Here is a 72,089-nt window from a genome sequence, read left to right on the forward strand (position 1 = left end):
CTACAGTTTTCGCCCTAAAATCACGCAAATGGCTACACAGTATGTCTACACTCATCCCATCAACATGAATCTGTCCCATATAGCGCCACCTTCAGGCTGATTTTTAAAAACACATTTTTGGACACTGCTCCTACAGATTTTGCCCTAAAATCACGAAAGTCACTACACAGCATGTCTACACTCATGTCATCAACATGGATCAGGAAGATTTTGGAAAAACAAATTTTTGCCCATCCCGATTAGGGAGTCTTACTGGTCTTAATTTCTATATAATTTTGGATCCAACAGGATAAAGTTGGTGGCTACTGTTACCACTTCTGACTGCAGTCACTGCACTGTCTGTCCAGCCTGTCAATGTGACAGAGTGGAGATAGCAAGCACACTGATTTATTTTTTATTTATTTTTAACTTTCCCTGGTGGGAGACTTGTCTTTTTTTTGGTTAATGCCCTAATGGGTACTATAGTGTCTTTTCAGTTTTCTGTTATTGTGGGGAAAGTGATTGACATGCGTGCAACGCGTCAGATTGTGAGATGCTATTTTCAGTAAAGCTTTCCCCCATTTTCGGATATACTGCTATGTTGTTCAGTCAAAGCTTTCCCCTCAGAAAGATGCAGGGGTTTAAGTTAACCTGACATTTCTTTATGTTTCACTGTCAACAGACTGTACGTTGCTCATTATAATCCATGTGACTGTACATATGATTCGTATTCCTTAAATTTCACTTTTTGAAGTGTGTGGATCGAAATATTATATGGAATGAAGTTTTGTACAGAGCCAAGAACATGAGTTGTGAGTCTTTATTTTCCTAATCATAAATATTATATCCTGGTGATCCAGTGTTTCTCAAACTTTCAAATTTCAAGGTCTCCCCTTAACTCTGACAGTGTACAAGTATGCGATAACGTCTTGCTGCGCGGTCATTATGGCTTATATGGACACGACGGGCTGATAATTCCCCGAGGTGGAGCAGAGGGGAATTATCAGCCTGAAGTGTCCATATAAGCCATAATGACCAAGCAGCAAGACGTTATAGCACTTATTACCCGGCTAATACATACAATTAATTTGACTCAAAACTAAAAGCAAAACAAAGTATTTCCTTGTTTACAGACGGCTGAAAGTGCGTCCCCCTGAGCGCAACACGGTCGCCTTGGAAAACAAGGAAGTGCTGATCAAATAGAATCCATTTTCTGATACTGCGTCGTCTATTTCTTGCCTCAAATGTTTTTTAAAACATTCTTCAGAGCAACGTTTGGTTGTAAATGACGCTGTGCGTTTGTTTACATGGAAGACATGTTTGATACGGCACTAAATCCACACAGTGCAGCCTGAATACAGCAGCTGCTCTGAGCCTTTGATTAAGCAGCGGTGAATTTAATTATAGAGCGGAGCGGTCATTATACGCCTATAATTCACCGCTGAAGTGAACCGCCGGGTAATAAATGAAGATAAGATACATTTGTACACTGTCAGAGTTACAGACTTGTATGGGTCAATTTAGATCCCCATAAAGGAACCCACAGAGTCCCTGGAATCCACTTTGAGAACCACAGTCTAAGAAATGAAAAGTCAGTGTCAGAGTGATCAGTCATTATGAAGTGTTTGCTGTTTTGGCCCTGTTTGGCCTAGCTCAGAGTCAGACCTACTCTGGTATGGATACTTTTTAGTACCACATTTTAGTACCACTTTCACACCACTCTAACCAGGTCCATGTAGTTTAAAACTTGGCACAAGTGGGCGGAGTGAAGAGGAACTTTTCTTTGACGATGGAAACAGCATGACTCGGTGCTTGCTGGAGGCTATACTTCATACCATGGGACTGCTTGAGTGAAGTGTGGAGGCTTGGATGAGAAACACAATGTACAGAACAGTCAGATCAGTGAATGATGTCACTGTACAGTGTACACTAGGGGTGTAACGATACATTTTTACGATACACATCACGATACATGATTGAAGATACGATACATGGACGATATTGGTTAATTCATGGCGATACGATACGATTCAATTCAATAATTTAAAATCGATAATTTAGCAAAGAAATGAAATCTGTGCCAAACGTGTCAATAGTGCATGTTTTTAAGGGAAACATCTATTATTATGGATATAAATAAGTAAACACTGTGATTCTCCTGCAAATAAATGGACATTATATTTCAACACATTATGGACAAACCCACACCTTGACATGAACACAGAGATTACACACATTTATCGATCGACCAAGAGTAGCTATAGGGAATGGAAAAGTAATTAAACTCCTCATTTTCCTCTTAAAATTGCTAGATTCAAGGCACAAAACGATTCGATACCGATTATCTGCATGTTAAACGATACCAATACGATACAAAGCCAAAACGGTACGATATATGCTTTTCGATTTTTCTATTCAGTTTATATTGTTACACCCCTAGTGTACAGTACACGCATCCATACTGTCACTCATCCACCCCATATAGCTGAGTGGGCAGATCTGTGACTGGAGGCCTTCTACTCTGGGTGGGGAAACAAAAGGCCCCTAGACACACACTCACACTCACACTCACACTCACACACACACACAGAGCCCAGGCTGTGTCAAAATGTCCTGGAGCAAAGACACTTAACACTAAAGTGTTAAATGTGTCACTTCATAGGCTCACACACAACGCATGGTGTTGTGAGCCAAAGTGCTGTCTACACAATATAGTGTTTCGAACAATGGTCTTCAACAGGGGGTCCGGGACCCCTAGCTCGGGGGTCCTTAGAGTTACCGCAAGGGGACCTCCAAATCTTTGTGTGATAGAAACCTTTTTCTCCTTTTTTTTCATGAACCACTAACCCTAGCGTTTAATTCTGAGAGCCAAAAATGGTAGATCTATAAGCTCACAACACCTCGCGCTGCGAGGCATTGTGAGCTTGTAGATCGGCTATTTTTGGCCTTGAAGTACAGGGTGAAAAATAAAGTTTATTAATTATTGAAGGTTCAAGTGGTTAAATATCTGAAAAAATTAATTGACATTAATTCAAAATCTACGATCAGGTTGTGTTGAGGGTCCCTGGTTCATCTCTCTCTCAACTAAGGGGTCCTTGGCCTGAAAACGTTGAAGACCCCTGGTTTATAATCTTATTGTCTCATTCGTGTCTGAATATTTTGTGAAAGCAACAGAACAGCGAAAATAAAATACAGTATTTTGGATAAGTAGGTCTAATCATCAGTAATGGCTGATGTGTAACAGGTATTTCACATGGATATTATTTTGTCTTGGAACATGTCAAATAGGCCTTGTGTGTTTTAGTGGGTAGACCTATCTATGGCCTACTGTTTTTGTGCCATTCGTTCCAAATGTAATTTTCCTCCACGGCCACAGTGTTATTTCTGTATAATATAGCACTAGCCCTACATAACCTATATTTATTTTCCAGAGGGTGATTCTGCTAGGCTGGGTTTTTATGTAGCCTATGACGTCATGACACAGTGAGGGAGGAACAGAGAGAATGGACACACACACACACACACGCACACGGAGAGAGAGGCAGATATGGGATTTATGGCTCTTTGAAGTGAGCCGGATCTCTGGGATCCGTTTCTTTCATAGAGCCGTTCAAAAGACTGTCTCATTTTGGTAGTAGTTGCTTTATAGATTTTGATTATAGGCTAATTACAAATCACTTAAACCCTATACATTTTGGCCATATATACATTTCCGATATTTGAAAAAAGCTGATGTTTGTGCTCACATTGCTTTGCAACACGACACATTGTAAGCTTGTAGATCTGCTACTTTCAAAATATTCTTTTACATTTTATCCGTTGGAAAACTTCAAAAACGGGACATTCTGCATAACGAGTAGTCTACTTTAGTACATTTTGATACCAATACCTTTGCACTTTTACCCAAGTACATTTTAGAATTTTTAGTACTTTTTCCACCACTGTTCATTAGAAAGGAACGGCTCCCTAGTACACTGCGAACCGGATCCCATCGTTCATTTCAAAGAGCCGTTCAAAAGACTTGATTCGTTGGCAAACGTCCCACCTCTAACACACACACACACACACAGAGGGAGAGAGGTAGACAGACACTACTAATGCAGGGAGGAGGTTGGAGAGAGAGAGAGAGAGAGAGAGAGAGTAGCAGCAGTTTGTTGGATACACGTTGGATCTTTCTGTGTTTTTATTCATGAAGGAGAAGCGGCTGGTTGTTGGATCCCAGTAACGGCATCATCATGTGCACACCGTGTTGTTTTTCGCAGGTAAGACACTTTTTATTATATTTTATTTCGTGTCATCTTTTTGTTGAACCGTTTTTACAGCATTAATACGAATATTATTAAAGACACGAGAGAGAGAAGGGGAGCGAGGACTGACTGAGCCTCGATGGGTTTGTTTTTGTTTTGTTTTGTCTTCTTTCTTCGACACAAAAAACGTCGAGTCTTGTCGTCTAAACGGCCAGAGTGTTTGCTAATGTTCCAACGCCGCTCGGGGTTTTCGTTCCACGGAGGGTTTTTAATTCATTTAGAAGAGGCTGAAGTTGATTTTTTTGGCGGTGCCGAGCAGGGAGGATTGAAGAGGTAGAGAGGGTCTTGTTACATGGACGCCGGTGACCCGTCGAATTCGGTGACTGCACTTTTTTTCAATTCAAAGCAGCTTTATTGGCATGAGAAAACTTACGTTTACTTTGCCAAAGCAAGTGTCAAAATATAATAAAAACTGCTGAAAATAGGGAACATATATACAGTTAGAGGGGGTACAATACAGCATTGTGTAAACAGAGCTATGTCACATTTTGTCGTAATGTGCACTATATACAGGTTAAGAAGCTTTTTTTTTTTTTTTTTTTTACAAATGGCAGCCTTTCTTTCATATAAAAGATAAATAGTATATAAATAAAAGGGGGGGAAAAAATTAAAATGTGTTTAAAGGTCGCAGCTGTGTTTATACTGTGTGTGGAGTAGGTCTGGATGCCATTCAATGTTTTGTAGGGTTGACTACAAACCATGGCTTGACATCTAGACCTACTGCACATACAGTATGGAACCGAGCTGCTACCCTTAAATGCATTTTGAGAATAATTAATGCTGCTATTTGTTCGAAAAGCTTTTTACCCTGTACATAATAACATGTCACAATGCAACATAGGTCTGTTTATACAATGCTGTACCCCCTCCCAATAGCCTATTATATGTTACCCATTTTCAACTGTTTTTATTTTGTATTTGTGAGTCGTGACACTTGCTTTGGCAATGTAAACGTATGTGTTCTCAAATTGTATTCCATTCTCTGGTCTTCTTTTATCACAACAGTTCACAAATCTTGCAGCTGTGTTCGCACATTGTTGTATTTCTCCCAGCAGGTATGGGAGTTTTTCCACCATTGGTCATGTTTTCAAACTCACTCACTTTGGGTGTGTGTAAATCTGTGGGAAGTATGTGTCTCTGTCTCTGATGACTACACATGTTAATTCTGTTGACATCGCAAAGCAGAGACCTCTAGAGGCACGCAGTTCGATAGGGGCACACACGTCGGTGTAACGCGCCAGCCACCGTCGCCTGGCTGGGAGTCTCTCTCTCTCTCTCTCTCTCTCGTTCTGTTCGCCATCTGATCTGATGTGAGGCGGGCAGCGCTGTGTGGTTTCCATGGTGGTTTCCAGATGTTTATGAAGCATTGTGAACGCTAGAACAGATCTGTATACAGCCAGGTTGACTGTTTGTTTAGGAAACCACCGTCTGGGACGACAATGAAGAGATGCCCCGTGCGTGTGGCTCATCTTTGTGGCCACTGTCACAGTCACTGTGTGTGTGTGTGTGTGTGTGTGTGTGTGTGTGTGTGTGTGTGTGTGTGTGTGTGTGTGGCGAGGGGAAAGAGGAAGCGTGACATTCACAGATTTCTTTAGTGCCTAATTTCTGTGATTATTTGTGTCTGTCAGCTCAGTTTGTGTTTCTCCTTTTTGTGGAGAGAGCCTGCCTGCCCGCTTTGTTTACGTGTGTGTGTGTGTGTGTGTGTGTGTGTGTGTGTGTCACTTGTACAGTACACAGTATTACCATATGCCAGTGGTTCCCTAAAGCCCCCTTTCGACTGGCATGGCCCAAAAGTGATTTGCGTTTGAATACAGGACAGTTAGCCAGCCACTCATCTACATTACATTGTTAGACAAGATGCAGTGATCTATGAAGGGGTGTCAATTACCGGACGGAGTCTGCAACTCTTAACCTGTGGATTTGAGATTTGTGTAATGGAAAATGTAGATGTCTTTATGTGGTTTGGTGTCGTGTGGTGTGGTGCTAAAGCTAGTCGAAAAGGGGCTAAAGTGGTGTCCAGGGGACCCTCGGGTTTCAGCGGGGTCCCCAGCTAATGTTTTACCATGTTAACACATCTTAATGAGCTTGTAGGTCTGCAACAACAACAACACACACACACACACACACACACACACACACACACACACACACACACACACACAGTCACACACAGTCACACACACACACACACACACACACACACACACACACACACACACAGTGACACAAATCTTGTATAAGGGGAGCAGGGTACATAGTCATATTGGGGCTCCTTGACGTAAAAAGACAGTCCCTACTTTATTAGAATTGGATAAATAATAGATACAGTGAGCACACCGCAGGAGTTTATGGTTCAAACTGATTTTCTATTTCCATGCTGGTCATAAGCTGGAAATAGCAGAACTTCCGTATAAGCCGACTTTTCAAATGACGTGTGTTTGTGTAGCACCCGGGATTCAAGCCCAGGTCTCCCACGTGAAAGTCCAACATCTTAACCAGTGACTAGACCAAAGGGATATCCCAATGGACCGGGGGAGATACTAGACTTTTGAAGCCAGGCACTGAGTCACTGTGCTACATTTGTATATAATACAAACAGGCCGGTCTTCCATCCGGCCTAACTGTTACTGTACCATAATAAATAGTCTTGTGTGAGCCTCTGAGGTTATATAATCAACCTGTGTAGACCAGAGGTTTGTTGGGCCCAAAGTCGGGAGAGAGACTTTCCTGTTTATTTCCCACTGAACACACATTCTTTGTGGATACAACTTCAAGGCCACGCTGCGTTGGCCTGCCAGGAATTTAATTACAAGGCCATATCAGCCTGGCCTGGCTCTGTGTGCGCCCCAAAAGCCCCTAAATGAGAGGGAATGAATCTGTATTGAGATGAATGTGTGGGGGGAGGAGATTAGCACGGAATCAAGTCCTAACACTTCCACATCAACTCCCTCTGTCCTGCTGCAGTCACTGTTAATTAATCCTATTAGGGTAAAGTCGTTATTAGCTGCTTGGTTTTCATTAATGTACATGTTGATCTACCAAAAAGCCTGGTTGATCTCGTTAGGGATGGGACGGTAAGCGATATTATCGTTCATCGTGATATAAAACACTCATGATAATCGTATCGTGGAGATTCACTTTATCGTGATATCGTCCTCTGTCATACACTGGGATCAATTCGCATTTTATTTGCCGAGTTGCATATCCGGTACCACTTAAACCCTCTATTGGTAAAACGTACTTATAATATGTACTTGATACAGTCTTTTTTTCACTCTCTACCACATCTCTTTGCCAAAAAAATAGCAGATCTAACAAGCTCACAAGTTGTGAGCTTGTAGATCTGCTATTTTTGGGCAAATGTTCCGCCCCAGGATAATGGATGTTGGATATTTTGATTATCGTGGTAATATTGTAAATCGCAACTTCTTTGGTCACAATAAACGTGAATATGGAATTTTCATATTGTCCCATCCCTAGTGTGTGTACTTGTGATTGGTTGTGATCGCCAAATGTCCCCCACAAGTGTAATAGCAGAATTTTAGAAACAGATCGTATTTGAGTCATTTTCCTGTGTTCCTCACGAGAGAAATTGGTTGTTTTTCATGGTCAAAATGAGGTTTGCAACTAGGAAAACATTCTGGGTGGGGTTAGCTTTAGACTGATTAGTCTTAAAGCTTGGTTGCTGGGTTTGGAGTTGTGACTGATTGTATACTTAATTGCGCGGCAGTGTTGTACACTGACAACATATCTATAAACTGCAGATGGACTATTTCTGGCTTTAGGCGTGGGGTTAAAAATTGCAATTGTATTTTTACAATAGTGATCATAGAATTGTCTCCTAAAATGTTGATATATTCTGTGTGTGTGTGTGTGTGTGTGTGTGTGTGTGTGTGTGTGTGTGTGTGTGTGTGTGTGTGTGTGTGTGTGTGTGTGTGTGTGTGTGTGTGTGTGTGTGTGTGTGTGTGTGTGTGTGTGTGTGTGTGTGCGCCTCCTGTTCTGTTTCAGTGTGCCTGTGTTATCATTTCCTCTGTGGCTCATAGGAAGGGGAGGTTGAGTGGGAGTGTGTGTGTGGTTGTTTACATTAGATTTGGGCATGGGAACGGGAGCAGCTCACTCCTAATTAGCCCAGGAGAAGAGAGGGTCTGTCCTGCTGTACGCTGAGCTTATCTGAACCCAAACCTCACGGTTTTCTCACAGTGTTTGTAACGGTGACATTCAGAAAACACAAAGTTCTCAGTCGCCCTGACTGAGTTCAGTCGTTTGGATTCCATAGAACCGTCTTGCGTCTTCATTAAATATTATTGGTTATTCATGAAAGAACAAATAACGCTAACATTTTACAAGTGGCACTTGGGAATTTGACATTGATTAGATTTACTTTTCAGGTAAGTGGGTATGACATTGGGCAAGGAGAACTTGACCTGTACTTGCCTGATAGGCAATTACCTCTGATACCTTAGTGTCAACCCAATGACTTCTATGGTAGCAAGTTGCACAGCCAATCTACAGCTCTCAATCAACAGGGTTAGTATTTTTTGAGCTTTTGAAGTGGTCAAACTAGCAATATGTTCAGCATATTGCCATCTTGGATATTTCTTATCAAAACAAATGTTAAAGCCTTAATCTGTGATTTCTTCGCCTGGTTGGCAGTATGTAGAACAACAGGAGCAATATTACACTATTGTGTGATTTTCTTTTAGGAAACAGCACTAGTGTGTGTGTGTGTGGGGGGGGGGGCTCCTTTCACACTGTTCACAAATTGCATGACATGAATGGAGTAAGACATGAATGGAGTCAGATTCAACAAGAGAGAGAGAGAGAGAGAGAGAGAGAGAGAGAGAGAGAATTGAAATGGTCAGCTGTTTTATCCATTCATTCGGAACTAAACTCAGTGTTGTTGGTTTCAAAGTAAAAAAAAAAAATAACATGCTTAAACACGTGTCCATGATATGAAAGTCAACACACGTATACAGATGGATGCATAACCCCAATCACAGAGCCGCACACATGTGTGTGAGTGTGTGAGACAGAGAGATTGTGTGTGAGATTGAGTGTGTTGGTGCCGAAGAAAGAAAAGGAGGCTGATGTAATCCCAGTGAAACTCCTGTTCTATCGCTTATTGCGGAGGCATTTGTTGTACGACATAGGAGGTCAGTGGACAGACAGCACGAGCTGTGTGTGTGTGTGTGTGTGTGTGTGTGTGTGTGTGTGTGTGTGTGTGTGTGTGTGTGTGTGTGTGTGTGTGTGTGTGTGTGTGTGTGTGTGTGTGTGTGTGTGTGTGTGTGTGTGTGTGTGTGTGTGTGTGTGTGTGTGTGTGTGTGTGTGTGTGTGTGTGTGTGTGTGTGTACTTAACTGACCCCAGGTCTGGCATTATCCCACACAGAACGTTGTAAACAAACACGTACACACACACATGGTCTGACATCAGATGAGTCAGTGTGTCATTCAGGGGAGAATGAGGTGAGATGACAATTGAGGCATTTAGCAGACACCCAAATCCAGAGCGACTTACACGTGCGATATCGGAATGAATCTTCCGGGCATCTGTCTAACGCAACATTCTGCCTGTACGTTTGAATCCATGGGATTACCATTTGAACAATACCTACTACCTACCTAATAATACCTACTACTACTATAATGATACCATTTGAACAGTGAACCTATAGCATCTCTGAACATTGGAAACTATTGGATACCAAGTAAACAATGAACCTAGCATCTCTCTAATAAACATTCTGCACATTTGAAACTTTAGGCTAAATTGGTAAAGATCGAACCTTCATCTGTCTATAAATGACGTGCTATCCAACTAACGATCCGGTTACAGCTGAAACTAAAGCCCACCAGGTGAAAGGATGAACTTGGCCACGGATTGCAAGAATGAGGTTTAGATTGGCTGATATTCAGACTGATGCTGAGGAAAAACAAACGTAAGAAACAAAACAAACACGAGAACAGGAGGTAGTGACTAAGATAGGGAGTACGTCAGCATGCTGGCAGACATATCTTGGCCAATCCAGAGCTTGGGTCACTGAGATAAGCTTCACTCTGAGACTGGAAAAGACATTTAAACATCCCAGTGACGTGTCTTTCCTCCATGACTCACACTGTCTGTCTGTCTGTCTGTCTGTCTGTCTGGGCTGTCTGTCTGTCTGTCTGGGCTGTCGAGCATGTCTTTGTCCGACTGCTGGAAGAGAGAGAAATTAGGGGGAATTTTCTATTTCTACTCTGTCTCTCTCTTCCTCTCTTTGTCTGATAGCTTGTCAGCTGACGTGTTCCCTCTCTCCCTCTCCCTCTCTCTCTGGCTCTGTGTTGGTCGTAGCTAGGAGCTGTGTGTGTGTGTGTGTACAGTGTACACACGGAGTGATACATTTTTGCTGCGTGTACACAGCTGCCTAGCTGTGCAGACAAAAGACTAGCTTGTCAGTCTGACTGCGTGGAAAAGTGGAACAGAGGACTTGTGTAAAATGTGAGACAATTCAACCGCGCTCTCCTCCTGTACTGAGAGCTGAGCGACTGGCAGTGACGGAGGAAGTACTGGCATGTAGGGATGGGACGATAGGCGATATTATCGCTTATCGTGATAAAAAAACACTCACGATGTCGATAAACGTATCGTGGAGATTTAATTTATCGTGATATGGTCCTCCGTCATGCACTGGGATCAATTCACCTTTTATTTTCTGAGCTGCATATCCGCTATCATTTAAACCCTCTAATGGTAAAACGTACCTATGTTCCGCCCCCAGGATAATGGATTTTGATTATCGCGATAATATCGTAAATCGCGATTTCTTTTGTCACAATAATCGTGATATGACATTTTCATATTGTCCCATCCCTACCGGCATGGTTACTTTAAGTCAAGGGTTTTCAACAGGGGGTCCTCAGAGTTACTACAGGGGGTCCTCCAAATCTTTGTGTGATAGAAACTTTTTTCTCCTTTTTTATGTCAACCACTCGTATCCTAGCGTCCATATCCTGAGAACTTTAGCCAAAAATAGCAGATCTACAAGCTCACAACGCCTCGCGCTGCGAGGCGTTGTGGGCTTGTAGATGGTTGGATGGTTGATTGTAGATGGTTGGAATTACTCCAGGATAGCAAAAAAAAATAGTACTTGAGTAAATGGACTTAGTTACTTTACACTAGTGGTTCTCAACCTTTTCAGGCTGTGACTCCCAAAATAATCATATTTTACCTGGGGACCCCCCACCCTGATGAGCATTAAGAGTTGAGGCATTACATTTTATTTAACACAGTTCTATTGTGAAAATAGCAGATCTACATGCTCACAACGCCTCACGTTGCGAGGCGTTGTGAGCATGTACATCGGCTATTCTCACAATTTCTGCCTCTAATATTTGACAATTTGGCCAGTGTTTTAATTTGTCCTTTTAGAGGTAATAAAAAGTCCTTAAGTTGTCTCATTAGAAATGTGCAGATACCCTCTATACACTTAAACCTTATGTTGGTGTGTTCACTGTTGAGTGAGAAAACAGTGTTTCACATTAAGTTAATCATCTGGGGACCCCTCAAAATGATTTGGGGACCCCACTGGGGGTCCCGACCCACAGGTTGAGAACCCCTGCTGACTGGCAGATCCTGTCATTAGTCAGTCTCTAGTTTCTTCATTTTACCCTGCCGTTGTTTATGTTTCTCTTATTCTCTCTCTCTCTCTCTCTCTCTCTCTCTCTCTCTCTCTCTCTCTCTCTCTCTCTCTCTCTCTCTCTCTCGTGTCTCAGTTGGGCACAAAGCCTGGTAACATGAGAGCAGAGGGTGTGGCGGTTCGGCCGCCTTTAAGCACCTTAGTGTTATTACTCAATTGTTGTCAACTTTACCCACAATGCACCTCTCTCATATTACGCGACAAAACCGTTTTAAGTGGAGCTGGTTTCACTCGGCTGGCTTCATGTCGCACTGCTGCAGGGCTTGACATTTAACTTTTAGAGTCTAGAGAGTCTATTTCCCATTCTCTTGTCCGGGCACAAAAGTCACTTGTCCGGATGAAAACGAGCCATTTCACAGTGATGTCTTTCTTAAACGCATGCATAGGAGTCAGACGTGTTTCACTTTTCATCACAAGAGTTCAATTCAGGTTCTGGTTGAAGCATTTTGTTTGTAGAATTCTAGATCTCTAGCATGGATGTCACCCAAACCAGAATGAATCACTGATGTCTGGGCAGCTGGCTGTATCAACTTGTGTTCAGAATCCTTTTCTCTTTTTCTTTAACCGTAATTTAACAGGCAAGACAAATGAAGTACAGACTCTAATTTACAATTGTGGCCTGGGCTGGCAAAAAGGCGAGGCCTTTTGACTGTGAGAAAGAGGGAAATGAGCTGGGTTCAATGAAATGTGAAAGACGGCTGCTGTGTTGTTTCTTTGTTATCTTGTAAGAAATGACCTGTGTTTCTGTACTGTACCATTTATGTTTCATTTAGCCACTACTTCTTGTTTGTTTATTTAATTCATACGCCCCATTATTGATGTCTGAAGCCAGGAATCTGTGTAGGAGAAAAGAGTATAAAGCCAGCTTTTAACCGCCCAGATTCGGCCACGATTCGCCGCCGGAAAGCGTTTGAGAGCCACCGGGATCTTATCGGCAAGAGGCGCTTGGTGTTCATAAAGCCGGCGGGACCCGGCATATTTTAACTAAATACCATATTCTCAATCTCAACTCTCAATTCCTATAGTCCAAAGCAAAGTCAGTATTCAGTAATAGTGCTGTGCTTTGTTTTGGTGAGAGAAGACAGAGTAGGAACCAGGAGACACTATACAGCAGTGACAGCAGCCAGTGTGGTTTATAATAGAAGACACTCTACTTTCTGATATATATTTTTGGCTAAATCTTGTATTCTGAATATGAATGTGAGTTACATTTGAATACTTTTCAGGGTCTGTATATAAGCCCTTCTGTTGGACTAATGCAGTCTGAGACTTTATCAGGTCTGCTGCTGATATGTGCTGTGCTGCTATTTGTTTTGCCACCGTGACCGCACTTTAATTCCCTGAGAAGTTGCGTGTGTGTTTGTGTTTGTGTGTGTAATCGTATTACTTTACTCGCCAAATGTCCCCAGAAGTACAGCAGAATTTGAAAAAAGATTTTTTTTAAATACATCAACGCCCAACTTGATCATACTACAGCGCCACACAAAAGTAGCAGATCTACAAGTTCGAAACACGTTGTTACTATGTGTCATTAGTTCGACTAAGGGTTGGGTTTAGGCATTGTTTTACTGAGGTTTGGGTTAGGTTTAGGCATAGTAGCATTCACCAGGTTAACATTCACCAGGTTAGCATTCACCAGCGTCGGCAGGTTAGCATTTCACCAGGTTAGCATTCACCAGCGTCAAACAAAGCAGAGGCAAAATGGATAGAGATTGAGAAAGAATCTATACCAATATTGATAAAGACGTTAAAGAAATACTTGACATTAACTTTTTGAGGCACTTGTCCTTTGGACAAGTACATCTCCCATTCACTTTTCCGGCTAACAAAAGTCACTTTGTCTGGATAACAAATTAGACATTTCACAGAAAAAGAAACCAAGAGCCACTTGTCCAACGGACGAGTACAAGTTGTCAGAAACGTGAGCTTGTAGATTTGCTATTTTGGGTGCGCGACACCAGCGTGATTAAACCGCAGCTTTAGGATTTAAGAGGGTTGTAAATGGTAGAATGTGGTAAAAATGGAATTCATCAAATTACTGTGTGTGTGTGTGTGTGTGTGTGTGTGTGTGTGTGTGTGTGTGTGTGTGTGTGTGTGTGTGTGTGTGTGTGTGTGTGTGTGTGTGTGTGTGTGTGTGTGTGTGTGTGTGTGTGTGTGTGTGTGTGTGTGTGTGTGTGTGTGTGTGTGTGTGTGTGAGAGGCAGGGTAAAATGGAATTTATTGATGTTCTTTTCCAGTCGTGGAAAATGACAAAACGGTCCAAAAGAAGTAGCTGTCCTGGAATATTCTTTACATCAAAGGTCTTCAACAGGTGGTCCGGTACCCCTAGGGGGGTCCTCAGAGTTACTGCCGGGGGTCCTCCAAATCTTTGTCAGATAGAACCTTTTTTTCCTCCTCTTTTTAATTATAAACCACTTGAACCCTAGTGGCCATATTGGGAGAACTTAAGCCAAAAATAGACGATCTACAAGCTCACAACGCCTCGCAGCGCGAGGCATTATGAGCTGTTTTCGGGAAAGGTTTGGTGTAGAGGGGGAAAAAGAGCAGACTAAGTACAGAGTGAAAGGCGTTGTGAGCTTGTAGATCATCTGTTTTCGGCAAAGGTTTGGTGTAGAGGGGAAAAAGAGCAGACTAGTAAGTACAGAGTGAAAGGTCAAGTTTATGACGGTTCAAGTGATTAAATATCTGAAAACACACATTGCCATGAATCCAAAATACACTGATGATTGTGCTGTCAATGAAACTATATGGAATCTCTGAACAGGTTGTGGGGGTCCCGGCTTCATCTCTCTCTCAACTACGGGGTCCTTGGCCTGAAAATCTTGAAGACACATGATCTACATGATGTATAACAAGAGTGTGCAGAATAGGAGCCATATTTGTACGGTAATCATATAGAGGCGATGGTGTGTTGATGCATCCTGACACATGAAAGCTACCTTGCAAAATGGCTTTGCATGATTCAGTCAGCAGTGTGTTTGGAAACAGCGCAAACATTTGGATGTCTCTCTTTAAACACACCCACCCTGAAGCCTGTGATGTCCCATGCATGTAAGGGCTGGGCTAATCTCTCAGCACGCTTCTGCCTTAACCCATTTAGGCCTACGATTATTGACCGCTTTAACTATTGAAAAATAGCAGATATACAAGCTCACAGTGCGGCACCGAGTGCCGCGCTGCGAGCTTGTAGATCTGCTATTTTTGAAAAATCATGATTTTTTTTTTGCAAGTCTTTGAATATATCTACTTAAAAGCGAACATTTGTAACTCAAATATTTGCTTCTGGGTGGTCCCTGGAACAACATATTTTGAGATGGGGGTCCGTGGCCAAATACCTGTAATTTTGGGGGTCCTTGACATGAAAAGGTTTGAGAACAGCAGGATTTACAGGAAGGATTTAGAAGTCGGGTCAAAGATCGGGTCAAAGATATTCAAAGACTTGCACTCGTTTTCACGATTTTTCAAAAATAGCAGATCTACAAGCTCGCAGCGCGGCACTCGGTGCCGCGCTGTGAGCTTGTATATCTGCTATTTTTCTAAAGTTAAAGCATAAAATAATGGTTAAAGTGGTTAAAATCTAACGCGACTCGGGCGCGTTCCAGGTATTTGAAAGTTAAAACATGTGATGTTGTTGTTAGCAATACACAGGAGGGGCACGTCCTGTTTTGGCGACGTAGCGTTAAGGCGACGTAGCGATTAGGTGAAATACAAGTGTACCAACGCTTTTTCCCCTCGTTTCTTTTTCTTTGAGGAAGCCACTGATTTACACTCACTAGCAAACTTGTTCTAATAATGTGCAGTGCATGCAGCGTGCCTGCTTGTTACCCTTAATTTGAATATTAAGCCACACTGTGGCTTGTGAAAGTGTTTCAATTGTAGGCCACGTTGATCATTAAATAATAAAAATAACAACGTGCGCTGCGCTGGACGTCTGACACAGTGACTCGCTCATTCATTCTGCAAGTTTCTGTGCCTGGAAAATAGCAGATCTACAAGCTCACAACGCGTTGCGGATGCGAGGCGTTGTGAGCTTGTAGATCAGCCACTTTTGTCAGCCACTTTTGTCACGGAACACGCCACGATGAAGAAGTATAAAAGCCAGGATTTACTTGAGTGATGTGATGTGTGTTGAACGGAAATGAATGGAAATGTGCATGTCGCCTTATCGGCACGGCAGAAAAGCGTGAATGGAAATTTGCATGTCGCCCTATCAGTACGGTAGGAGACCACGTTCGTACATTTGCCCATGTTAGTACACTAAGGCTTAACGCTACGTCGCCAAAACGGGAAGGAAGTGGACTGAAAAGTGGAGGGGCCAAACCAGAGTTCCTATTTATAGGGATATCCCTTGGCCCAAAACATTTCTTCTCTCTATTGATTATTATTATTGCGATAATCAAAATCCATTATCCTGGGGCGGAACATTTGCCAAAAAATAGCAGATCTACAAGCTCACAACATGTCGCAACGCACCGCGTTGTGAGCTTGTAGATCTGTTATTTTTTTGGCAAAGACATTTGATAGAGTGAAAAAAAAAAGACTGTATCAAGTATGTATATTATAAGTACCTCTTAGCAATTATAGGGTTTAAGTGGTACCGGATATGCAGCTCTGCAAATAAAAGGTGAATTGATCCAAGTGCATGACGCAGGACGATATCACGATAAATTAAATCTCCACGATACAATTATCGTGAGTGTTTTTTTTAATCACAATAAACGATACTATCGCTTATCGTCCCGTCCCTAGCCGTGACCCCAGGCCCAGAGGCAAAAACAGTAGACAGTTGTCCCCCACTTTTCTCTACAGACGGGGTTCCCAGGTTGAGCTAATTTAAGCTAATGAAGGGGTTCTCAAACACTTTCATGTCAAGGACCCCCAGTGGCCACATTTGGCCTACTGTCATTCTTGCATGACAAAAGACGGATGGTGTTAGAACCAAACTTAAGTATCAAAAGAAATGAATATCCATGGACCTAGCCTAGACTAGTCTAGAGACAATGGGCAGGTAGGCACTGGTCAATGAACACCTTTTAGTTTGAATGGAAGATGCAAATAGAAGGGGCACGGTGGCGCAGTGGTTAGCGCTTCGCCTCACAGCTAGAAAGTCCTGGGTTCGATTCCCGCCGGGGGACGCTGTGGGCGCTGGGGGGCGTGTTCCTTCCTCCGCGTCATCAGCACCCACACCCTAGGTGGGGTTGGCGATAGGGCCTTTCTGTGTGGAGTTTGTATGTTCTCCCCGTGTCTCCTAGGGTAGATGCCCTCACAAAAACATGCAGTAGTCCTGATTTCTTTACTACCTCCCCCTAGCCAGCCAGGTGCTCCCCTTGGCGCGGCAGGGGGAGAGCGGAAACCAGGATTACAGGTTAGGTAGTTGGCACTGGGTGAGACATTTTCTCACCCAGTGCCAACTTGCAAAACCGTGGGATAAAAACTATAAAGAAATAGGAAGATGCAAATAGTATGCTACACCTACTTAGACTTGCTTAGACATGGCATGTGAGCCGAGTTGGGCTGCTTTGTAAAATATTGCATTTGTGGAAATAATTCCTGACTTTAAAAAATGACTTTACATTATTTATTATAGTTATTTATTACTTAATATTACTACACTTTGTATTACAAAGAAGATTGTGCAATTAGAATTGTGAATGACAGTGCCGTTTCTAAAAATATTTTGTTCCAGGGACCCCCAGAAGCAAGATTGGAGTTAAAAATATTCACTCTAAATGTGGGTCTATTCCGCATCTAGATTAAGGCCTCAGACCCGTTGGCAAACCCGCACATGTCTCTGCTCTAGAGCTGGGGGTAACGATGACAAAGAAAGACCCCACTGTTCCCACTGTACACAGCAAGATTATTGACAGTTGGAGACAAAGAAACATTTCTAGAAATATAACCAACTTTGTAGGAAAAGGATTGTTGATGCAGTTTTTGCCCCCTAGATTTTTTCTTTGTTTTTAATGTTTTATTCAGATAGAAACAGTGAAAGTGGGGGTATGCAGGTGGTGGGGCTTTAATCCCAGGCCAGCTGGGGGGAAGGATGGTAGTTAAGTATGTGCTCTTAACCCAGTGAGCCAGCGGGGCGCCGCGTCTCTACGCACTTTCACTCTGTCATCATGGGTTATTTATGTTGATGTGATTCACTGCTTCACAAACATTTTCACATCAAGGGACCCCCAAAAGTCAAGGAACCCCCATCTGTAAGGATTTCATGACGGGCACCCTCATTGGAGAGGAAGAGAGGATTTGCGCGCTGTGAGCTTGTAGATCTGCTATTTTTTTTTTATCTTGAACATTTATTCAAGTTTTTTTTTAACCCACCTATCTAACCTATTATATGTTTCTATGTCAGTTGTGCACAAACTTTTTTATGTCAAGGACCCCCAAAATGACATGTTTTTGGCCACCCATCTCAAAATATTCAGATGGGTGTTCCAGGGACCATCCAGAAGCAAATATTTACAAATGTTCGGTGCTGTGCTGCGAGCTTGTATATTTCAATAGTTAAAAGTTGTACAAATTCATTGGAAAATAGGGTTAAAGTGATTTAAGTGTTCCTCATTTAGCTGGGGACCCCCCCCCCTCTCACCACAAGCAAGGACCCCTGGGGGTCCACTCTGAGAAGCAGTGATGTAATTTCCAGGCATTCCTCTGCCTCCGCTCTGCAGGCTGTGGATGCTGTTTACCATTAAATGCTCTTAGGTTTTATATCACCGGTAATGTTGATAGCGTTTATAGCACTTATCACTGCATCCTGTATGGACATGCTGGGTGGTCTCCTGGTCCTTGTCTCTGTCAGAGACATTTGACAGGCATATGTTTTTACAGGTGCATTCCAAAAGGTTTGAATATCGTGGAAAAGTAATTCTATTTTCTGTAACGTAACTCAAAAGTTGAAGGTTTTATGCATAAAACAAACCTGCTTTCCTATTCAGAAGGTCTCCCGCAATCTTTTTTTAATATTGTGAGGTTTGCTTTTCTAATATTTTGAGACTTTAGTTTGCATTCATCTACTATGCGGTCATTGCGGTGTGAGCTTATATAGCAGCTATTTTTGGAAGTAGATTTTTGAAACATTTTGCCCCCATGTTGGACACCAGGTTAAAAGTGGTTAGATTCGGGACACACTGGCCGCAGAATTCCTAATCCTCCTGACGTCGTCAAAAAGGGTCAAATAGCGGCCAGCCGATATATCAAATTATTTAAAAGAAAACTCAATTATTTGAGAATAATCGCTTATAGTAAATCGTTATATTTTCAGCCCTATAATAATGGTGAAAGCAGGAGCAGTTTATTTTACTGGTCAGAGAGATAAAGGTCTCCTTTGAAGTCTTTGTTTATTAGTCTTCTAATCTAAACCATCCAAAACATAGTTTATGTAACGATGTGGAATTAATTATAAATATGGAGTGTGTGTGTGTGTGTGTGTGTGTGTGTGTGTGTGTGTGTGTGTGTGTGTGTGTGTGTGTGTGTGTGTGTGTGTGTGTGTGTGTGTGTGTGTGTGTGTGTGTGTGTGTGTGTGTGTGTGTGTGTGTGTGTGTGTGTGTGTGTGTGTGTGTGTGTGTGTTGGGGACTACATAACAGCAGGCAGGCATACAAAGGAAAGACGGAGCAACGGAACACAAAATGAGAACAATAGAAGAGAGAGAGTGGAGGAAGTGAGAGAGAGGTTGAAAAAGAGCTTGAGGCTGAGAGTGTGTGTGTGTGTGTGTGTGTGTGTGCGCTCTCTCGGCTCGTGGTGGCGGTAGGAATGGGGGGATATGAAGACCCTCTACTCATCCAAACACAATAGAGTTGCACCGATACTCCTCTCTCTCCAGCTTCCCTTCCCTCTGGACAGGTTATTATACTCACGTTACATGACTGGATCGGTTACGTCACCGATATCCCTCCCAGCATTTGAGGGACGACATCGACCCTGATGGATACCATTATTGCAGAGTATTGACCGAGTACATTGTTAGGGTTAGGCTCAGAGAAACCATCATTAGAGCACGGAGGAGGTTCCCCAAAGGTTCCCAGTTCCATCCCGGGCTCCGAATTAATGACAGACCTCCGAATGTGTCTTATTCTAGTTTAGACAGAGCAGCTCTGAATGCGTCTTATTCTTCTAGTTTAGACAGAGCCCAACCCAAATAAATCTGGCTCTAAAGGGGGAGTATGCATCGGCCCTTAGTGTCGGAAGTGTCCTTGAGCAAGACACAGGTTGCCTTGTGTGGTGTCCTCCACTGTGTGTGTGTGTGTGTGTGTGTGTGTGTGTGTGTGTGTGTGTGCGTGTGCGTGTGTGTGTGTTGAATGCACATTGTAAAGTGCTTGGACTGTAGTCACATATACCAGGGCTTGACATTAAGGCTTGTCCTGCTGTCCGGGACAAGTAATAAATCCTTCCGGGCAAGTTCATTAAAAATGTACTTGTCCGTTGGACAAGAGGCTCTTGGTTTCACTTTGTCATCATCAGGCTGGACTTTGCTCATGCACCTTCAGTACCTGTGGATTAACACCAGTAAAACGCAAGCTTTTGTGTGGACTATGTGGTTGAACTTGAACACCTGACGATACTCGATACCAGCTAGGGCTGTCACGATTATGACATTTTACGTGACGATTAATTGTCACTCAAATAATTGCGATTAACGATTTAATTGTGTTTTTGTCATTGACAATTACATTTCTGTTTGGCTTTTAGGCTTTGAAGTTGCACATGGTAGATATGACACATAAACTAAATATACAAAGAAATTACTGACATTTGACAACTTTATACTTAAAAAAAGAACATTGACAGTGGAAATAGCAGATCTACAAGCTCACAACGCGTCGCATCTTCCACTACTTTTTGAAAGTGTTTGAAACTATACTAACATTTCTCAACATGGAAACGATTATGACGATTATGCAAAATAATTGCAATCACCTCAAATAATTGCGATTAGACGATTATGTAATACTTGTGAGGGCTCTAATCTTGCTCCCTCTTTTTTTTCACTATGTGGAAACAATCAAGCGAATGAGCAAATATAAATATATATATGTTTTTCAGATGGGCGACGGTGGCAGTGGCAGGATCACCTCGCAGCCAAACACATATTCTCAAGCAACTGCAGATGTATTTTTAACATTTCTTTGGGGGAGAAAAAACATCACACAGGAAGCAGTGTTTTAGAGTGCAGTGTTGCGCTACAGACCATATGTCTGTGTAACGCGGTACAAGCTGGCCACCTGTCAGCTCTCTGATTGGTTGAGTGGATGGGGGGGTGGTGGGGGGGGCGCTGTCATAATAAGAGCTGGTTGCCAAGGAAGACACTCTTTTGTTTTTGTGCCTGTAGTGGAATTCCTGGCTAGAGCGCACCCTTTACACACACACACACACACACACACACACACACACACACACACACACACACACACACACACACACGTGCGTACGAACACATACACTTGTATCGTCACTATAGGGTGGGAACTCTTCTACGTCCAAAACGTTGTTTGTTGAAAACCTGAGGCTGAATCTACAAATGTCTTCTAAATCAGTGGTTCTCAACCTATTCAGGCCGGGACCCCCGAAATAGCCGATTTCTGCCTCTAATATTTGACAATTTGTTTCATTTGTCATTTTACAGGTAGTAAAAAGTCCTTAAATGTGTCACTTTAGAAATGTGCATATACCATCTATACACTTCAACTTTATGCTGGTTTGTTTACTGTTGAGTGTGAATACAATGTTGCACATTAAGTTAATCATCTGGGGACCCCCTAAAATAATGTGGGGGGTCCCCTGGGGGTCCCGACCCACAGGTTGAGAACCACTGTTCTAAATCAGTAGTTCTCACAATTTCACGACTTTTCAAAAATGTTCAAAAATAACTTGAATAGAATCTAAAATGAAACGGATGCCTGTTTTCAACGGATTCATATGTTTTCATTGATTCAGTATTGAAGACCCACAGTCAGGGACACTTCGAAAACAGTAGGAAAACAGCTGATCTACAAACTCGCAACATGTCACGGCGTGCTGCGTTGTGAGCTTTTAAGTTGGCTATTTGTGCTACTTTTGTGACGAAGTAGGACATTAATTCAGCACAAAAGTCCTTAAAAGGTTACGCACATCCATGCACACACACACACACACACACACACACACACACACACACACACACACACAGCGCACATTGTTGACCCTAGTATAGAACCTGCCTCTCACTGGCCAGCTCAACTAACTAATGAAATCTAAATGGCAATCGTGTGTGTGTGTGTGTGTGTGTGTGTGTGTGTGTGTGTGTGTGTGTGTGTGTGGGTGTGGGTGTGTGTGTGTGTGTTAATTAATGGTGGGTTGGGCAAAGTCCTAAAGAGGAAGGATTATCCTGTTAAACTGTGTAGAGACCGAGATCCCACACACACACACTATACTTGTGAGGACATAAACATTTTAGGATGGCATACAATTTTATGCCATTTTTAAAGAATTTTGGCAATTTTGACCCCAAGTAAAAACAGCCGAACAGCCGAAGGAAAAATTGTGCCTCCATCGCAGGGAGGCACAATAGTGTCCCGATCCCCAGTTCTGGGACCACTGACCTAATACTAAACGACTTACCGAGGAACACGAGACAGAGGTGTCTGACTGAAAAGGAAAAAAGAAAATCATTTTTAGTTGGATGGTGTTCTCTGGAGAATGTCAGCGCGCACGACGCACATCCCAGAAAACAGCGTAGATAAACTTTTAACGCTCTGTGTGGAATCCATTTCAGAGCTGGAACGCTTTCTGAAGGGTTCCGAAGTGTCTGTCGTGTGTGTGTGTGTGTGTGTGTGGGAGGGGGGGTTTAATACCATTTCTGCCTCTAATATTTGACAATTTGGCCAATGTTTAATTTGTCATTTTACAGGTAGTAAAAAGTCCTAAAATGTGTCACTTTAGAAATGTGCAGATACCCTCTATACACTTCAACTTTATGCTGGTTTGTTTACTGTTGAGTGAGAAAACAATGTTGCACATTAAGTTAATCATCTGGGGACCCCCCAAAATAATTTGGGGGGTCCCCTGGGGGTCCCGACCCACAGGTTGAGAACCACTGTTCTAAATCAGTAGTTGTCACAATTTCACGACTTTTCAAAAATGTTCAAAAATAACTTGAATCTAAAATGAAACGGATGCTTTCCCTGTTTTCAACGGATTCATATGTTTTCATTGATTCAGTATTGAAGACCCACAGTCAGGGACACTTCGAAAACAGTAGGAAAATAGCTGATCTACAAACTCGCAACATGTCACGGCGTGCTGCGTTGTGAACTTTTAAGTTGGCTATGTGTGCTACTTTTGTGACGAAGTAGGACATTAATTCAGAACAAAAGTCCTTAAAAGGTTACGCACATCCATGCACACACACACACACACACACACACACACACACACACACGTTGTTGACCCTAGTATAGAACCTGCCTCTCACTGGCCAGCCCAACTAATGAAATCTAAATGGCAATCGTGTGTGTGTGTGTGTGTGTGTGTGTGTGTGTGTGTGTGTGTGTGTGTGTGTGTGTGTGTGTGTGTGTGTGTGTGTGTGTGTGTGTGTGTGTGTGTGTGTGTGTGTGTGTGTGTGTGTGTGTGTGTGTGTGTGTGTGTGTGTGTGTGTGTGTGTGTGTGTGTGTGTGTTAATTAATGGTGGGTTGGGCAGAGTCCTAAAGAGGAAGGATTATCCTGTTAAACTGTGTAGAGACCGAGATCCCACACACACACACTATACTTGTGAGGACATAGACATTTTAGGATGGCAATTCTATGCAATTTTTAAAGAATTTTGGCAATTTTTACCCCAAGTAGCAAGTAAAAACAGCCGAACAGCCGAAGGAAAAATTGTGCCTCCATCGCAGGGAGGCACAATAGTGTCCCGATCCCCAGTTCTGGGACCACTGACCCAATACTAAACGACTTACCGAGGAACACGAGAGAGAGGTGTCTGACTGAAAAGGAAAAAAGAAAATCATTTTTAGTTGGATGGTGTTCTCTGGAGAATGTCAGAGCACACGACGCACATCCCAGAAAACACAGCGTAGATAAACTTTTAACGCTCTGTGTGGAATCCATTTCAGAGCTGGAACGCTTTCTGAAGGGTTCCGAAGTGTCTGTCGTATGTGTGTATGTGTGTGGAGGGGGGGGGGGGGGGGGGGGGTTAATACTTGAAAAGATTTCTTGGATTGTCACATCAAAAAGGACGTGGGCCGGGCCTGGGCTGGGCGGGTCGCCCGACCCTAGGAACAATCAGGAAAATCCCTGGATGGAAAGAGAGAGAGAATGAGAGGGAAAGATGGAGAGAAAGAGAGAGGGATGGAGAAGGAGAAACGGAGGGAGGGAGACAGAGAGAGGACAGTTGCCCAGTGGAACAGATCACATCAGATCCCAGTCACGCTGGATTTACTGTACACACACACACACACACACACACACACACACACACACACACACACACACACACGCACACTCTCTCAGCCTGGTGTTAGACACGCGTTCAGCCGTTCACACATGCTCTGTAGTGAGACACAAACCCAAGCCCACAATAGACCTCACCACAGCTGTGTGTGTGTGTGTGTGTGTGTGTGTGTGTGGTACTTGTATCACTATACTTGTGAGGGCCAAAAGAAGAACAGGGGTCTTCAACGGAGGGTCCGGGACCCCTAGGGGGTCCTCAGAGTTACTACAGGGGGTCCTCCAGATCTTTGTGTGATAAAACCTTTTTTTTTCTCCTCCTTTTTTATATTAACCACTTGCACCCTATAGCGTCCATATTCGGATAACTTTAGACAAAAATAGCAGATCTACAAGCTCACAACGCCTTGCAGCGCGAGGCGTTGTGAGCTATTTTCGGCTTTGGTGTAGAGGGGAAAAAGAGCAGACTAAGTACAGAATAAAAGGTCAGGTTTATTAAGTATTGATGGTTCAAGTGGTTAAATATCTGAAAACACAAATTGACATGGATCCAAAATACACTGATGATTGTGCTGTCAAACAATGAAACTATATGGAATCTATGAACAGGTTGTGGGGGTCCCTGCTTCATCTCTCTCTCAACTAAGGGGTCCTTGGCCTGAAAACATTGAAGACCCCTGCCCTAGGCTAGAAGTATTAATAGTTGTATAAAAAATCAAACCTCGGTTCGAAGTGGAGCGGTGAATCTGAGCAGCTTGCTAAATGCCTAAACTGTAAACTGTAAACTGTGCCTGTGAGTGAGTGGTGAGTGTGCCTGGCCTGCACAAAACAGCACCCCTCCTTTAACTAGTGTGTTGTGTGTGGCCACTCAAGGTATTGCCAGGCTACGGACACGGCCAGCCAGCCAGCCAGCCACCCAGCCAGCCACCCAGCCACATACCCACGGACATACCTGTCTATTGGGAGCGCTTTCACCGCTCCAAAAACAGACATCTGTGAGGAACATTTCCTAGTCCTCATAAACCCATTCAGGAAGGGAACCCTTTTCTGCGGTTCTTGTTGCTGTGTACAGCAGTGGTTCCCATTCCCAAACCTCCCAGGTCCAGACCCAAAAGAGAAATTAGATGTTTTCCCAGGACCCAAACTAGTGAAAACAGCAGATCTAGTGAACAAACTAGTGAAAACAGCAGCTCTAGTGCCGCCCGAGTGCCGCGCTGTGAGCTTGTAGATCTGCTATTTTTGTGAAAATGTGTGCAAATCTTTGAATATACCGGTATGTATTTTTTAAGCGAACATTTGGGGGTCCTTCACATGAAAAAGTCTGAGCACCACTGACATAGAAACATGGGTTTTTGAAAAAACCTTAGAAGGATTCGAAATATTCAAAGACAAATGTTCACGATTTTTCAAAAATAGCAGATCTACAAGCTCACAGTGTGGCACTCAGTGCTGCGCGGTGAGCTTGTATATCTGCTATTTTTCAATAGTTAAAGCACCCAGGGCCCAGAATTTGGTGCGACTCCCCTGTTTATCAGACCATATCAGTCTGATATTAAAAGTAGCAACATTTTTACAAATGGCATGTACACATTGACGTCCTCACAAGTATAGCTGTGTGTGTGTGTGTGTGTGTGTGTGTGTGTGTGTGTGTGTGTGTGTGTGTGTGTGTGTGTGTGTGTGTGTGCGTGTGCGTGTGTGTGCACGTTTGGGTGTGGGTGGGTGGGTGGGGCGCGGCAGGAAGGGAGAGGGAGTCTCTCATGTGTAATTATGAATCCTTCTCCGTCTGAAATAGAACACAAGGCCTGTGCTCTCCCCATGAGGAGCTGTCATGTCACACTAACAAGAGGCCCTGTGTGTGTGTGTGTGTGTGTGTGTGTGTGTGTGTGTGTGTGTGTGTGTGTGTGTGTGTGTGTGTGTGTGTGTGTGTGTGTGTGTGTGTGTGTGTGTGTGTGTGTGTGTGTGTGTGTGTGTGTGTGTGTGTGTGTGTGTGTGTGTGTGTGTGTGTGTGTGTGTGTGTGTGTGTGTGTGTGTGTGTGTGTGCGTGCGTGCGTGCGTGTGTGTGTGTGTGTGTGTGTGTGCGTGCACACCGCTGAAAGGCTCTGTTGTCAGCAGTGAGTGAACCTCAGAGTGGGAGATATTCTTCATCATCCTAACTGTGAATGAGAGAAGACAGCGGTGGTGTAAAGTAACTGAGAACATTAACTCAAGCAGGGCTTGACGTTAACCTTTTGAGGCACTTGTCCCATTGGACAAATACATTTCCCATATCACTTGTCCGTGCACAAAATATCACTTGTCCGGTTGAAAATGAGACATTTCACTGTGATTTCTTTCTTAAATGCATGCATAGGAGTCAGACATTGAAATAGAATGAATAACAAAAGGACTGCTCCCTCCACTCCATAGTAGCGACTTTAAGCAATGGACGGTTACGGCAGACGGCAACGGTAACTGGAAATGATCAGTGCTCGATATATAAACTTGCCGCCGTCGTAGCCGTCTCTACAACGCCAGAAGCTCCCTTTCCACGTAGTGGCTTACAACGTCTGCTGCGTAGACGAGTCGCCATGGGAACCAAAGAGTTCAGTGAAAGGGGTGGGAACCCGTCGCCAACGGCTGATGGCTTAGCGATTTTGACTGCTCACGGCGATTACGTACTCTGCCTGGTGTTGCCGTCCTGAAAATCGTCAAGCTCTCTAATATGGGCGGTCCATAGTCTGCATAGAGCACAAAGCTGCTTGGAGCGTCACAGAAAAAGTGAAACCAAGAGCAACTTGTCCAAGGGACAAGTACATTTTTAATGAACTTTTCCGGAAGGATTTATTACTTCTCCCGGACAACAGGACAAGCCTTAACCCATTTAAGCCTGGGATTATTAAATGCTTTAACTATTGAAACATAGCAGATATACAAGCTCACAGCGCGCCACCGAGTACCGCGCTGCGAGCTTGCAGATCTGCTATTTTTGGATAAAGTCATGAAAATTTGTGCTAATCTTTGAACATATGTATTTCTAACGTTTTAACGTTTGTAACTCAGATTTTGCCTCTGGGTGGTCCCTGGAACTAAATATTTTGAGATGGGGATCCGTGGCCAAATACATATCATTTTGGGCGTCCTTCACATGAAAAAGTTTGAGCACCACTGTCATAGTAGTCTCTCGAGAACAGACTAACTGAGCCCCAGTTTTTTTTTTTTTTAAGCCGAACTTGTTCGGGATCGGCACTCTGCGATACGATAATAAAGCCGAACTAGTTCGGGATTGGCACTCAATGAGTTAATATTAAGCCCTGATGAATTCATATGTACCACGTCCTAACCCTGTGTATGTTCGTATTCCTAGCTGGCGTGTTGCTGTGGCACGGCGGCCTGCTCCTGCTGCTGTGATTGCTGTCCTAAGATCAAGCAGTCGACGGGGACGCGCTTCATGTACGCCCTCTACTTCCTGATGGTCACCGTCACCTGTGTGGTCATGATGAGCCCCACGGTGGAGGACGCCATGAAGGAGGTACGTCACAACCAGAGAGACAAATCAACAGCAATCAGGGTTTCCTGCAGGAAAAAGGCTTGGCCGGGGACTCTGGCAGAAGAGAAGAGAAGAATTTATGAAAGATTAATACTTTTGATGTTCAGAAATGTTCAAAAACGGCACATGTACAATCTTGCAGCTTTTGAGCTTGTAGATCTGCCTGCTATCTTTTGAATAGCTAACATATAAATGGATGAAGTGGTTTAAATGATTTTCAACACAGGTTCTTTATTCTTTTATGTTTCCTGAAAAGTAGCGGTTTTGAACAGAACATGCAAGGTTTTCTCTCTCTCTCTCTGTGTGTGTGTGTGTGTGTGTGTGTGTGTGTTTTGTGTGTGTGTGTGTGTGTGTGTGTGTGTGTGTGTGTGTGTGTGTGTGTGTGTGTGTGTGTGTGTGTGTGTGTGGTCTCATGCAGTGGTTTAGCACAGCAGACAGGCTGCTTGGCCCCTCCCTGGTTGTAATTGCATGTTTCATATAGAAATAGAAGCTTAGAATCTAGATTAGTCTTGGCTACTTACTGTCGTGTGTGTGTGTGCGTGTGTGTGCGTGTGCGTTAGGGCTGTTAACATTCCTCAGAAATGTAATTAAAGTTGAATATTGGTCTTAGTTACAACTTGGCCCAAATAGCGAATGATTGCACACATAGACATACAAGGGGGATTGAGCCCCTGCCCCCCCCCCCCCCCCCCCCCCGTCTGTAAAAAAGTGCCCTCTTCGTGCCCTTACGCCACATCTCCAGTATTCACTTGATTATGCTTAGTTTAGGGTTGTATCAAGTACCGAAAATAGCCGACCTCCAAGCTCATAACGACGCGTTGTGAGCTTGGAGGTTGGCTATTTTCAATATTTCCACCAAAAGAGCAGAAGTGTACACATTATAATACCAGAAGACTCCCTAAATCGGGAGATAAGCGACCACCAGGTCGCATACACAAACTTTAGAAGGCAATGGTAGCCAATCCGGAGGGAATATGTGAAATGGGACAGATCCATGATGTTGATGACATGACTTTAGAGATACTGTGTACTGCTTTGTGTGATTTTAGGGCAAAATCTGTAGGAGCAGTGTCCAAAAATGTGTTTAGCAAGAATCAGCCTCATGGTGGCGCTACAAGAGGGCCATGTGAGAAATGAGGGTGGAGGATGTGGTTTGGCAGCCAAGGAGTGTGTGTGCAAAGTTTGGCATGGATAGGGGCAACGGTGGCGGAGATATGAGTAGGGCAAAAGTGTGATGTGAAGGACAGACTGGCGGACGGACTGACAGACGGACAGGCAACAATACAAGTCTCTCTTTCTCTCTCTGGCACAGAGTAGCAGCACCGACCAAAGACCATCCCTACAAGAAACGGAAAGTATTTGCACGCCCACAAGTTGGCTAATTCTGTGGAAAGAAATTGCTCACATTGCTCAAGTAATGTTGTGACGATTTAGAGTCTGCCTTCTGCATAGACAAGTGATTAGAAGAGTGTAGTTCCTCTGGATTCTCCTTCATCTGCAGCCCCTTGATGCGGTGATGAGCTCTCTGGTGTCGAGCTAGAAGATTTATCTAGAATGGATCCTTTTCAACAGGGCTTTGTCCTCTTCCCGTAGGCTACAGTCACATGATGCATGTCTTCCTGTCAAAGGTTGTTTTCATGGAACGGCACCGTCCAACAGACACAGGAAGATGAGAACACACACACACACACACACACACACACACACACACACACACACACACACACACACACACACACACACACACAGGATGTCCCACGAAAAACCAATGGTCACCAGCTGCTGCAGGTCGCGTGCTCGTTTTTGCCAACGGGTCTGAGGCCCTAAGCTGGATGCAGAATAGATATTCTGCGTCTAGCTTAGGGCCTTAACTCAAATCTTTGCTTCTGGGGGTCCCTGGAACAAAATATTTTGAGATGGGGGTCCGCGTCCAAATACATGTCATTTTGCGGGTCCTTGACATGACAAAGTTTGAGAAAGACACGTTTTGAGCTTGCCGATCTGCTACTTTTCCTGGTTTTGAATTTGAATCCTGAAAAGGTTTTGGTCATAATGAGGTTTCCTCCCAAACAGAGAAGATCTTGCCAGTGTGTTCTTCTCAAACCCTTTCATGTCAAGGAACCCGCTAATTGAAATGTTTTTGGCTGCGGATCCGCCCGTCTGAAAATATATTGTGCCAGGGAGCCCCCACCGATACAAGATTTATTGTTGTTGAAATGAAAATAAAAATATAAAAAAAAAAAAAAGTAAAAAACAGAAGCCGTATTTTTAATCATTTCCTGAAAAGTTAACAATTTTGGACATACAAGCTTTAAGCCTGACAGTGATGTCACACACACAAAACACAAATCACAGAAGTCAAGGCCTCTGATTTGTAAGATGCTAATCAGCTGCAAATTACAACCTAACCCAGTGCGCTTCTCAAACTTATGTCAAGGACCCCCAAATTTATAGTTCTGGGGTCCTTGGAACAAAATATTTTGAGATGGGGGTCCACGTCCAAATACATATCATTTTGGGGGTCCTTAACATGACAAAGTTTGAGAAATCTATAGAAAACTGTACAAAGACATTTGTATTATCTGCCTATATCGGTGGTTCTCAAACTTTGTCATGTCAAATGATATGTATTTGGCCGAGGACCCCCAGCTCAAAATATTTTGTTCCAGGGACCCCCAGAAGCAAAGATTTTAGTAAAAAAAATCACTCTGAATTTGCCTCAAGCTAGATGCAGAATAGATAACACGCAGCTCAGACCAGTTGGCAAACGAAAGGTCGCCTGCAGGTCGGACTCAGGATGAGTCGAGCCAGCGTTTTGTGAAGGTCTGGTCCTCCTGGGACCCCCCTCCCCCAGGGGTCCTTGAGGGAGTTCCAGGGGGTCCCCAGCTAAATTAGTTAATATAGCATAAAGGTCTTCCTTGCTTAAACCCAGTAACAACGATTCTACAAATGCCTTCTTATCTGGATTTCATAAAGAACTTTAGTTCTTTAGTTTTTTCACATTCCTAACTCCATGATTCAATTTTGGAGGAGTCTGCTGCGGTCGTAGACCAAAATGTAATTATACAAAAGAACGATATAAACTCCAAAACAATTCTCACGGTGTCATCACTGATTATTCAAAAACAATGTTTTAAACATGGTTTTGCTCTTGTTCAAATTAGATTATTGGCTCGGGAATGCCACAAAAACAATCTCAAGGCTTCGTGGAGTGAGTAATTAAATGTATCATGCAACAGGCATGATACATTTATTTTAAGAAGTACATTCTATTTTTTTCCCTCGTTTCTACGGTTTCTTTGGCTGGATATGGCAGCCTGGAACGGTTGTTCAAGTGCAGCTAAACTTGGCATGTTAGTAAACGTGCCACAATTAACAATAATGCATTGCACCTGTGCAGCTGACCTGCGGAACCTGGGAATATACCATTCTGTCAAGATGGGTAGAATACAAGTGTGGATAATATAATTATAATACCTTGTTAAAGTGACCATTTTGTTAAATGTTGCATTTGTAGTTATTTTAATGTAATTTAACAACATAACCAGCACAGATAGACAAAGAGACATTCATGGATTTATATTTAAAAGTAACTTTTATTTTCCCCCTGGCAGCTGCATAACCCTGCCATACCCAATTGACGCCCCTGGTTAAACAACAACATTGTTAAATCATTTGGAACATTCTTAACACTGATCTTCTCTTAATGGGGGTCCCTAGACCCTTTGGATTGAGGGGGAGGGGGGAGGGGGGTCCACGGCCAACATACATATACATTTGGGTTGGGGGTCCTTGACATGAAAGTGTTTTGGGAAACACTGTGGTAGTGGAATAGAGATGTCGTGTGTGTGTGTGTGTGTGTGTGTGTGTGTGTGTGTGTGTGTGTGTGTGTGTGTGTGTGTGTGTGTGTGTGTGTGTGTGTGTGTGTGTGTGCGTGTGCGTGTGTGCGTGCTGCGGGGAAAACGGGCCGTTAGCTAGCGAGGCCCTTTGTCTCACTCAGCAGCAGATTAGCATGTCCATGGTGTCAGCCGGTAAATCTACACACTCTCCTCACACAATGACTGCTCTCTTAGCTGCCATGGGACGTCCCACTGTGCCCTGTGTGTGTGTGTATGTGTGTGGGAGAGAGAGACACTATACTTGTGGGGACCAAATGTCCCCACAACAAGAAGGATACTAGAATGTGAGAAATGGAGATTACAAGGATCGGCCGTTTTCCTGGTCCTTGAGAGGGAAACGGTTGTTCTTTGGTTGAAAAGAGATTTTGAGATAGCTTTTACAATTGGAAAAAGATTCAGGTTGGTCTTAGCGTTTGGATCAGACATTTATTGGGGTGCGATGTACGCACAACAGGGGCGTAGGCAGCGGTAGGCGAACGAGGCGACCGCCTACCAACTGAGAAATGATCTGGCAAAAAAAAAAAAAAAAAAAAAATCTCCCAAAAAAAAAAAAAAAAAGTCTCTTATTTCCATTGTGTAAAGGCCTGACTGGGCAGTAGGCCTACAGTGTGGAGAGGACCATAGGCCTATAGAATGTCGCTCAACCAGTTCCATTCATTGACTAGTAGGCGGCCTGGCCATTGAGAAAGTGTTACCCTTTTAGAGATATGTAAATTTGGGCTGCCGGGCTATTTAACTCAAGTCGCAACAACAGAGACAATAACACACTGAACAAAGTCCATTCTGCTTTCCTCCTACCTGTAGGATATCCTCTGTTCCAAATGAATAAAGTCCTTAATGTAGTAGGTAAACAGCTTCCAAACACAATACGTGATCATTGTGTTGTTTAAATCCAGCACTGCTGGATTAAGAATTGACATCTTGTTGTCTCTCCAGCTGTAGCATATTAAAACTCATTAAGCAAGCCTCTTCCATAAATGTAAGGCCCATTCCCACTGGGCCAGATAACAGATAAAAAATATATCTATAATATCTACCACAGATAAAAGTACCTGTGGCAAATATCTGTGCATGGTAGATATATATTTTTTTTATCTGTATCTACCATCCACTTTGAATGGAAAAATATCTAAAGAAAGAGTTTTTTTTTTATCTGTTATCTGGCCCAGTGGGAATGGGCCTTAAATAAAAAATAAAATGTATTTCATTAAAGGAGTAGTTCACTCTCAAAATTATCGATATTTTCAAGCTCAAGCCCCGCCGCATGTTGTTGTGAGCCATGTATTTTAAGGGACACAAGTTTACTTTGAACTAATTTAGCTAGTGTTGTAATCACAAGTTGAAATAGGCCTATGTCACTATTTGGGAGCAATGTTCGCCTTGTTTGTAATGCGCCATACTGTGCTTTTTGAAAATAACTAGCCCTTACACTGAATATACTGGAATAGTGTTTTAATTATAACCTTGGGGGGGGGGGGGGGCTGGCATTTCGCCTACCAAAATTTAATTCCTGGCTACGCCCCTGACGCACAATCTATACTTTGGCATCTGGAGAAAGAGATTTTTTTTATCTGTTATCTGGCCCAGTGGGAATGGGCATTTATGGTTATGGTTTAAAAGTAGCGAAATATATTGAAATATGGAGATCCACTACTAGGTTTTAACAAAGTGTTTGCAAGGGTTTTAGTGTGTGTGTGTGTGTGTGTGTGTGTGTGTGTGTGTGTGTGTGTGTGTGTGTGTGTGTGTGTGTGTGTGTGTGTGTGTGTGTGTGTGTGTGTGTGTGTGTGTGTGTGTGTGTGTGTGTGTGTGTGTGTGTGTGTGTGTGTGTGTGTGTGTGTGTGTGCATAGGCGATTTTAAGGGGTGTCCTAGGGTGCACGTGCACCCCCTGGCCATTTTGATTTTTTTGATCATAATAAACACAAAGAAGAAGAACATCTCAAATTCGCCTTTTTTGACCCTTTGAAGCACCCATAGCATGACTTCTAAACCAATCACAGCAAATGGGGGGCGGGAGGTAATAGGACTACTGGTTTCTCAACCAATCACAGTGACTGTCTGAACGTCTCTGACAGCACAGCTGAAAAACGAACGGCAGATGATGACACCTGCAGATTTATCTAAATAACAGAATTAAACAGTTGTTTCACAGTGGAATATGCTACCTGGGGTTAACTACAGACATCCATAGGACATGTGGATAGCTTTTACATTTACCATACGTGAACTAAAGTTTTCGGCGCTGCTCAACGAGGCTGGATTACACGATGTGTTCTGTGCCTCCAAGGAATAACACTTTCTTCTGGGCACCTCAATATAACATTGGATATTTTCTTGTCATTTTCTTAAGGTAAGACATGGCTTTATTTAACTATCTGTTCACTGTGGAGTTAGCCAGCCTGTTTTCTTCTCCTCCGTGTGTGTGTGTGTGTGTGTGTGTGTGTGTGTGTGTGTGTGTGTGTGTGTGTGTGTGTGTGTGTGTGTGTGTGTGTGTGTGTGTGTGTGTGTGTGTGTGTGTGTGTGTGTGTGTGTGTGTGTGTGTGTGTGTGTGTGTGTGTGTGTGTGTGTGTGTGTGTGTGCGCGCGCATGCTTGCTTCACTTGCTTGTAAATATTGGTAGCTGCTGGTTATGGATCTTTGGTGGTGTGGTTGTGCCACACCACCAATGTAAATGACTGCTTGATTGCTTGATGAATGATGATTAACTTGATGTTTGGCTTTATATGTCCTGGCTGTGCTGCCTCTGTCTGCAAAATAAGTAAATAAATCCTATAGATAGACATATGGTGTCTAGAAAAAGAAGCACCTGTTTTACACTTTTTTTTGTTTATATTGTGTTACATTTGGGTACAAAATTAACTGCAGAAATCCGCTAAAACAACATTACAAAACCGCTAATATCCCCATTTTTTTTTCGAACGTCGTGCATTTTTTTTCGAACGTCGTGCACGCGCGCTGCGCGCCTTCACTTGCTTGTAAATATTGGTAGCTGCTGGTTATGGATCTTTGGTGGTGTGGTTGTGCCACACCACCAATGTAAATGACTGCTTGATTGCTTGATGAATGATGATTAACTTGATGTTTGGCTTTATATGTCCTGGCTGTGCTGCCTCTGTCTGCAAAATAAGTAAATAAATCCTATAGATAGACATATGGTGTCTAGAAAAAGAAGCACCTGTTTTACACTTTTTTTTGTTTATATTGTGTTACATTTGGGTACAAAATTAACTGCAGAAATCCGCTAAAACAACATTACAAAACCGCTAATATCCCCATTTTTTTTTCGAACGTCGTGCATTTTTTTTCGAACGTCGTGCACGCGCGCTGCGCGCGCGTGCATGAGGTAATAGAGGTTGTGCACCCCCTGCTGGAAGAGGCTAGAATCGCCTGTGTGTGTGTGTGTGTGTGTGTGTGTGTGTGTGTGTGTGTGTGTGTGTGTGTGTGTGTGTGTGTGTGTGTGTGTGTGTGTGTGTGTGTGTGTGTGTGTGTGTGTGTGTGTGTGTGTGTGTGTGTGTGTGTGTGTGTGGCGAGAAGTGAAATGCTCCCCGTTTTTTTTTGTCTGAATCGGAGGTAGGGAGCGCTCGCGTGTGTTCACTTGGACCTTCGCAACGCTCGGTGTCTCGCGTGGATCAAGGTCGCCTGAGGTCGTCATCACTGAAAACAAGTGCTCCTTTTACAAAAACCAGGGCGCATTCCTCTCCTAGCCCCTTTTCCACTGCAGCTTTAGCACCACACTACACAACACTACACACTCTACATTTTCCATTACAGAAAAGTACCCCTATCGGTAAGAAACAAATTGACCCTTTTAACTGTGATTATTATACACTATGAATTTGTATTAACAATCCTAATTATAATGCACTATAATGGATTATAATACACTATAAAGTATAAATGTATTACTATGATAACTATAATACACTATAATAGATTATAATAGTGGTTATAACGCAATAGAATCTATTATCATGTATTACAACTATATTCTGGTGGTCTAAATGAAAAGTCAGTGAGTGATGAGTCATTATGTAGTGTTTGACCCTGTTTGGCCTAGCTCAGACCCACTCTGGATTGGACAGTTTTTAGTACCATACTCTTTTCACACCACTCTACCCAGGTCCTTGTAGAGGAAAACCTGGCACAAGCGTGCGGTGTGGAGTGGTGTGGTGTGGTGTTGGGCCATGGCTATGGAAAAGGGGCTTATCGGAGGCCATTTTGTTTCTTGATTGAACTTTGGGGAGTTTTCTCTCACAAGGAGACGCACAGTGGGACTCCTGCTCTCTCCACCGGTCTCTCTCTCTCTCTCTCTGTGTGTGTGTGTGTGTGTGTGTGTGTGTGTGTGTGTGTGTGTGTGTGTGTGTGTGTGTGTGTGTGTGTGTGTGTGTGTGTGTGTGTGTGTGTGTGTGTGTGTGTGTGTGTGTGTGTGTGTGTGTGTGTGTGTGTGTGTGTGTGTGGTAGGTAGCTCACAGCCGTCCCCATAGTAACGGTTGAATGGCCTGTGTCGTTGTAGTCCAGTGCATGATGGAGTACCTGTTGAACTATTGTTAGCCTGCTAGAGGAGTCTTGGTGCTCCCAGCTTTCTGGGTCCCAATCCAGTCCCGCTCACCACCTTCGTTGCCCTCACGATCAGCCGATACTGATCCAAATGTCATGTAATATGTACAGTGTATTATACCGTATTATTACCCGGCGTGTTAGAATGCTTGATTCAGATTGGTCGAGCGCTGAAATCAGAGGTCTGTTATTTCTGGATAGCAGACCGCTCCGCTCTATAACAGACCGCTGCCTAATCAAAGACTCAGAGCAGCTGCTGCAGTCAAGCTGCACTGCGTGAATCTTGTGCTGTATCCAACATGTCAGCCATGAAAACAAACACACAGCGACATTTACAACTAAACGTTGCTCTGAAGAATGTTTTTAAAAAATATTTTAAGCGAGAAATAGACGACGTAGTACCAGAAAATGGACCTTATCTAATCAGCACTTCCTTGTCTTCCAAGGCAACCGTGTTGCGCTGGGAGGACGGCCAGCGCAACACTTGTGGAACACTTCCAGCCGTCTGTAAACAAGGAAATACTTTGTTTTGTTTTTAGTTTTGAGTCAAATTATTAATTTGATTTAGTAGCCAGGTAATAAGCGGGATAAATACTGGCTCCTTGGGGGTTGTTCATATATAACATCCCTTCGAACTGATAACTCAGGACTCAGTTATCAGTCCGTCGGGATGTTATATATGAACAACCCCCGCGGAGCCAGTATTTATCCCTTACATATATAATAATAATAATATATATTACTTTACATGTTCCAATATATGCATTTAATTCATAGCATTGAGGGTATGCACGTGACATCATTGTACCCGGAATGATGATGATCAAGGGAAAAACTAGTCTAACCTAACGCAGACATTCTATGCCCCCGACAAATTTCACCGGGTCCTCTGTAGAAATGGGACGTTCGCGAACGAATCGAGTCTTTAGAACGGCTCTTTGAAATGAGCGATGGGATCCGGTTTGCGGTATAGGGAGCCGTTCCTTTCTAATGAACAGTTGGGGAAAAAGTACAAACATTCTTTATTTGCAATGTAGATGTAAATAACTAAAGTAACTAAATAACTAAAATGAGACAGTCTTTTGAACGGCTCTTTGAAAGGAACGGATCCCAGAGATCCGGCTCACTTCAAAGAGCCATAAATCCCATCTCTATTCCGGCGTCTGGATGACTCCTGCTGCTGTCCGCTTTGAGTAAATGAGGAAGTGATCCGCGGTGGAAAACGAGTGATAAATCATAGCGATTTTATAATGATAATGGATAAACCTAAACAAACCAGTTCACATGAACAATACTATAATAAGATATCTGAACGGCTGCATTTATTTTATATACAATTAAAAGGTCATGCTAGCCCAGGCTTTCTTTTTCTTCCGATCGCCAAAATAAGCCTGGGTTTCCGAGGCTAGGGAAAAACTAACCATAGCTGTGTAGCAGTACTATACTAAACTCCTCCGGAAAAAAATTATCTTGACTAATCAACAATCACAACGATATAAAATACAGTACCAATTAAGTTCCAGAAATTAGTTTATAGCAGTCAGTTAGGGTTACAGACTGTGTGTGTGTGTGTGTGTGTGTGTGTGTGTGTGTGTGTGTGTGTGTGTGTGTGTGTGTGTGTGTGTGTGTGTGTGTGTGTGTGTGTGTGTGTGTGTGTGTGTGTGTGTGTGTGTGTGTGTGTGTGTGTGTGTGTGTGTGTGTGTGTGTGTGTGTGGGGAGTGGAGAGGGTACTTTGATTAGCAGTGGTCTCTCCTTTCATGTCGTGCGGAAAACGATATAATTGTTGCACCATCAACCGCCCGCCGTAATTAATGCGTTTACAAGCTGCCCCGCTTCCCATCGTCTCTGTGGTGTCTGTTCTGTGGTGCTCCGTGCACAGCCTGGTGGGACGTTGACTCACTGCTTCCAAAACGGATATCCATTACCATGTATATACCATTATCTATCTGATGAAGACTGTCCATGCTTCAATTCAATTCAAAGGGCCTTTATTGCAGTGTTTCTCAAACTTTTACATTTCAAGGTCTCCCCTTAACTCTGACAGTGTACACTCTCAGAGTTACAGACTTGTATGGGTCAATTTAGACCCCCCCCCCCCCCCCTAAAGGACACCACAGAGTCCCTGGAATCCACTTTGAGAACCATTGCTTTATTGGCATGAGAAAATATAACATACAATTTAATCAACTTAAAGGAGTAGTTCACCCCAAAATGACTTTTTTTTCCTATTGATTACTCATGCCACCGAGACTTGAATTCATGGATATGTTTTAGTTTTTGTCGTATTCCTAAGACAATAATTTGATTACAATATTTGTTTCTTCATTGATTCTGGATGGGGACCCGAATGCATTTGGGTCCCCATCCGGAATCAATGGGGGTAAACTTACTATAATCCATTTTTTGTTTTAGGAATGCGACAAATACAAAAAAGTATTATTGAACTCCATGGTGTGAGTAATCAATAGAAAAAAATCATTTTGGGGGTGAACTACTCCTTTAAGTCAAGTTTTGCGGTACTTTATTGGAGTATTTCCAATTGTCTATACTGCTTCCACTCCGCTACATCTCAGCTACATATTTTAAGAATATCAAAGCAATAAGCCACAAGAGGCGAGTGGCTGCGCCTCGTGTTTCCCAACGCCTCTCAGCCGGTGTATACTACCCCGGTAACCCCGGTGCTTTTCTAAAACGGTCACAATATTGCAACATGAAAACCATAGACATGTACCAATTAAAACTATTCTATCTCACTAATAATACACAATAAGGTCTGCTCTGCAAGAAAGTATTTCCCGGCCAGGCTGCAGAAACAACACAGGTGCAGATAATTGGTGCACTGTGGAACACCGTGGAAAGAAATAACGCACCTGGGTTTGATATAAACTGATTCAAGGTGTGGGTTATAGTCTCATATACCACAGCAACCAGCCAATCAGAATCAAGGAATGGAACTAGCCGTTTTAGAATATACTTTTACCCACTGCAATTATTTTGTTACTATAGTTGCCTTGTAGATTTAGCTTATTATTCCAAAACATATATTAACACTAAATTAACACTAAACAAGGCGCTAACTTGTTCTCCTGCTATACCATCAACATGTGGAACGCCCTTCCACAAGCCCTAAAGGAGAGCAAATCCCTAGCCTCCTTCAAAATTGGTATGAAAAGTCACCTTCAGACAGCAGCTACCCGTGACTTGTAAATAGACTAAGCCCCCATGCTCCCCCCCCCCTTTTTCTTTGTATTCTGCCTTTTGTATTTGATGTTATGCTTTTGAAACTGATATTATCCTAGATAAAGTACTATGTTCTATCTGTCTGTCTTTCAATGTTATATGAGATACTTAAAGTGTGGTTCCTGTGGAAATAAGCCTCGGCTTTCTAGGATCTCCTTTTAGTTGACCTTGTACCAGTGATTTGTACTGTCATGAAACTGTACTTTTTTCTATTGCAAACTCCTAATAAATTCTTCAATCAATCAATCAAAAACCACTTCAGCCCTATTTAAACTTTGTCTAGTTGAAAATAGCCAATCAACAACTACCTTTTATACATTTCAAACATAATGACACGTCTGATATGGGAAATTCTGAACGAGTACCATTTAGATTCCAATTATTTTGTACTTTTACTCAAGTACATTTTGACTGCCGCACTTTTTAACTTGTAACAGAGTCTTTCTACATTGCGCTAAGTGGTAACAATACTTTTACTTGAGTCAAATGTCTTGCATAGTGCTGCATAGGTTTACATTGCCAGAGCTTCTCCTAGAAGACTCTATTAATTCCCCGGGCCAACGGAGGCCGTTAACGGTGGTTAGATAACATTCTTTCACAGAGGTTTTAACACACAACAGGGTAGGCGAATGGAACTAATTATATTTTATTGAAGTTCATGGTGTGTACATACTGTAAGCCTTAAGTTATTAAAGACTCCTCCTTCTTTATGGAGTAGCTGTATGCATTTTCACTGCGCGTCTTTACGAGTCTGTCAGTCAGTCGCCCATCTGTCTGTCTGTCCGTCTGTTTCACTAGTCTCTCTAGTGGTTCAGCTCGAGACCCAAAAGGGAAATGCGATGTCTTCCCGCGACCCAAACTAGTGAAAATAGCAGATCTACAAGCTCACAATGCGTCGCTGGGAGCTTCATGCGAAGCCGTACAAATTTGTCTGCCACCCACAAATGGGTCCTGACCCAATGTTTGGGAACCAGGGTGCTCTAAACTCTCTCTCTCTCTCTCTCTCTCTCTCTCTCTCTATCTCTCTCTCTCTCTCATACTCTCAAATGTTTCTCACTCTTAAGCCCCTTTTCGACTGCAGCTTTAGCACCACTCTACACAACACTACACCACACCGCAAAAATATCTACATTTTCCATTACACAAAAGTGCCCCTATCGGTGAGAAACAAATCACCCTTTTAACTTTGATTATAATACAATATAAAGTTGTATTACAACTATCCTAAATATAATACACTATAATAGATTATAATAGTGGTTATAACACAATAGCATCTATTATCATGTATTACAACTATATCCTGGTGGGTCTAAATGAAAAGTCAATGAGTGATCAGTCATTATGATGTGTTTGGCCCTGTTTGGCCCAGCTCAGAACTACTCTGTATTGGATACTTTTTAGTGCCACGTTTAGTACCACTTTCACACCACTCCACGCTGGTCATTGTAGTGGAAAACCTGGCACAAGTGGGCGGTGTGGAGTGGTGTGGTGTTGGGCCATGTCAGTGGAAAAGGGGCTTTAAGTGTATATGGGTCATCATGTCTGTCTGTCTGTACGTCCGTCTGTCTCCCTGTCCATCCTCTGTATGTGTGTGTGTGTGTGTGCTCTTGAGTGGTTGAATGGAGGTATTTAAAGTATTCATGCTTGCAGTGGGACACGGCGAGGCCTCTTTAAACAGGCCTCGCTGAAGGAGACATGAAAGGAGGAGTGTGTTTTCCTCTACACGCGTGACGGGCCCACACAACACCATGACCAACACATGACTGCTCTCAGCACAACACATGTGTGTTTAGATGTGTGTGTGTGTGTGTGTGTGTGTGTGTGTGTGTGTGTGTGTGTGTGTGTGTGTGTGTGTGTGTGTGTGTGTGTGTGTGTGTGTGTGTGTGTGTGTGTGTGTGTGTGTGTGTGTGTGTGTGTGTGTGTGTGTGTGTGTGTGTGTGTGTGTGTGTGTGTGTGTGTGTGTGTGTGTGTGTGTGTGTGTGTGTGTGTGTGTGCGTGCGTGCGTGCGTGCGTGCGTGCGTGCGTGCGTGCGTGCGTGCGTGCGTGCGTGCGTGCGTGCGTGCGTGCGTGCGTGCGTGCGTGCGTGCGTGCGTGCGTGCGTGCGTGCGTGCGTGCGTGCGTGCGTGGACAGCATTTCACGTCCCTCAGATAAACCCATTATTAGTCCTAATGATATCAATTATATTAAACGTTCACTTCTCATGTATATTTTATGAAGGAGAAGGAAACAGGCCGCACTCTTGTAGCCACAATATTTATTTACAGAGAGGAAACCCAACGTTTTGACCTCACTAGGTCTTCTTCTACTCTACTATTCTATTCTACTTCTTCTACTAAATTTCCCCCTTGGGATAATAAAGGTATCTATCTATCTATCTATCTATCTTCTTCGGGGGAATGATCAATGATGTACGTTTTAAGCACAACATGTATACCGTAATTGCTGGACTATAAGCCGCACCTGAATATAAGCCGCACCAGCTAAATTTAGAACAAAAAAACAAATGTTTACATATATAAGCCGCACCTGACTATAAGCCGCAGGTGTCCTTCCTGCTTCCCGCTAGAGCGCCCCTGGTGGCCGTTAGCTGTATAAATCTATTTATAAATCCTTGTTAAAGACCATTGTAAAACTAACTAACTGGCTGTTAGCTGTAAAAATCTTTATATAAGCCGCGCCGTTGTATAAGCCGCAGGGTTCAAAACATGGGAAAAAAACTGCGGCTTATAGTCCGGCAATTACGGGTACATAAAATGACTCCCCAGTGCACCCATTGGCAGCTCCTGAGTACATCTCAGGTCCTTCTGCAGATGTTCTATCAGTCTGTGATGTGTCTTCTACTCTCCTCTTCTTTGTGATTACCTGGGGAGAACATTGATTCTCAAAGTGAGGTCCAGGAGCAAAATGCGTTACTATAACATCACAATATTCTTTAACACTTTATCCATTTATATGTTGGCTATTAAAAATAGCAGACCTACAAGCTCACAGCGTGTCACTTTGTGCCACACTGCGAGCTTGTACATCTATTTTAGTTCTTTTTTCTTTTAGCACACACAAATCTGAGATAAATCCACTTTTCTGAATTCTCTACCATTAGTCTGAATGGAAAACCGGATGTCCGGGTGGCCTCATCTACCGAAGGATCATGGGAAATTGAGTCCCTGCTTTAGTGTGATGTGTATCAGACAGCCATCTGATATTAAGGTGTTGTGTTGTGTTGTGTGTCAGATCCCCTACTACAGCAAGGTGTGTGAGCAGCTGTCAGCGGGGGAGAACTGCAGTGCTCTGGTAGGATACTCTGCAGTCTACAAGCTGTGCTTCGGCATGGCCTGCTTCTTCTTCTTCTTCTTCCTCCTGACGCTGGGCATCAAGACCAGCCGGGGCTGCCGTGCCGCCGTCCACAACGGGTAGGCCACGTTCTGCCGCCTCCTGCCTGTTCACAAGCATTATTACATTAAAGGACAACTTTGGGTTCATATTTTAGATTGTGATTAGAGAAAAGAATAAATGGTTTCATTTACTGCTTTTTATTGCCATTTTAGTATATTGATTTCAGTGGGTGGGGGCATGTGTACAAGCATTTTTAGACACAGTAAGCCGGCAATTTCTTTGTTACTATTTACACCAGCCCCCATCTCACATCTGCCCATGAAAGATTGCGGTGCATCTGACAACGGACAACAGTCTGGCCACGCAAGACTACATTTGAGAGAGAGACAGTGTAGGAGAGACAGCCTCCTCCCCACTTTCGTTGTGGTTTGTAACATCGCACACATTTATCCTTATATAAATAAAAATCATCTAAGCATATCTAGCTCGTAGCTTAGCAGAAATGACATTTTAATATATATTTTCATGAACGAAAATGCCAGCTTCAATTACTCGCTACGCGAGACTACAGACAGTAGGACAGTTGAGGCAAAGACAGTGTTGGAAATACACAAGACAGTAGGACAGCTGAGAGGGAGACCGTGTTGGAGAGAGGAAAAAAGAAAACTGTCTCTTTAAGACTCATTCACGTTGTTGTGTGTTTGTTGGCTGCTACAGCTGTGTGATTAATTTAATTGGTGGGTTAATGGGGTATTTACTTCCTGTTGTGTTCCAGGTTCTGGCTGCTGAAGTTCATTGCTCTGGTAGCCTGCTGCGCCGGCGGCTTCTTCCTCCCCAACCAGGAGACCTTTCTGGAAGGTAAGGCTGGGTTTTATCACCACACTTAATATTAGTGAGGTCTGGTTGCAACCAGACTATAGCACTTGTCCCACTTTATTCCATCTTCCATCGTCTCCTAAGTAAACTTTTTTTTGTCACGCTACATGGTGGCAGCTAGCACGCACTCGGGCCATGTGTCAAATCGACCGGCTTCATCGGGACATGCATGCGTGCTATTTTGCTAAAAGATACTTTATATAGTTTATTGTATAATCTCAACTAGCTATTTTCTTGTAGTACTTGTCCGCCTTTATTTCATCCCATCCACCTTTCCATCTATCTAGATCAGGGGTTTTCAAAGTGGGTGACGGGGCACCCTGGGGTGCCGTGACGGCAGTCCAGGGGTGCCGCGAGATAATTTGATAATATTTGGAATTTATTTGGACACTTGAAAAAATATTTAGTATCATTTTAAACTTGAAGTACAAAGTTATTTTCAGTCAGTTCTAACCAAAATAGCTATTATCTCAACGTTTTCCTCGCAACATCATCACTAAAATATTGTCACTGTCGGGCAGAAACCTCACATCTCCAAGTTTCAAATGTGTACGTCTTGTATACGTCTGTGTACGTCTTGTATGATGAAGCCCTGCTTCATCATACAAGACTGTCGCAAAACAAGACTGTCGAAAACAGCTGATCTACAAGCGCTTGTAGATCTGCTGTTTTCACTAGTTTAGTGCATTTTATAGATGATAAATACAAAATGAACGGTTTTGGACATACAAGGTTCCCACCCGACAACGACGATATGCTATAAATATAAGGTGCTGGGAGTGAAAATTATAATGTAGGGGTACATGAAAATATTTATGGGGTGCCCTGAGACAAAAAAGTTTGGGAACCCCAACCCTGCTCTAGATAAACTTTATTTTGCCGTGCTACTCCTCCCAGCGTTTTGGCGGCACACACTTAAATCTAGTGGCTTCATCAGGACACACAGTAGTGCATTTTGCTAAGAGATACGTTGTATAGTTTAATTTATATACATTTAGAAAAACGAATCAATAGAATAATCGCTAAGAAAATAATCGATGTCTGCAGACCCTTTTTGCAGAAAGTGTATTTGTAATGAGCTTTCAATGAAGCAAGTATGTGTCTTGTGTGTGTAGCCTACTACTACTGATGTCTCCATCTGTCTGCGTGTCCTTCTGTCATCCGTCCACAGTGTGGCGCTACGTGGGCGCCGTGGGCGGCGCTCTATTCCTGCTCATCCAGCTCCTGTTGCTGGTGGAGTTCGCTCACAGGTGGAACCATAACTGGTGAGAGAAACATCTCCTCTATGACTGCATATTTACATTAATGAATCTATCATGATTAGAATGGTGTTTGAAGTTACAATGGGTTTGTATAGGAAGGGGCCCTGGATGGGGAGTATCTGATAAAAATTAACCCATTTAGGCTTAGAATTATTGAATGCTTTAACCAGTGAAAAATAGCAGATATACAAGCTCACAGCGCGGCACCGAGTGCCGCGCTGCGAGCTTGTAGATCTGCTATTTTTGAAAAAGTCGTGAAAATGTGTGCAAATCTTTGAATATGTGTATTTTCAAAGCGAACGTTTGTAACTCAAATTTTGCTTCAGGGTGGTCCCTGGAACTAAATGTTTTGAGATGCGGGTCCGTGGCCAAATACATATAATTTTGGGGGTCCTTCACATGAAAAGGTTTGAGAACCACTGACATAGTTGTCTCTCAAGAACAGACTAACTGAGCTCCAGTTAAGTGAAAAGGACCTTTTCTTTGACGATGGCTAGCCAGGTTGCTGACATGGAAACATAGGGTTTTTCAAAAAATCTTAGAAGGATTCAAAAGACACTTATAGAATCAGGTCAAAATTCTAATTTTTCATTTTTCAAAAATAGCAGATCTACAAGCAGCACGGCACTCGGTGCCGCGCTGTGAGCTTGTATATCTGCTATTTTTCAATAGTTAAAGCATAAAATAATGATACACAATAATGTGTACCCGTTATATCAAAGTTGTCAAATATGTGTCATATCTGCCATGTGCAACTTCAAAGCCTACAAGCCAAACAGAAATGTAGTCGTCAACGACAAAAAACACAATGAAATCGTCTAATAGCAATTATTTGACTGATAATTAATGGTCATGTAAGATTACACAATCGTGACAGCCCTAGGGTGATGTGATCCCACCTACGGGTGCTAGTCCGGAGCCTGGCAGCGGCGTTTTGAACCAGTTGTAGTTCTAGACCAGGGGTTCCCAAACTTTTTTTGTCTCAGGGCACCCCATAAATATTGTTTTAATCCGAGGCACTCCTACATTATAATTTTCAATCCCAGCACCTTATATTTATAGCATATCGTCGTTGTCGGGTGGAAACCTTGTATGTCCAAAACCGTTCGTTTTGTATTTATCATCTATAAAATGTACTAAACTAGTGAAAACAGCAGATCTACAAGCACGTGCTTGTAGATCGGCTGTTTTCACTAGTTTTGTGCGACAGAGGTTTCTGCCTGACAGTAATGATATTTTAGTGATTAGGAAAACGTTGAGATAATAGCCCTTTTGGTTAGTTTAAAAGTTTAAAATGATACTAAGTAGTTTTTTCAAGTGTCCAAATAAATTATCAAATGATCTCGCGGGCACCCCTGGACTGCCGTCGCGGCACCCCAGGGTGCCCCGTCACCCACTTTGAAAACCCCTGTTCTAGACTAATCAGACTACAGTGATGTCATTACTCCATTGGAGTCCATGTTAAAATAATTTACCGGGTCGCGGTAAAAGAAAAACATTTTAAAATTCCACAGACACCACCATTGTTCATGGGTGAAAGCATCCTACTTTACCCTACGTTAACACAAATAAAATCCACGCAGAAAGTCTTAAACAGGCGATAGAAACGTCAATGTTTTGATTCCACCGACGTCCGACGCCATTTTGCGCGGCCGAATTCATTAGGGGCACATGTTTTAGTAGTTTTAGTAGATCTAAGTTCAAACATTAGCCAAATTGTAAAATAAATATAAGAAATAGGCAAACATTTCTGAAAATAGCCGATCTACAAGCTCACAGCGCTCGAAAACATTGTATTGAGGACTATTTTCTGGGACCCATTTGAATGACCACCTGTGGGTCCCGGGACCCATTACATTGAAAACCTAGTAACATCACTGAAGACCAGTGGTGCTTTGGGATTTTTTTTCCCGGGCGGACGGTCATTTATTGACGTCACGTGCACGCGCGTGCACGCGCCTCTAGAGGCTATTTAGATAGAAAGGATGTCAGCAGATCTAATGGTGGGAAAACAATAGTTTTCTAGTCTTAATTACATTTGCATTGTTACTTAAGATGTTATGTTCTACTTTCTTTAAATTCATTTAGAAAATACAGCGCTGCAGTAGGATAGAGAAACAAAGTTTGCCTTGAACGACTCTCAAACACTCTAAATACCACAGTAATGGATGAGGACACACACACATCGACACATGCACATGCAGTCACAGCTGGAAACCTAAGTAGGCTATATATCCATATGAATAGAGGCTTGAGGACGCTCACACATTCACCACTAGAAACCTGTTATGCATAGTAGTAGCCACTGATTAAAGTATTGCTTGTAGTTATCGCGGATTCACGGGGTGGGGGGTTGTCGCGGCTCTCGCGGGGGGGTATGCACGCGTTTACACGGTCGTGCACCGTTCGGTGCCGTCCGTGCGCGTGCATGTGGGGAAATATTTCCGGCCACACGGCGTCCGGTCGCGTCCGGCCCCCAAAGCACTACTGCTGAAGACTACCTCTCTCTGTGTGCGTGTGTGTGTGTGTTCAGGAGTTCTGGTGTGAAGTACAACAGGCTGTGGTACGGCGCTCTGGCCCTGGTGACCCTGCTCCTCTACACGGCGGCGGTGGGCGCCGTGGTGTTCCTGGCGGTGTTCTACACCCACCCCGAGGCCTGCTTCCTCAACAAGGCCTTCCTGGGCATCAACGCCAGCCTCTGTCTGGTGGTGTCGCTGCTCGCCATCGCTCCCTTCATCCAGAAACGTAAGGACCATAGACTGTAGAAAAATATGGACGAAGCGAAGCCATTGGTTTCTATGCAGCGCAAATGGCCCTTTCTACCCCTTGGAATGGGTGTCGCCATCATAGAATTGTAAAAGCATCAGAGATGCTATTGGCTGCCAACGGTCACGTGCAACGCAGGGATACATGGGAGAATGTGGTCGGAGCCTCCCGAAATACAGCACACGAAGAAGAACACAGCCGGCTGGTATCAGTTTAGTTGGCCACGCCCCCCCGCAACTTTATCATTTATTTTAAAATACATTGGACCACATTTCGACAAAACGAATATGATGGTGATTAAAAGGCATTTTTTAACTAGCGATAGGAACCATACAGTATTCATGAAAATGTTAATTAAGGTTAGAAAACGAAAGGGGAAAATGAATGGGATCCAATGGAGGGCAATTCTTTTTGCGATCGGCTGGGGGGGAAAACGGCGCAACTAGCGACCAATCATAGGAAGTTTTAGTTCCGTATTGGAGTCATTTTAAGTCGGCAGAACTATGCCCCTGGTAAGGACACACACAAACACACACATACACTAGGGGTGGGCGATATGGTGATAACTATCGTCGAGACGATACAATGTCTCCACAATATGCATTTTCAGAGGTAGGGCTGTCACAATTATTACATAATCGTCTAATCGTGATTATTTGACATTATCGCAAATTATTTTGTCATAATCGTCATAATCGTGAATGTTGAAAAATAACATTGATAGTGGAAATAGCAGATCTACAAGCTCACAACGCGTCGCATCGCGACGCGTTGTGAGCTTGTAGATCGGCTATTTCCACTATCAATGTTATTTTTTAAGTAGTAAGTTGTCAAATATGTCAGTAATGCATTTGTATATTTAGGTTACGTGTCATATCTACCATATGCAACTTCAAAGCCTAAAAGCCAAACAGAAATGTAATTATCAACTACAAATACACAATTCAATCGTTAATCGGCAATTATTTGAGTGACAATTAATCGTCATGTAAAATGTCATATCGTGACAGCCCTATTCAGAGGTATCGTATATATCGTGATACAACGAGGGAGCCTTATAAAACATCCTGTTTAATCGTTAATGCAGAGATTCATTGCAGAATTCAATTTAAACTTGCATTTTGGTCTAAATCAGTAGTTCTCAAACTTTAAAATGTCAAGGTCTCCACTTTACTCTGACAGTTTACAAATGAAACTAAATGGACCCGTAAGGGTCCATTTAGTTTCATTTGTATACTGTCAGAGTTGCATACTTTTAAAGTTCAATTTAGACCTCCCAAAAGGAACCCAGAGAGTCTAGTTTTTGTCAAGTACCTTGAAAAATAACCATAAAAACCAGCATGAAAAAGAATTGTGATAAAATTGTGTTTCGTGATAAAGCTTGGGAAAATATTGTGATATTGTATTTTTCCATATTGCCCACCCCTAACACACACCCACGCACGCGTGGAGACACACACACACACACACACACACACACACACACACACACACACACACACACACACACACACACACACACACACACACACAGAGTTTACAATTTAGGACAGGGGTCTTCAACGTTTTCAGGCCAAGGACCCCTTAGTTGAGAGAGAGATGAAGCAGGGACCTCCAGAACCTGTTAATAGATTCCATTATAGTTTCATTGTTTGACAACACAATCATCAGTGTATTTTGGATTCTTGTCAATTTGTGTTTTCAGATAATTAACCAGTTCACTTTGTACTTAGTCTGCTCTTTTTCCCCTCTACACCAAAACTCTTTGCCGAAAATAGTCGATCTACAAGCTCACAATGCCTCGCAGCGCTTGTGATTTACACTTTCATATACATGCGTAGTGCCTACACATCTTCCTCATTAACCGTGTGTGTGTGTGTGTGTGTGTGTGTGTGTGTGCGTGTGCGTGCCTGCAGTCCAGCCCACCTCCGGTCTGTTGCAGCCAGGAGTGATCAGTTGCTATGTGATGTACCTGACGTTCTCAGCCTTCTCCAGCAAACCCAAGGAAGGTCAGTCACTTCTCCAGCCTGTTGTTGTTTACCTTGTGCCCGTTGGGGGATTATCTGTGTTTTACCTGCTCTATTACAGTGGCCCTCAGAAGCCACTGAGAAATTGTGAAAATAGCAGATCTACATGCTCACAACGCCTCGCAATGCGAGGCGTTGTGATAGAACCATGTTAACAATAGAGCCCTGTTGTACAAAATGTAATGCCTCAACTCTTAGTGCTCGTCAGAGGGGTCCCCAGTTAAAATATGATTATACTGAAAAGGTTCAGAACCACTGCTTTATTATAGCGATAAACAAATTGTGTGCGTGTGTGTGTGTGTGTGTGTGTGCGTGCAGTGATTAACGTGGCCGGGACCAACATGACGGTGTGTTCGTTCCCGATAAACGCCGGCTCGGACAGCGACAAGAACATTGTGGTGGGCTTCGGGACCGCCATCCTGTTCAGCTGTATCCTCTACTCCTGGTGAGACAGACACACACACACACACACACACACACACACACACACACACACACACACACACACTCACACACACTCCTGGTGAGACACACAATTCAATTCAAAGGAGCTTTATTGGCATGAGAAAACACACGTTTACATCGCCAAAGCAAGTCTCAAAACATAATAAAAACAGGTGAAAATGGGGACCATATATACAGTTGGAGGTTCAGCATTGTGTAAACAGAACATATATACAGTTGGAGGGGGTACAGCATTGTGTAAACAGAGCTATAGTTAGATGTTGTCTTTATGTTCAGTATATACAGGGTATGAAGCTTTTTGGAACAAATGTCAGCATTTATTTTTTCTCAATACGATTTCAATAGTATACAAATAAAAGAAAAAAGCCTCAAATTTAAAACGTGTTTAAAGGTAGCAGCTCTGTTTATACTGTACTGTATGTGCAGTAGGTCTAGATGCCATTCAATGGTTTGTAGTCCTTAGGGTGGTTGTATTCCATTCTCTAGCCTTCTTTTATCGCAACAGTTCACAAATCTTGCTGCTGTGTTCGCACATTGTTGTATTTCTCCCAGTAGTTATGGGACACACACACACACACACACACACACACACACACACACACACACACACACACACACACACACACACACACACACACACACACATACACACTGACTGTATTTTCACATTTTAATCTACTCTCTTGTCTCATAGTAACACCACACATTCCTCCGATTGGCTGCCACTTGACAAAAAAAAAGAAAGAAATGCTGCATGTGATTGGTTGTGATGGGACTTGCTGTGTGTCTCCATGTGTTTTCTATTAGGTTGTTTTCTCTCCTGTCATCTGAAGCTACAAATGAATGACAAAAATGTGTGTCTGTCTCTCTCTCTTTCATTCTTTCTCTCTCTCTCTCTCTCTCTCTCTCTCTCTCTCTCTCTCTCTCTCTCTCTCTCTCTCTCTCTCCCCTTCTCTCTCTCTCTCTCTCTCTCTCTCTCTCTCTCTCTAGTTTGACCAACACCACCAGGAGAATCTCAGCAGCTCTGAGGGTGCATAGGAACGGTGAACCGGAGAACGAGGTACACACCAGGCTCGACATTAACCTTTTGAGGCACTTGTCCCTTTGGACAAATACATTTCCTATTCACTTGTCCGGGCACAAAAGGCACTTGTCCGGAATAAAAAAAAAAAAAAGCTTTCTCTTTTGCCCTGTAAGGTCTGGTGTGTCACAAGACACATTTCTTTTCACAGGTTTAAACTGAACTGGGTACATGGTATTTATACCCACCAGCACACTCAAGAAACCTTACATTATCATATGATAAAGTATGGGAAGTCCATATTTTGCACGCAGCACAAAGCTGCTTGGAGCGTCACAGAAAAAGTGAAACCAAGAGCCACAAGTCCATTTTTAGTGAAGGGGGGTGTGTGTGTGTGTGTGTGTGTGTGTGTGTGTGTGTGTGTGTGTGTGTGTGTGTGTGTGTGTGTGTGTGTGTGTGTGTGTGTGTGTGTGTGTGTGTGTGTGTGTGTGTGTGTGTGTGTGTGTGTGTGTGTGTGTGTGTGTGTGTGTGTGTGTGTGTGTGTGTGTGTGCGCGCGCATGTTTTAAACATTGTTGACTCTCTCCCCTCACAGAGAGCACGCTGCTGCTTCTGCTTCGGCAGCAATGACACAGGTGAGACCCTTGACCTTTTGACTTGGAATTTGAGCCGTTAGACCCCCATCTCAACATGTTTAGTTCCAGGAACAAACATGTTGGCTAAGAAAAAATATACGTATTCAAAGGTTTTCACGAACATTTTCTCCGTTCGGCCGTTGAATTGTTTTCACCCTGGCTGCAGAAAAACGCATTTATCTCATATCACGTGTTTGGTCAAAACAGACTGTTTTCTATGGCAGGGGTTTTCAAAGTGGGTGACGGGGCATCCTGGGGTGCCTTCATGCCAGTCCAGCAAGATAATTTGATAATATTTGGAATTCATCAATATCACTTCACTGTACTTGATGAGTTATTTTTCCATCTACGACAACTCTCTTCACCAAAAATAGCTGATCTACAAGCTCACAACACGTCACAACGTGACGCGTTGTGAGCTTGTAGATCTGCTATTTTTGGTGAACCTTCCCCCCAGAATAGGCATGCTGGGGTTCAAGTGGTTAAAACGTCAAGTATAACGTTATTTTCAGTCAGTTCTGATGGAAACGGATATTTCCCCAATGGGATGTAAGATTCTAACTAGCAATATGTTCAGAAGCATCTTCCATAAAATGTTGTATTTGAACACACACACATTCTGTAAGAAGCATTCACTACACAGTTAGTGAATATGGAATATAAATATGGAATAGGTATTTTTTCACACATCAGTGCTGTTCAGACTCGCAGAGCAAGCATTGATTGGTCAGCAAACACCCATGATGTCACTGTTACTAGGAAGATAAGGGCCAGCCAGGTTAACAACATGCCACTGGCAGATATTAGGAATGCCCACACTGACACCTAGTGGAGGAACAACACACTGCAGTCTTCTACAGTTTACAGTTTAGGCATTTAGCAGACGCTTTTAATCCAAAGTGACTTACAATAAGCAGATAAAACATCACAATAATAAACAAGATAATATGTCAGTACATCAACAGCAATATAACAAATGCAAATGAATATCTATCTAGAAAAAACACAATATAATCATAAATCATAAATCATAAAGTTCTAAAAACCTAAAAAACAAATGTGCAATGCTTCTAGTTTACCGTTTCCCAAAAGCTCTTGTATAGTGGTTACTGGATGCTGTAGATCAGTGTTTCTCAAATGGGGGTACGTGGGGGTACTACAGGGCAGGGGTCCCACGGTCATGAAATTCCTGGAAATATTTTGAAATTAGAAAAATATTTTTCCAGTACTGGAAACGTTTTGGAATTGATCAAGGGTCCTGGAAGGTCCTGGAAAAAATATGCATTGTTTTTGGTGATTGATTTTGTTAACTCATTTACTTTGAGGGTTCCTTGCCGCGATTTTCTAACCTTTTGACATGGGCACGTGCGTGTCCATCGTGGACGATACGCACGCACGCCACGGCCCGTTCGCAGCGTGCACGCTTTATTTTTGCTACACTGCCTGTCTTTGGGCTTTGCACATAGGAGTAAGTGACTCGTTATCGCGCTGAATTATTGTTATATAGTCCTGGAAATTGGCTTAAACATTCTGGAAAGGTTTTGGAAAAGTTTTTGAAATTCTTTGGTAAAGATGTGTGGGAACCCTGACAGGGAGGGGGTATGTGAGAAGAACTAGGACATGGGAATGTGTGTTTTAGTGTTATGGTCAATGCTAAATGCCTGAATTGTAAATTGTACGTAGGGCTGTCACGATTATGACATTTTACATGACGATTAATTTTCTCTCAAATAATTGCGATTAACGATTTAATTGTGTTTTTGTCGTTGACAATTACATTTCCGTTTGGCTTTTAGGTTTTGAATTACACATGGTAGATATGACACATAAGCTAAATATACAAAGCAATTACTGACATATTTGACAACTTTATACTTGAACATTGATCACATTGATAGTGGAAATAGCCGATCTACAAGCTCACAACGCGTCGCGATGCTTGTAGATCTGCTATTTCCACTATTTTTGACATGGAAGCGATTATGACGATTATGAAAAATAATCACGATTATGTCAAATAATCACGATTAGACGATTATGTAATAATTGTGACAACCCTAATTGTACGTGTGTGCAGCAGATGACTAGTTATGAGGGGTACAGTACAATAATGTGAATGTAATGTGTGCAGCAGATGACTACGACGAGGAGAAGACGGAGCACACGGGGCAGGACGTGTCGTACGACGAGACAGAGGCCACCGTCTACAGCTACTCCTACTTCCACTTCGTCTTCGGCCTGGGCTCGCTCTACGTCATGATGACCGTCACCAACTGGTTCCAGTGAGTAGACAGTACCATTAACACTTTAACATGATGACCGTCACCAACTGGTTCCAGTGAGTAGACAGTACCATTAACACTTTAACATGATGACCGTCACCAACTGGTTCCAGTGAGTAGACTGTACCATTAACACTTTAACATGATGACCGTCACCAACTGGTTCCAGTGAGTAGACTGTACCATTAACACTTTAACATGATGACCGTCACCAACTGGTTCCAGTGAGTAGACTGTACCATTAACACTTTTAACATGATGACCGTCACCAACTGGGTCCAGTGAGTAGACTGTACCATTAACACTTTTAACATGATGACCGTCACCAACTGGGTCCAGTGAGTACGCTTGTACAAAGAATCAGGGCTACAAACACAGCGTCAGACAAACTCACAAACTCACAGTCACAACAACTGGGCAATAAAAAATATATACAAGTTCCGTTTCCGAATTTGTCGTTTCATATCTTTCCACAAATTATCATAAAATGCTCAACAGTGGGCTCGATAAAAGCCCGGCTCAATAAGCAGGATCGATAAGGTGCTCATTATCAATAAAAGTTACTGGTGACGCTGGGCTGTTTACGAGCTGATGTAGACTCTTTACAAATGTTTATTTGTGTTTATTTTATTTTTTTTATGCAAAAAGCTCTTTGTTCTGTGCTTTCCGTCCAGCTACGACACCCACAAGATCGAGAACCTCCTGGACGGGAGCTGGTCGGTGTTCTGGATCAAGATGGTGTCGTGCTGGGTGTGCCTGTTCGTCTACATGATGACGCTGGTCGCTCCCGTCATCTGCCCCAGGCGCTTCGAGGCCTGAGGGAGACAGAGAGACGCGCGCGCACACACACACACACACACACACACACACACACACACACACACACACACACACACACACACACACACACACACACACACACACACACACACACACACACACACACACAGTAGTGAGAGAGAGGTTAATGTCAAGCCCTGGTGTGTACCTCGTTCTCTGGTTCACCGTTCCTATGCACCCTCAGAGCTGCTGAGATTCTCCTTGTGGTGTTGGTCAAACTAGAGAGAGAGAGAGAGAGAGAGAGAGAGAGAGAGAGAGAGTGAAAGAGAGAGAGAGAGAGACACAGACATTTTTGTCATTCATTTGTAGCTTCAGATGACAGGAGAGAAAACAACCTAATAGAAAACACATGGGTGGGCGATATGGAAAAATATTACTATCACAATATTTTTCATGTTGGTTTTAAGTTAGTTCTTTTTCAAGTTACTTAACAGTACAACCACCTACATGGTAAAAAAACGAAAGGAAAAAAGAGTAACACATCATTTTCACCATTGGTCCTCAAAGTGGGGTCCAAAGTGCATTCCTTTTGGGAGGTCTAAATTTGACCCTTACAAGTCTGTAACTCTGACAGGATACAAATGAAACCAAATGGACCCTCATTTGGTTTCATTTGTATACTGTCAGAGTTAAGGGGAGACCTTGGCATTTTAAAGTTTGAGAAATACAGATTTTGATCAAAATGCAGGTTTAAATGGATTCTGCAATGAATCTCTGTATAAACAATTCAACAGGATTTTTGAGCGGTGGTTACACCGTCTCCTATACGTGGCCGTGTGTGTATGCGTGCGTGTGTGTGTGCGTGTCTGTATGTAGCCTGCAGAGCCTGCAGTACCTTTTCTGACCACACATGTTAAGGGAGGGGCGCTGTTGTTCAGGCCAGACACACACACACACACACACACACACACACACACACACACACACACACCACCGCTCAGTTCACACGGGTGTGATTTTTATTATAGGGCTCTCCCTCATTGTATCACGATATGTACTATATCTCTGAAAAGGAATATCGTGGAGACATTGTATCGTCTCAACGATATTTATCACCATATCGCCCACCCCCACTAATACACACACACACACACACACACACACACACACACACACACACACACACACACATAAAAACACCACTAGTATCGGGTGAGCGTAGTGGGTGAAGGATGCGGTGGCTCTGTGGGCGCCAACACGCCGAGACAATAAGGGACCACCATCACTGCCACCCTCATCTCTCTCTCCACGTGTTTACCTGCTTGTTGCGTTTTTGCTTTTATTTGGTATGCTAAGAAGTGCTTGTTCTATGTTCGCTTCTTGTTCAGAGGAGCATTTCACCCCCAATTTAGTTTTTCTCACTCCATGTTTTAGTTTTTTGTCGCATTCCTGAATGAAGAATCCAAAAATTAAGAAAAAGCAAAACCTATGTTAAAAAAAGGAGAAAAACACTTGAATTACACGGTTGAGTTGTTTGGGGTTTTTATACACATATTTTTGATATAGTTTTGCTGTTATTTTTCTTCAATTCATCAGTTGATTAGTTGAGAAAAGTTATTTTTTGGGGGTGAATTATTATTATTTTAAAGATGTTAATCTATTTGATGCCTTGAAGGCATGCCGTGTTCGTTTGTGTTTTTGTACTATCTTTCTTTGTTTGTTTTGGAGTTTAAGTTACGTTCAGACCTCACAACGCAGGTTTAGAATTGAAACAGAGGAATCCTGGGAGTTCTGCTGTACTTCTGCTATTCCTCTTCTCTTCCGGGGGTCCCTGGCTCAAACCATTTTGGGGTCCTTGGCACTAAAACGTTTGAGAAACACTGATTTTAGAATACATTTGTAGAATCAAACTTGGGTCTGGAGCCATTTAGGACTGAACACAAATCTGTGTCACTTTAGATTTGTCACTTCTGCTTTAACTATTAAAAAACAGCAGATATACAAGCTCACATTGCGGCACCGAGTGCCGCGATGTGAGCTTGTAGATCTGCTCATTTTGAAACTTCGTGAACATTTGTGCAAGTCTTTGAATATTTTTGACCCAATTCTATAAATGTCTTTTAAATCCTTCTTCTGAATCAGTGGTTCTCAAACTTTTTTCATGTCAAGGACCCCCAAAATTACACGTATTTGGCCACGGACCCCCATCTCAAAATATGTTGTTCCAGGGACCACGCAGTAGCAAATATTTGAGTTAGAAATGTTCGCTTTTAAGAAAAGATATATTCAAAGAATGGCAAAAAAACAAACAAACAAAAAAATAGCGGATCTACAAGCTTGCCACGCTGTGAGCTATTTTTATTAAATGTGGAAACCTGTGGTCTCTCTGAGAATTCTTAACCCTGCTTGTGCTTCATGCTTCCATGTTTTACGTACTGTACTGTACTGTACTGTACTGTAATGTTTGTTTGTTTTCATGTTTGGGTGATGGTTGCCAACCGGCTCCTTCTCCCCAGGTCATCTCTGTTCAGTTCAAAGGTCACACCAGAGGGTTGGGGACAAATCCATTTCAGTTAAGAACATGGTACAAAATATCGTATTTATTTTTTAAGTCGGTCATTTTCTCTTTCAAACGAATGAATCAGAATTGTCTTTATGAAAGACAAGTCGGTCAAATTGGAGGCTCTTATTTGTCGCCAACCCCCTTGGTGACAAAACTCATCTCTCAGGCTCACATATCGGCTGGATGTGCCATTGCTAGTTACGTTGCCGCCTTTTGTAGAAGTTTTCTATGCAACTGAACAAGTTTGTTTTCTATATTTTGTTCAACGTGAATCACCCAGTTAGTGTTTATATATGTAAAGCCTAATTTATACTCCGTAGTGCAATGGGCACACAGAACCGATCTTCAAGCTAACAGCGTTCGGTAGCTCTTTAAGCTAACAATGCATCGCGTAGCTCTTCAAAACTAACAACTCATTGCATTCAGAAGCTATTCAAGCCGCCATGTCGCATTCAGTATAGCTATTCTATTCTATCTAAAAGCGTGTCACGTACAAGTAGCTCTTAATAGTTAGCGTGTCGCTTTAGCTGTCGAAGGTAACGACACCTCTCCATACATTAGCTCGACGCAGGTTAGCTTGAAGATCGCTTCTTGTCTTCGGGGTGACACTATCGTGTGATATCCCGATAGAACATAAATTACAAAGCTTTACCGGTCCTGTCGAGCTAAAGCAAGGGTCTTCAACAGGGGGTCCGGGACCCTTAGGGGGTCCTCCAAATCTTTGTGTGATAGAATCCTTTTTTCGCCTTTTTTTTTATTATCCACTTGAACCCTGGCATCCATATTCAGAGAACTTTAGCCAAAAATAGCTGATCTACAAGCTCACAGTGAGCTTGTAGATCAGCTATTTTCGGCAAAGTGCTTTGGTGTAGTGGGGAAAAAGAGCAGACTAAGTACATGGTGAAAGGTCAAGTTTTAAGTATTGACGGTTCAAGTGGTTAAATATCTGAATACACAAATTGACATGATTCCAAAATACACTGATTGTAATGTCAAACAATGAAACTATATGGAATCTATGAACAGATTGTGGGGGTCCCTGCTTTATCTCTCTCTCAACTAAGGGGTCCCTGCTGCATAAACGTTGAAGATCCCTGTATTGGGGAACAGTACGTATTTGTTTCAGCCGCGGTCGTCCAGGGCCGGGCTTCTACGAAGACCTTTCTTACACTGCCTCAGCGGGCAGCCATGTTAAGCCTGTTAACAGGGTAGCCCAGTTAACCACTTATGCCCTACTGTATATATAGCGGAAATAGACTATCTACAAGCTCACAGCTTGTACAGTAGATTCTCTTTCTTTTTTTGGGACAATTTTTTAATTTCCTTTTGAAAATGTTTTCGCCTTTTGCCCAAACATGCGGAGGCCAGGTTGCACACTGCAGCATTATAGACGAGCGGTCTACATGTAGGCAAACGCAGTTCTGAGCTTCGTTACATGTTCTTAGTGAAGAGAATGTCATGTAGCATTAGAGTGTATCACTTATTCAACACTGGATGTTGACTTTAAAAAACAACTGACAAATAAGATCATTTACAGAAATTCTTTGAAGATCTTTCCTGATTTGTTACTCAAGTTTAGATTTATTTTATATGTTCATAAATACAACACAGAATATTGTCAACTGTACATTACATGTTCAGAACTCAAACAATAAACCGGTAATATGTTTGTTGTTTTGTCTTAATTGAAACTTTATAAAACACTTTATAATGATAACTTATGTGTACATTTTGGGCTGTATTTATGTGGTTTGTTAAAAGTATGCTTCTTGTCCAAAACCACTTATACAGTAGCTCCTGTGCTTTTATATTATTCTTGTTTTGATTATTAGTAGTAAAGAATTAGACGAGTAAAACGGTGCTCTGGTTGTAAGCTACAGTGTGACGTGTAACTTTGATCGCATGAAAGGAGGAGGGTAGGAAACTTGTGGAAAACTATTCTTGTAAATAGGGATGGGGCGATAATCCATATCGTTTATCGTGATAAAAACACTCACGATAATCGTATCGTGGAGATTTAATTCAACGTGAAATCGTCCTCCGTCATGCACTGAGATCAATTCACCCTTTATTTGCAGAGCTGCATATCCGGTACCACTTAAACCCTCTATAACCTGTACGTTATAATGTACTTGATATACAGTCTTTTTCTTTTTCTTCATTCTCTACAAAATCTTTGCCAAAAAATAGCCGATCTACAAGCTTGTAGATCTGCTACTTTTTGACTGTTTGGGGATATTTTGATTATCGCGATTTCTTTGGTCACAATAATCGTGACATGAAATGTTCATATCGCCCCATCCCTAATTCGAAACTTGTGGAAAACAATTCTTGTAACCTGCATTTCTGGAAATGCACCATTAGAAGATATGTGCGGTTATCTTTGAAATTCTCTCACCAATTCTTATTGCAAAATTAGCCTATTACAGGGAACTTAAATTTAGTTGGGAGGAGGAAAGGCGCAACTGGTGTCACTCTTTGGCAACATAAAACGTATTTATATTTGTCTATTGTGGCAGGGTAAATAACAATATCAAAGTGTGTTCCTGTTAATGACCATAGTCCTGTTGATTCAGTTTCCGACCATGAATATTCCTGGTCTTTTTCAACCACAGTGACGGATATTTACATTTACTGCCATGTCATGGAAGGAGTGTGTATGTGTGCGTGTGTGACTGTTGTTTGTCTTCAAGGCAACAGGTTGATTCTTTAAATAAAACAACTGTTTCAACAATCCTGTGGTGATTTCCTTTATATTGTAATAAAACATAATTTTGTTAATCTGTATGGTAGAACATGTTAGTACAATATAACTGATACAATTGGGGTGGTTGCATTTTGTCTCCCTGCTCTGCTATTGTGACGTTTAGATGGTGTCCAGTGTGACACAAACCTGATGGTCAATGTTCAATTCTTCCGCTCAGCAGGCAGGCAGGCTCTATTAGCTCAATGGTAAAATGTCAGCACTTATCCAGCTAACATATTGAAAACCTCAGTGACTCACTGGACTAAAAATCTTCCTGAGAGACAGAAGGTTATACTTTCAATTCCTGGCTGGCTTTTTGACAGGAATGCAATTTTTGTTGCTGTTTTAAATAACAATCTGTATAAATCTACCTCTCTTCCCATGGGGGTCTGTGGCCAAATACAATACAAATTGTGGGCCCTTGAAATGAAAGCGTCTCAGAACACTTAGCCTTAGAGAGGCAGAGATAGGTGAATGAATAAGATGACTGCCTGGCAGGCAGAAGATCACAGGTTCAAACCCTGTCTTAGTTGTCAACTTGTCACCAATGTCTTGACAAATGTTGAACACTTTCTTTTTTATTTTAAATTTAAATCTTTCTTGTGAGGCCACACTACATCTTGCCAGATGGGGGTTTGCAACCAAATTGGTATCAATTCACAGGTCTTTGTCATGAACATCTGTGAGAATGCACTTTGTTATACAGAGGGACAGTCATAGTTCAGTGTCTAGAGTGAAAGCCTAGTAAGCAAAAGGTTTCAGGTCCAAGTCTCAGTTAGGGACATATACCCAAATGCTGACATAAAAAAATACTGTCAGTCTACAGTACTTTATATAGGCTGTGACTGATTACATGAAGGCAGACATTTCTTCTCCAATTTCACTATATATCTTTTATAAATGAATGTCCTACTTTATCATACAACAGTGTCACACAAAAGCAACGAAAGCTGCAGATACAGAAGCTTGAAACGTGCTGCGAAGCAACACATTTTGAGCTTGTAAATCTGCTGATTTTGCCATTTATTAATGTATGTGTATTATTTGAAAGCTTTTAAGGCTTGTTGCCTGTCTCAAATGGACTGCACTCTGTCCAGATGCCAACTTGCGTCTTGTGCTCTCGAGGCCACTGGTTCTCAACCTTTTCAGGCCGTGACCCCCAAAATAATCATATTTGAACTGGGTTCCCCTCCACCTTGAGGAGCACTAAGAGTTGAGGCATTACATTTTGTATAACACTGTTCTATTGAGAAAATAGCAGATCTACATGCTCACAACGCCTCGCAACGTAGATCTGCTATTTTCACAATTCTGCCTCTAATATTTGACAATTTGGCCAATGTTTAATTTGTCATTTTAGAGGTATTAAAAAGTCCTTAAATGGTCACTTTAGAAATGTGCTTATACCCTCTATACACTTAAACCTCATGTCGGTTTGTTTACTGTTGAGAGAGAAAACAATGTTTCACATTAAGCTAATCATCTGGGGACCCCTCAAAATAATTTGGAGACCCCCCTGGGGGTCCCGACCCACAGGTTGAGAACCACTGCTCTAGGCCATGTGCAGTGCAATTGTGCGTCAGCAAATTGTGTTAACTCTGCCTACAATACATCTCTGAATCCTATTTACTGACAACATCATCAACACACTGCTGTTTGGCGGTACGTCATGTAAAATAACAATACGACCACTAAACTGACGCTCAATAAGAATTCACAAAGGAACCATGTTGTGAGGAAGTAAATGAAAAACTGAATTGAGAAAACACAGCGACTTGTATTAAACCATGTTAATTGTATTAAACCATGTTAACTCGCCAACTTTGCAGCTGTGTACAGAAAGCTAATTTAGTCTGGTGTTTTTCCTATGACTAATGCTGCATTCACACTGCAGATATATAGTTGAACGTTTTGCTTGCTTGGTCAATGTTATCTCAATGGAAACCAGCTTTAAAGATACAGGACACACACCAAACGAAGGTTTGGAAGCTTTAAAGCTGGTTTCCATTGAGATAACATTGACCAAGCAAGCTAAACGTTCAACTATATATCTGCAGTGTGAATGCAGCTTTAGCCTATGAAAGCTTTAGTTTTGGCTGACAAGACACCGAGATGCCAAACTCAGTTTCACATTTCTTTTTTATTTATGTTTTTAATTTAACTTAAACTTTGGCTGTGCGAAATTTACTGATCTACAAGTTCACAGCCTGTTGCACGTTGTGGGCCGTTAGATTGGCTAGTTTCCACACAAAAAAATAAGTACATTCATAATTATCAGTTGGAACGTCTTTTTTATTAATAACACATTCCTTATTTTTTTAATCTAAGGATCATTGACTTGCCTGAGAATCACAGCTCTTCAACCCAGAATGTGACATTTCTTTACTAAATCACAAACACACACACAAGCAGTGGTGTAAAGCAACTACATATACTTAGAGGGGTACTGTCACCTAAAGGGGTTGAGGGCCAGATTACACTGTGACATGAGCTTCAGACTGAAAACGGTCTGAAACAGTCTGAAGCTCATGTCACAGTGTAATCTGCCCCTCGCCCCCCAACAACAGCTGACCAGTACAGTCATACAGTCAGGCTGTACAGACAATTAATTTGATTGGCTTATAATTGCGCATCCTCACAATGACATCATAAAAATATTAACTTGTTTATTAAGATGATTCTTAAAGTGACAGTAACCCTTTAGGTGACAGGCCCCCTTTAAGTACATTTTTTAGTTATTTGTACTTTACTTGAGTATTTCCAATTTCCAATACTTTTACTCCACTTCATCTCAGATCCAAACATTGTACTTTTACTCCACCACATTTATTTTAACATTTAGTTACTACCGTAGTTACTTTGCAGAAGTAAATTATAATATATATTAAAGCATACATGAACCACTTTAGCCCTATTTTATACTAACCTGACTTTCGCCAGATGGTGGCAGCATTGCTTATGCATTGCTTTACCATCTGGGCTCGCTCCAGCACAGTTGATAACACTCGTAAAGTCCCGGGCCGGACCAATCAGCGGCAGCTATGGGCGGGCTCTGAGCGGCTCTGAGCCAATAGAGTCTGATTGCAGACCACGTGGAAACCCAGGAGGCGGATTCTGGGTGCAACGTCATGCAGACAGGCCAATATGAGTGGTTGGAGTTGGCACGGCCATATCCAATCACCTGCTTTAGAATTTGAAAAAATGGCCCGTCCCTTACATCGGTTGTGCTGGACCGAGCCCAGATGGTAAAGCAGAGCGTTATGCAGGCATACGCAATGCTGCAAACCATCTGGCGAAAGTCAGGTTAATTTTATACCTATGCTGTTTGAAAATAGCCGATCTACAAGCTCACAATGCGTCACGATGTGAGCTTGTAGATCTGCTATTTTCAAATACTTTGTACTTTTACTTTTGATATACTTTGTACATTTTGATACCAATACTTTCTTACTTTTACTCAAGTACATTTTGAATTCCAGACTTTCACTTGTAACAGAGTGTTTCTATGAAGCAGTATTGATACTTTAGTAAAGAATTTGAGTACTTTTTCTACCACTGCACACAAGTTTATTTATACGCAGTAAACGCCATAATGCCCATAATATTATGCCTTCCAAAGCCCCTGCTTTAACGGTCACTATAATAACACACTAGTGATGCAAATAAAACATGCTTTTAATATGATAATCTGTACGGTCCACACATCCTGTACTCCTGGAGATGTGTCCACTTTCCCGCTGTCGTCCATCCACATTTCTCTAGCGTTTCTTCTGTCTCTGACCAATTCAGTTGGTGTCCTGGAAAGCATTGTAGTCTGCAGGGATAGTGTCTGAGAGAGAGAGAGAGAGAGCGAGAGAGAGAGAGAGAGAGAGAGATTATTTAAGTATTGAAGTAGTCACTATATATACTGTATATATGTTTTAATGTGGGAGGGACACGCCCAAAACCCACTCAAAACAGCTAAATCAGGCTATCTAATTAGCTAATATTTTTTAAAACACGCCCTATATAACTGGGACATTCTCATAATGAGTTACTTTTACTTAAGAGTGTGTGTGTGTGTGTGTGTGTGTGTGTGTGTGTGTGTGTGTGTGTGTGTGTGTGTGTGTGTGTGTGTGTGTGTGTCAAGGAATCCAGGGAAAGTGAAAGTTTCATTTTCCGACCTACAGTTCAAGAGTTATTGGCTAGGCCAAAAAAAAAAGTGGGCTGTTATAGCGCCACCATGAGACCGACTGATGTAATTATTTATTATAATTTTATTCTTGAAATTATTATGAACCTCCTCTCCAAGTTTTGAAACTGCAACCCCTATGGTTTGCGAGAGAAATTATACTTGAGTGTGAGTTTTTGCAATTTCCCATTCAAGACAATGGGGAAAATGTATTCACTAATAAATGAATATCAATTAAACGATACAACTTTTCTCTTAGCAAAATAGAAGCACACGATTCGATTGCCGAAGAAGCCGGTCGATTTGACATTTGTGTGTGCGCGAGTGTGTGGCGCAAAAACTGTGGGCGGTGGATATGCGCCGAAATAAAGTTTATCTAGAAAGAAAGAAAGAATAAAGTTTCCCCAGGATTATAGTGCCTGTTGGGCAACCACACTAATAATGAAGAGAACATATGTGCGTGAGCCCACAATAAGGCTCCAGGTAAACAATGAACGTAACATCTGTTTAAATATCATGCTAATCTAAAGCAAGGACTTTTTAATACCTCTAAAAGGACAAATTAAATATTGGCCAAATTGTCAAATATTAGAGGCAGAAATTGTGAAAATAGACAATCTACATGCTCACATTTTCACAATAGAACCGTGTTATGTCAGGGTGGTGGGTCCCCAGTTAAAATATGATTATTTTGGGGGTCTCGACCTGAAAAGGTTGAGAACCATTGATCTAGAAAATAAAAGCATGGCACTTCATTTCAAAAAGGTTGCTGACCCCTGGAGTACAAAGATGTACTAAAACGCAGTAACTTTCCCAGAGAGAGATCAACCCCTACAACCCCACCCGTTCATTCAGATCAGCCAACACAGGGATGCTGACAGAACCCTCGCTAAAAACCCCAGGACAAAAATCCACTCGTTCTAGACAATTTGCCCTCCTGGCCCCCAAACTGTGGAATAAACTCCCTGACGCACTTAGAACTACAGACTCACTCCCTAGCTTCCATTAGAACTACAGACTCACTCACTAGCTTCCACCGTGGACTGAAGACTCACCTCTTCAGACTCCACCTAAACCCATAGCACTACTGTAACACTCCCCTTTCCTCAATGACCATACATGAAGCTAGATAGCATTTTTAGGTTTTAGAAGTTTTTTACTGATTAGGTGTGTGGTCTACCTATGTTATTTTGTTTTTCTAGATTGATATACCTATGCATTTGTTTTGTATTGTTGTTAATGTACTGACATATTATCTTGCTTATTATAGTGATGAATTACCAGCTTATTGTAAGTCGCTTTGGATTAAAAGCGTCTAATAAATGCCTAAACTGTAAACTGTAGATACTGACCGTTGCAGCGGTACTTGAGGTTGGACCAGATGATGTTCTCCTGGGAGAAGCAGAAGACGCCCAGCCGTCCTCCTCTCATGCTCACGTCAATGATCACTCCTGAGTCTGCTACCATGGTGGGCCCCTCGTAGAACCGAGCCCTACACACACACACACACACACACACACACACACACACACACACACACACACACACACACACACACACACACACACACACACACACACACACAGGGGCGTCAATTGGGTATGGCAGGGGTATGCAGCTGCCATACCCTGGGTCCAGGGGGGAAAATAGAAGTTACCTTTAAATATAAATCCATGAATGTCTCTTTGTCTATCTGTAGTATGTTGTTAAATTACAGTAAAATAACTACAACATTTTACAAAATGGTCACTTTAACAAGGTATTATAAATATTCTGCACAGGTGCAATGCATTATTGTTAATTGTGGCACGTTTACTAACATGTCAAGTTTAGCTGCACTTGAACAACCATTCCAGGCTGCCATATGTATCCAGCCCAATATGTACTTCTTAAGGTATGGCAACATGACTGGTGTCTTGCACGCGCGCAAAGGCATGTTGCCATACCTTAGCTTGTTCTGAACTGACGCCACTGCACGCACACGCACACACACACACACACACACACACACACACACACACACACACACACACACACACACACACACACACGTCAATGACCACTCCTGAGTCTGCTACCAGAGTGGGCCCCCTCGTAGGACAGAGCCCTGGGAGGCGCACACACACACACACACACGCACGCACAAATGTTCCGCCCCATGATAATGGATTTTGGTATCGATAATATCGTAAATCGTGATTTCTTTTGTCACAATAATCGTGATAGGCAATGTTCATAAGGTCCCATCCCTACCATGCGCGTGCGTACGCACCTGATGTACCCGAGCTGCGGCCTGTGCTGTAGGAACCAGCGGTAGGACACTTTGTCCTTCCAGCCAGAGTTTCGGGGGTCCTTCCAGAGCAGACGCACCTGGTCGTCCGTGTGGCCCGTGTGCCACAGAGAGTTCCTCAGGTACTCCCCTGGTCCTGTCTTACTCTTCACCGCCTGCAGAGGGAGTCAGAGCACACACACACACGCACGCTAGGGCATTCACCTATTAGAATATCCGAATATCAGGCCCTGTCTATACCTAAAAAATCCCCGGGCGTTTCTGACTTCGTTTTGAAACCTCTACGCCTCCACACGGGCCCGTGTAGAAAAATATGTGTGTCCACACGGTATTATCAAAACGCTATAAATCCCTGTCTGTGCGTCACCGAAGCGGGTGGCCGCGCAATCCGTGCAATCATTGCAGCAGCTATCGGCTATGCATCGTCCAAGTTTCACTATCTTCACACTTTAACATGCACAATTGCTATTTAAACATTAATTTAATATAAATTCGCGAACTATTTCTAGAGCAGGAGAGGGGAGAGGAATCGTCGAGAGTGTGGTGAGCGCCGCTCTCTCTCTCAGCATTAAACGAATGTAACTCTATCAATCAGAACATCGTGGTCAAGCTAGCATCACTTTGTATTGAGAGAGAGAGTGTGGTGCGCTAACTCTATCAATCAGAGAGAGAGAGAGAGAGAGAGAGAGAGAGAGAGAGAGAGAGAGAGAGAGAGAGAGAGAGAGAGAGAGAGAGAGCGAGCATAGAGAGAGAGAGAGAGAGAGAGAGAGAGAAGAGGCAGGCGCGTCTTGTCAGATATGCTCCGTTAACAAGACTAGGGCTGTATCTCGTTATTGATAATGAGCACCTTATCGATCCGGCTTATTGAGCCGGTGGAAAGCATAACTGGTATCTTTTGCGACTGTGAGTTCGTGGCTGACCAGTGACCACCATCTATGAAGATGACATTTGACAAGAGTAACAAATATCATTAAAACAATCATTCATTAGGGCTCCATCCCTAAATAAGACAGCTGAGCTCTCTAATGTTAACATGTCGTGAATGCGCTCATAAATATGGATATTCTACAGAGACTACCATGGGATTCTCTCATAGCAAGGAGGAGGAGGCGAGGAGCACAAGGTGACGTAAGCATGCAAGCAAAGAACTTCTCCGTTTACGGTGTCCACAAGGCAAAAGAAATACGCCCGGGTAACAAAAATGCACTGCAGCCGGAGTTTTGGAAACTATTCGGCTAGTCCTCCGTTTGCATGCGTTTGCATGTGGACACCCATGTGCGTTCGTGGCTCTACCTCCCCGGGGATTAAAAATCCGTTGTCGTCTGGACGGGGCCTCAAAGTCACTATTCGACGTTGTTCACCGAAGTCCGATATTCGCTTTTTTTTTTCTCTCTTTAAAAAAATATATAGTTTATAAAGCTTGGCTGGATAGGAAGTCATAAGAATTAGTTGTCAATGCCCCTGGTGGATGAATTTGTTAATGCTCTATACCAGGGGTTCTCAAATCTTTTTAGGTCGTGATCCCCTAAATAAACTGGGGACCCTCACCCTGACAAGCACTTGGAATTGTACGTATTACATTTAATGTGACTCGGTTCCGCAGATAAATAGTGTGAAAATAGCCAATTGCGAGGCGTTGTGAGCATGTAGATCGGCTATTTTCACAATGTTCGCCTCTTGCTTACTTAATATTTGACAGTTTGCACCCCTTTGGAGTAAGAAATGTCGATTTTTAGCCTGGAATCCAGACGAGGCACTCTTTCAGCACCCACACACACACCTTGAGCTGTATGCCGGGTTCGGCCACCGCCCTGAAGGGCACGGCCTGCCAGTAGGTCTGCTCCGTCTGCTTCCACATCACCACGTAGAAGGACGAGGAGTCCTGGTAGCCGAAGATGAAGCCGGCGTAGTCGTCGTCGATCAGCGTGTTGACGTGGAACGTCCCCTCAAAGTCCACGCCGCTGAACGCCGTGTAGCCTGAGGTAGTGCACGCACGCACACACAGACACGCACACACAATTTAGATTTCGAAAACAAATATAAACTAGACTAAAATATCAGGGAGGTATTGTATGCTTGGTCTTTCTCCGAAAATTGGTGATCTACAAGTGCAAAGCGTGTCACGCTGCGACACGTTGTGAGTTTGTAGATTGGCTATTTTCAGCTTGCAGCTAAGTATAAGGCAATCAGGCATCATTTCTACTGAATTTCTCCTGGATTTGGTATCAAACTTTTCTGGGGGAGGACCCCCAGACCCCCCGCTTGGGGGATGGGGGCAATGCATGCAATCATACAGAGATATTCATTTAAGTAATGACTGGTTATTATTAAAGATGGGTCTTTGATTCAGTCATCAAATACATTTCTGTACGCCAACTTTTTGCGTTTTAATGGCTTAAATTGTACCGATCATTTTCCATGCTATAAAGCAAGTCTGATAAAAGTATCAGACACTCAAACTTCAACAGAACAGAGGAAATTACATCTGCTCTGTTAGAACATCTTGTTCGTTAACGTACGTTTTGTAATAATAATCTAACTAGTGACTAAAGCTGTCACATATTGTAATTGTCTTTGTAGTGGGGTTTAAAGTCCTTCATTTTGTTGTACTGTGTCTGTGCTTGTACCTGTACTGTGCTTGGAAATGAGTTGATCGTTGACAATGTAACTGTGCCGGTGCCTGTACTGTATTGTTGCAATGACAATTAAAGCTATCTATCTAAGTAAAAGATGTAGTGGAGTGGAAGTATCAAGTATCCAAAAATAGAAATGCTAAGACTTGTAGAAAATGTACTTTGTTACAGTATACTTTCCACCAGCCAATGAGGATGATTCTTACCTACAGCCAGGCCAGGGTCAGAGTTCATGGTCTGAACGATCTCCATACCCTGTGGAGAGAGACAACTAATAATAATAATAATAACGAGGGATGAGTATCATAGATCAGTTAGTCTCACATAGCCAGACAACTATTCCACAATCTCTGAATGCTATATAGAGTCTGGAACAGCAGCTCCCTAACGGCGAGTAATGGAAACGAGCATTACCGTTCAAGAAAATATATTTTAAAATGTCATTTCTGCTAAGCAGCAAGCTAAACATGCTTATATGATTTTTATTTATATAATGATAAATGTGTGCGATGTGAGATGGAAACGGAAGTGACGAGGAGGCTTCACTTCCGCTTTATCTCGCACTCATCATTTCTATTCCGGTTTGCCAGACCAAATCGCGGAGGCAACAGTCTGGCCACGTGAGACTATAGTTCAGTGGACCTTCCCAGTCCGCGACCCCCCAAAATAATCATATTTGAACTGGGACCCCCACCAAAATAATCATATTTGAACTGGGACCCCCCCCCCCCCCATCCTGACAAGGAATTGGAATTGCAGGAGTGGTGGCATTACATTTAGTTTGACTCTGTTCCACAGATAAATATTGTGAAAATTATTATGGTTATTTTGAGAGAGAATTGTCCCGCAAGATGATTACATTTTGATATGTTTTATTGTAGTGATAACTGTTGTACAATCTATCTCAATATTATGTTCAATATCCTTACCAGTAAGACGCCTAAGGGGCCATGTCTTGGCCATTTCTTGGCCTTCTAGCCAGTGATGTATATAAGACAGTTACCCATACATGGAGATCCATGTACTGTATGGAGATATTGCTGTGAGACCCCAAACATGCTTTCTCAGATATTCGTTACGTGAAAGTCCTATGAAGTCTATGACATCCGACATCATACATATAATGCCTTTTATGTCCATATATGGAGATCCCTGTCTTTGGGATACAATCCATTTTATGCCCATATATGGAGATCCCCAACAGAATCCCTTTTATGCCCATATATGGAGAATTGGAGATCCCTGCTCGAGTATCTGACATCACTGTGATGTCACCTATTTATGCCCATATATGGAGATCCCTGCTATGAGTATCTGACATCACTGTGATATGATGATATGTGAAAGTCCTATGAAGTCTATGACATCCGACATCATACATACAATGCCTTTTATGTCCATATATGGAGATCCCTGTCTTTGGGATACAATCCATTTTATGCCCATATATGGAGATCCCCAACAGAATCCCTTTTATGCCCATATATGGAGAATTGGAGATCCCTGCTCGAGTATCTGACATCACTGTGATGTCACCTATTTATGCCCATATATGGAGATCCCTGCTATGAGTATCTGACATCACTGTGATGTCACCTGTGATGTCACAGTGATGTGTCAGGGGAATCACTGTGTCAGGCGTTACCCGTCCGGATGTCCAGACACGGACATGAGGTGACGGTTCTGATAGTAAACTGCGACCTACGTTTGCAATTAATATCACAGTGACGTACCAACAAAATTGTGGCCGGAACTACGTACGTCATCCGGAGCAAGACCTGACTCCTCCCTAAGCCCAGTCCCTATAGTTGTCTGGCTACACGAGACTACTGTGTGATTGGCTGACCTGGTTGAGGACCACCCAGTTGGGGTCGATCTGGGCGTCGCCCTCGGGGTCCAGCACCACCGTCTGATAGGCTCTGAAGTCGGTCAGCGTGACCTCAGCGTTCTCCGGACAGATGTCGATCCTGTCGATCACTTTGTCTGCGTCAAAGTCGCCCTGACAGGCGTCTCCAAAGCCATCACCTGACGCACGCACGCACGCACGCACGCACGCGCACACACACATTATGGTTGCAGTGTAGGGATGGGATGATATAGCTGATCTACAAGCTCACAACGAAAAGATTTGGTAGAGAATGTTTTTGCACGAAAAACATTCCTTGGGCTAAAAATGACTATGGTTTAGTGACGAAAAGTGACGAGTCATCACTTTTCACACTTTTGAGGGGGCCGTTTTAGCCCAAGGCATTTTCTTTGTGCAAAACAGATGCTTGCAATGGATTCAGAATCATGAAAAACCCCTAGTTTGACCCCTCATATGCTACTTAAAGCAGATTAATTTTTAGCTTTTTTTCCCTGTATAGTTAATGGGACACCGACTCTAGCGGGTGATAACACCAATTAAGTTACTTCTCAGAAAGAGTTATCATACCAAAACGTAAACTAGAGACATGTAGGAAGACAAAAAATTAAAAAACGTATGGCCACCTTGGGTGGTACCTGTATCAGTATTGGCCCCTGGCCTAAATAACCTAAGCTCTATTCATATAGTAGTAGTGGTGTTATCAAAGAGGGTGAGAATACTCACGGTCCTCGTCTTTCTGGTCGGGGTTCACCACCAGTCTACAGTTGTC

The 72,089-nt window shown here is 42.7% G+C and overlaps 2 protein-coding genes across 3 annotated transcripts in view; one reads left to right on the forward strand and one right to left on the reverse strand.

Moving 5' to 3' along the window:
• The first annotated feature begins 4,107 nt into the window (after positions 1-4,107).
• serinc5 (serine incorporator 5) lies at positions 4,108-55,106 on the forward strand. 2 transcript variants are annotated; one of them, XM_080739612.1, is made up of 12 exons: positions 4,108-4,241; positions 27,726-27,890; positions 42,837-43,015; positions 43,714-43,796; positions 44,986-45,079; positions 47,610-47,821; positions 49,759-49,851; positions 50,188-50,314; positions 51,325-51,394; positions 51,949-51,988; positions 54,120-54,270; positions 54,945-55,106. In XM_080739612.1, exons 1-12 carry the CDS (start codon positions 4,215-4,217, stop codon positions 55,087-55,089), a joined length of 1,386 nt encoding a protein of 461 aa, XP_080595738.1. In that variant the 5' UTR covers positions 4,108-4,214; the 3' UTR covers positions 55,090-55,106. The 2 variants fall into 2 exon arrangements, with proteins under 2 accessions (XP_080595738.1, XP_080595739.1); XM_080739613.1 differs by having other exon boundaries at positions 54,123-54,270.
• Positions 55,107-64,144: 9,038 nt separating this feature from the next.
• thbs4a (thrombospondin 4a) overlaps positions 64,145-72,089 on the reverse strand; it is a gene marked incomplete at both ends in the record, with an annotated part of 83,937 nt that continues 75,992 nt past the window's right edge. Inside the window, 7 exons of the mRNA XM_080738420.1 lie at positions 64,145-64,188; positions 65,883-66,022; positions 66,803-66,975; positions 68,601-68,797; positions 69,660-69,708; positions 71,300-71,478; positions 72,044-72,089. The exon at positions 72,044-72,089 is cut by the window's right edge and continues 51 nt beyond it. Of these exons, the coding sequence (XP_080594546.1) occupies positions 64,145-64,188; positions 65,883-66,022; positions 66,803-66,975; positions 68,601-68,797; positions 69,660-69,708; positions 71,300-71,478; positions 72,044-72,089 (828 nt within the window). The remainder of the gene's footprint in view (positions 64,189-65,882; positions 66,023-66,802; positions 66,976-68,600; positions 68,798-69,659; positions 69,709-71,299; positions 71,479-72,043) is intronic.

The sequence above is a fragment of the Nannobrachium achirus genome (genome assembly GCF_963921795.1).
Source record: "Nannobrachium achirus genome assembly, chromosome: 12".
Taxonomy (NCBI): Eukaryota; Metazoa; Chordata; class Actinopteri; order Myctophiformes; family Myctophidae; genus Nannobrachium; species Nannobrachium achirus.

Coding starts and splice junctions, on each gene's coding strand:
- serinc5 (XM_080739612.1), top strand. CDS start 4,215: ATGTGCACACCGTGTTGTTTTTCGCAG. Junction 47,822..49,758: donor CGCTCCCTTCATCCAGAAAC/GTAAGGACCATA, acceptor GCGTGCCTGCAG/TCCAGCCCACCTCCGGTCTG. Junction 54,271..54,944: donor ACCGTCACCAACTGGTTCCA/GTGAGTAGACAG, acceptor CTTTCCGTCCAG/CTACGACACCCACAAGATCG.